The sequence below is a fragment of the Diadema antillarum genome, unplaced genomic scaffold, assembly GCF_040938485.1.
Source record: "Diadema antillarum isolate AM-2024a unplaced genomic scaffold, OU_Dant_1.0 seq00000522_RagTag, whole genome shotgun sequence".
NCBI classification, from domain to species: domain Eukaryota; kingdom Metazoa; phylum Echinodermata; class Echinoidea; order Diadematoida; family Diadematidae; genus Diadema; species Diadema antillarum.
Window position 1 is genome coordinate 186302 of NW_027271474.1, and position 72089 is coordinate 258390.

Here is a 72089-nt window from a genome sequence, read left to right on the forward strand (position 1 = left end):
GGCGAGTATTATTTGAAGATGTTTCTAATTGCAGTCGACTAGTTATTCAGGAGATCAGCGTCAACTTTTGGTTTTGTCCTCACAGTCCCAGTAATTCAGCTCTTGAAGGCAAGTATAAATAATATTTATAGGAAGATCAAATTTAGATGTGTCGTTTTTTTTTTTTTGGGCAAGGTTGTTAATTTAGCTTTGCATTTAGCTTTGCATTCCAAGCGAGTCTTTGGGCGGGAAGCTGTGATGAATGAACAACAATTGGAGAAGATTGCCTTTTATGCTGAATGTAGGGATTTGATGATGGCCACCTTTAGTTTCAAGCCCGCTAAGTTTCCATTCGGATTCATCTGAATTTAGCCCATGACTTCTCTAGATTGTATTGTTGCCAATTTGTCTTTTCATTTGCTTGTGTTCTTTGTTTGTTTGTTTTTTACCTGTATCAAAATGATGATGGAGATTTTTTTTTTAAGTGTCTCAATATTCTTTTTTCATGTGGTGAGGCATTGAATAGCCAAGCATTGAATTGAATTACAGAAAACACACAAAATGAAACAAAACATGAACAGTTTGTTTTATGATCATTCACAAAATGATATCAAATCCTTATTTCCTTTTTTTTTTCTCTTTTTTTTTTCAAGGGGGAGGAAGGGGAATGAAGCTCGATGTCCGTGTTCTGTTTTTCAAGTGATTCTATACAATATGTCATTTTGATAATAGGCAGTGTATCTGCACAAGAGAGGGGAAGGCTTAGATCATGATTATTTGTGGTGATGGTTGTTGTTGTCTCTTTAGGGTTACGCTCGGATTTTGAGGTCACATTTCGTCGAGATCCTCTAAGCTGGATCCCGCATCATGCCAATTATTGATACCAAAGGCTGTAGTGGTGTGTGTGTGGGGGGAGGGGGAGTAGGTTTGCACTCTTTTTCTGCAGAGTCAAGAAGAGGGTAGAAAAATGGCTGGAGAATGCCAAAACTCTGTGAAATGTGTGTTACTTTTTCTCTTGGAGTATTCAGAATTCGTGCGAGGTTCTTCTTTCGGAGGCATGTTCAAGGACCCAGACTCTTGTTGTTGTGTTTTGTTTTTTTTTAAAGCTAGTTTTGTAATTGTATGATAGTGTAAATAGAAAATGGCAAAGATTGTGTGGCAATTTCAGCATTTAAGGTTCCATAAATGTACATAGACAAATGATCGTCAATGTTTGTCATAGGTGTATGATTTTTGACATGCTGGATGTACAGTGTATATGTTGCAAAAAGAGAAAGAATTTCTGGTGAGAAAAGGCTATTATGTTTCGCTTTGTATTCAAAAAGAAAGAAAAAAGCAATTCTAGAAACACGTCGAGAGTCGGGGAAAAAGTGTGGAACTTTTCTTGTCTCTTTTCTGCAACTATGCATTGTGGGATTGTATGTTTTTCTTTGAGGGACCAAAGATTATGAGAAGAATGTTACTTTAATGTTAAAAAGTGTACTTGAATGACATGTACTGCTCCTGTGTATTTATTGAAGAAAACAGACAAATATGCATGATGGTAAAGAAGGCTACTCCCAAATCTAGATGTTTTTAAGTTCTTTTCTTGGACAGATGTCTTTTGCTGCTGACATTCAAAAACAATAGTTTCCTTGAAAAAATATATATATATTTTTTACCCTCCCAGTCCCACCTCGCCACCCCCCCCCCAAAAAAAAAAATGGAATATTTTTTCTCACATAATAGATTGGCACAGGTGGTTAAGAGGTATTGCTATGTCTGCCTGTATATCATATTCACAGCCTTGTGGCCTCTCTATCTCTCTCTCTCTGAAAAAAATTGGATGGAGTCTCGGTCTAGATGTATTACACTCTATCTCAGAGTGTAGTCTGCATGTAGGCGGACAGAACAGGGAGACTACCTTTTAGTTTTTGTTCCCCCCCATAATTGAAGATGCAGCCTGGAACGAAGGCCATTTTGAAACAAATGTCATCGCTCTCCGTGAGGTGGCAGGCCGTGAAGAATGTGCAAAAAAGGCGGTGCACATGATGCTGAAAATCGGGAGTGAAATATGGACAGAAAGCAGGCATATAAGGCCCCGCCCATTCGCAGAGCCATGCCCGCTGGCAGAGCCCCGCCCTTTGGCAGATCCACCCCCATTGGCAGGGCCCCGCCCCTTAGCAGGGCCCCGCCCATTAGCAGGGCCATGCCCACTAGCAGGGTCAAGCCCATTGGCAGAGCCATGCCTATTTGCCTTGCCACGCCCATTGGCAGAGCAACATGAAAGTTTTTTTAAACATTTTTTTCTTCCTTTCTTCTTCACATAAAGTGCAATGTAATGTAAGGATTTATATTTACTATATATATATAAAATGTCAATCATGCAGACTTTTAGAGGACTTGGACAGCCTTAAGTTATGAGGTATCCAATGCAACGAGCACAGTTTGTATTGAGCGTTGTATTTTTTTCATAAAATTTTTTTGTGCTTTTTTTTTTTGAGAAATTTGTAATCATGTCATATAACAAACCATTACTGCAAAAGGATCTGTTTTTTTTTTGCTCAGATGATGCATTTTCATGTTGTATGAACCTTCTGATCTGCCTTATACCAGCTTCCACGCTGCTCTTGGCCCTTGAAAGAGCACTGAACATTCGCTGTGCATCAGTTGTGGGCAGCACGGTTCTCGCATTTGTTTCTGGGTATGTTTCCCCCCCCCCCCCCCCCTTTTGTGTTCTTTTTTTGGCTGTAATGTCCTCAAGATTTTCTGCATCCTCTCGTTGAAGATTACACAGGCATGTATACCCTGTTGTTAGAGTAAAATGAAATGTATCCACAAATTCATGGATGCACTGTACATAACATGTTTGACCATGTCATACTAGTAATGATAAGCCTTCATCTATTTCATTGTTTTTTTTTTTTTTTTTGCAAGAGCTGTGTATTGTCCAATTGTATTTGATTTTTCTCCTCAAGAAAGTTGAAATATTTAAGAAATGATTGATCTTGCCATGTAGCTTAAGAGGAAATATGTGTCTAAGGAATGCGTATCTATTTTTTTCCCCATGTTTGCCGCATGTGGTATAAATGTGCTATTACGAAAATAATTGACATTTCCGTGTTCATTGCGAGTGTAGACTTATTTAAATCAAAAGTAGAAATTAGATTGTATTAGCTTTGAATCAGGTTGGAGTGAGAGCGAAATGAGATGTTATCTAAACTTGATCAACTGAAATATGCTGGTTTAGGGAACTTTGAAAAGTATCGTGTGGAAATCAAAGAAGGTGCAGAGGTGAAAAGCGCGGTAGTGGACGGTCTGTCGCAGAAATTTGTGTCGTATGTCTGGCAGGGCTGTCCAAAGGGCAGCCATCTTTGTAGCTGCATCCTCCGTTTGTCTATTTTCGTGGCCCGTACTCTGGGCTGTACGTTATTCTGTCAAGCGGTCATGGCTATCGTAAATACATCAGTGTGTGCGGTGGAGAGGTAACGGAATTATCATGGGTCGGGGGGGGGGGGGGGGGGGCGTTGTCAGTCACACTGTGAGATGAGAAAGAAAGAGAGGGAGAGATTAAAATGATATAAGAGGTGGATAAGATAAGTAAACACCACAAGTAGGGTACAAAATAGAAGAAGTTTGGATAAAAAGGATATGTGACTGTCATACTTTGACAGTGTCCTATTGTCTTGCAGTATTTTTGTCACTAACAAAGAGAAGGTGAACATTCATTACCATACATTACGTCAATGGGGTGGTTAGGTTTTCTTTTTCTTCATTGGAGCACCAGCGCTGTTGTGTAAGGATGGAGGTGAAACAAGTTAAAGAATTGTACATGCATGCTTTTTCTTAAAGTTGATGACATATTCAGACACCGTATTACACATAGTATGCCATTTATCCAACACTGGACGTTTTTTAAAGTCAATGCGAACTGTACGCATGCATGCCTACTTGGTGAAAATGCTATTGTTGATGCCTGTTTTCTTTGTGATCACTTCTGTTCTGAGTTTTATGACTCGTGTATTTCTTTTTCCTATATTTCGTGAAGCAAATGTGAGAGATGGGTTTGTTTGCTAAGATGAAAGAAGAAGCATTATTTCATTCTTAAAAAGTGGCAGATTGAGATGCCAAATCGATTTGTAATCCAGTCATCACCAAATACATCGCAATGGCAGGGAACTTTCGTGTTGAGCCAGACTACTACTGGGGTGATAATGATAGAACACAAATCCTTGTGCATTTGTTGTGGAGCAATGATGAGCAATTACTGGAATGAATGAAACCAGCCAATTCTGCTCCTCCCCCCCCCCCCCCCAATTCAGCTTGATTGCAGTGTTCATTTTTCTCGCTCCCGTGAAATCAATGTTAGACGATTTGTTCAGATTGAAATAGGCAGACTTGGTACTTTGCTCGTGTACTGGTACCACTGTCGGTACAGATGGTGTTATTTTGATGAAGTGCTTATTTTGAATGATTATGTTTTCTTTTACGTGCAATGCCTAAGGTGAAGAGTATATATATTTTTGAGAGATCAAATGTTTTGTAAAGGGATATATTTGAAAGAGTGACTGATACAAGAGAGAAAATGGCAATTATTTATCATTTTTTTTTGTGATGTCAGCTAGTGAAAGTCTTTGATTTGTTGCACTTCATGTGGTCTGCGTAAAAAACTGACTATCATTTCAATCGTTGCCTAATTAAAAAACAAAAACAAACATATTTAAACATCTGCTGTCTTGATGAAGTCAAAGCATTTATGTAATCTTTTCAAATCACAGACCCTTTAATAGCAAAATGTATCGTTCAAGTTGCTTTGCATGGAGTCATTTTGCATTCTCCACTGCTGTTGGCTTCTGTTCATGTCTCTATTAGATGTTGGTGTACGCATGACTGCAAGCGAGGGAAAGTTTTCGGTGACATCTCATATTATGCGCAACTTTTTCATCTACACAATATTTGCCGTCATCATTCATGGATTATTGAGTCAAAGAAGATGTATGTCGCTTTGTGTGGGGTTGGATTCTTTTTTAATTTTTTTCTTTGTGTGTGCGTGTGTGTGTTTTCTAACTTTGTTTTCCCAACCCACCGGAAAGATTTCCTCGTGTGAGGAGAGAGAGTGAAAAAAAGAAGAAGAGAAAAACGATTAGCCGTCTGTTCCTTTCATTCGAGTCATCTTCCATACAGTGTCATGAAATGTGTGTAGCTTTAATCCACTGAGACTGCCCGAGATGGGGTCTCGTGTAAGTACGTTATCTTCAGCTACAATGTACTGTACAGTTTTTACACAAGAATTTTAATATGGGATATTAAAATTCATCATATTATACTACATTTTGTTGTGTGATGCCTCCATGATATTATGTCTTGCTCACTCATTTTCCCAGTCCTGTCTGCTACAGGTGGTGTGTCGACGTGTTTGTCAATAGTGATGATGATGGTGATATTCTCAGTTGCTGATGTTGATAATGGCAATAATGTTGTATGCTGATGCTGATGATAATGATGATGATGATGATGATATATATATATTGTGTGTATATATATATATATGATCAGACGTGTTTTCATGTCTGTTTCAGAAACGGGTTTGATTAAGATCTTTTGTCACACCATGGGCACTGATGAAGAGTGTGACCTTGCCTTTCAGTATTTGAGAGCTGTGCTCCGTTTTTAAGATCTTCAAGATCTAGGATTTATTTATTTATTTTTTTTTAAATTATTTTTATATATTTTTTTTAACGGCGTTCTTCTACTGATTCGTTAACTATATATATATATATATATATATATATATATATATATATATATATATATATATATATATATATCTATATAAAAGGTCCTATCTAATATATATATATATATATATATATATATTAGATAGGACCTTTTTTTAAAGGATGATGAGGATGATAGTGACAGCAATTATGTAGATGATAGTGACAGCAATTATGTAAAGAGGCAGTAAAATGCCGATGGCTTATTGGAGAGATGATGCGAGTTTACCAAACTGAAACATGGTGGACATATGGTGTTGGTAGAGGTGGTAGTGCTGGAGAGAAAGACAGTTACAAATATACTTAATTACATGTGTGTGTGTGTGTGTGCGTGTGTGTGCGTGTGTGTGTGTGTATCTGGTTTATTGATTTATTATTTATTCATATTTTTGTCGAGCCCACCGGAGGTGAGGGGAGATTAAGGGATCGCCTGCGGCGTCCGTCCGTCGTCTGTCCGTAACGCTATAAAAACTTGAATAACTCTGTACACTGGGCTTCAATTTGAATCAAACTTGGAGGGAAGAGTGGTCATACAAAGTTTTACCTTTTACCAAGTATGAAGGTCACCTCAAGGGTAAAGGTCACAGGCAGACGTCAATGAACTTTTAGGGCCCAATGTTAATTTTTTGGGGAGCGTTTCGATTATGGGCCATAACTTTTGATCCATAAGTCCATTTGTGACCAAACTTGGGTGGTAGATGTCCCTCGGGGAGTTGATGGTCACCACAAGGTCAAAGGTCGCAGACCGGGGTCAATGAACTTTTAGAGCCCAATGTTAAGTTTTTAGGGCACGTTTCGATTATGGGTCATAACTTGATCCATAAGTCCGTTTGTGACCAAACTTGGATGGTAGATGTACCTTGGGGAGTTGATGGTCACCACAAGGTCAAAGGTCACAGGCAGGGGTCAAAGAGTGGTCATACAAAGTTTTACCTTTTACCAAGTATGAAGGTCACCTCAAGGTTAAAGGTCACAGGCAGGGGTCAATGAACTTTTAGGGCCCAATGTTAAGTTTTTAGGGCGCTTTTCGATTATGGACCATAACTTTTGATCCATAAGTCTATTTGTGACCAAACTTGGATGGTAGATGTACCTTGGGAATTAATGGTCACCACAAAGTCGAAGGTCACAGACCGGGGTCAATGAACTTTTAGGGCCCAATGTTAAGTTTTTAGTGCACGTTTCAATTATGGGTCATAACTTTTGATCCATAAGTCCGTTTGTGACTAAACTTGGGTGGAAGATGTCCCTCGGGGATTTGATGGTCACCACAAGGTCAAAGGTCACAGGCAGGGTCAATGAACTTTTAGGGCCCAATGTTAAGTTTTTAGGGCGCATTTCGATTATGGACCATAACTTTTGATACGTAAGTCTATTTGTGACCAAACTTGGATGGTAGATGTACCTTGGGGAGTTGATGGTCACCACAAGGTCAAAGGTCACAAACAGGGGTCAATGAACTTTTAGGGCCCAATGTTAAAGTTTTTCAGGCGCGTTTTGATTATGGGTCATAACTGTTGATCCGTAAGTCTATTTGTGACCAAACTTGGATGGTAGATGTACCTTGGGGAGTTGATGGTTACCACAAGGTCAAATGTCACAGGCAGGGGTCAATGAACTTTTAGGGCCCAATGTACTGTGCATTTAATTATGACTCCTAACTTTTGATCCATAGGTCTATTTGTGAACAAAATGAAAAAAAAAAAGGTGTTGTACGTTTGTGGGCGAGACACATTATACGGCACTTGCCTTATTATACATACACATTCACACACATACTTTTATATACTTTTGTATATTATATGTATATATATATATGAAACCAATAGGACGGTTGTGAGGCGATAGCATTGTCACTTCATCTGATTTGCCAATGTTGGGACGAATTAATATCACTTTTGCGCAGGGTAATGAACGCTTTTGCGACATCGTACAGGAAGTTATGGCATTGCTCACCATAACGCCAGTGATTTTCCCCACCAAACTGCACAGTTATTCCTATTAAAAGAAACACACTGACATATATCAAACTTCATACCAAGCGATTACACCTGAACAAGCCAAGTTTTCTACGTCGACGATTAACAATGATAACCCCCCCCCCCCAAAAAAAAAAAAGAAAAAAAAAGAAGAAGCAAAATAATCCCCAGAAAGTACAGGTGTAGTGAGAAGTGTAAATATGCTTGTGAATTTTCATAGAGCAGGCCGTTCATAGTCCTCGTTAAAGCCTCTTGGAAATCTTTGTGTGTGTTTTTTGTAGCATAAATCGCAAATACCCTACTAAGTACAGGCGAATATGCTTTTTTCCCCTCATGTTTACCTTGGTTAAACTGCTTGAATACACAGGTCTTTGGAAGACCACTATTTGGCTTTAGGAAGAATGAAATAAAAGAACACTGTCTTTGACATGATTGAAAGCTTGTAGTTTTCCCCCTTTGTATCCCTTAAAAAAATATAGTCATACAAAGATAGGGGTGGGGTTGCCCAACCATGCAGTTTCAATTGATTCAGAAGAATGCAAGTAGCGTAAAGAGGAAACAATTATGAACTACGTAATAGATACACGTATATTGTAGTAGAAGTAATGAAGGAGGGAAAAATTGAATATGTTGAAAACCTGTGAAAAAGATGTAATATTTCGTGAAGAAGAAACATAAGACTCATTATGTGTGTACGTGTAACTCTCAGATACCTTGTGTGAACTGCTATCTCGAGAAGCGCCGAGACAAGCAGTTTAAAACATTCTTACAACAAATTGACTTGTAGTTTCTTTCTTTTTATTCCTTCCTTCTTAACTTTGAGTCCGTCTGTCCGTCAGTCTGACTGTCTGTCTGTCTGTCTGTCTGTCTGTCTGTCTGTCTGACTGGCTGTCTTTCCTTCTTTCATAGGTGTTCACAAATGATTACACTGATATGAAAATCTAGACTTTATCCAGTGGGTATTATAGTTGTTTGTTTCTTTGTTTCCTTTTTTCTTTGTTTGATTGTTTTGATTGTTTTTTATTTTTGTTAACGATCTTGCCTTTTGGCTATCGCTGGCTTGAAAGGCAGAACAGAATTCGATAACTGTGTCGACAGCAGGTGTTCGTACTAAACTTCTCCCTGCGAAGCTAGCGGTTTAAAGGGATGATACAGTAGGCCCCTGTTGGTGGAGATGAGAATTGGGTTTTTAACTTTTTGCGAGATACCAAGAAAACACTTATGATATAGTACAGAGCGTACCATTTTAAGAGGAATTCAAAGTTTATTTTATGAAAATCGGGTTTGGAATGACTGAAACATCCAAAAACAAAGTAAAACAAAGCGATCGTAATAAAGTGTGGGTCCCACGCTTTATCAGAATCGCTCTTTTTTGGATATCTTAGCCATTTCAAAACCAATTTTCATCAAATGAACGTTGAATTCCTCATAGAATTACATGCTCTTTCATATTTCATAAGAGGTTTCTTATTATCTCACCAAAAAATGTTAGAAACCTGAAATTAGGTCTCAACCAAAACTATACGATCCCTTTTAACTCTGTCCCTGCTTGACTGAGGGATTTTACGTCAGCGTCCGGTGCCCTCCTGCACCTATTCAGCAACCGTGGATCCATCACAGAAACCCGGTTTGTGTGCGGTTTAAGAACAGGTGTGTATCCATTATGGTATAATAGTATTCAAGGCAAAGAGGTTAACATAATGAGGTTAGAACGAAGAGATACATCTCTATAAAATTTAAAAGGAAGAACCACACTGCATTCTTCTTTCATCTCCGTCTATACGTAATAGACAACCTTTTTCTTCCCTTTAGCTGTTTATTACGTGATCTTTTGCTCTGACGTGTCAGAGCATAAGGTGAAAATGTTGGACGCCCGTAGACAATAGTCAAGTTGATAACTATTATGTAAGCAATGCAAAGTAGAATTTACACATTCTTCAAGCCGATTAAACAAGAGCCTTTTATTTAGTGGAAAAAAAAATGCATTAGGCTTACCTGCTGAAAATAATAAACAAGTAATATAAATTTGCAGACTTGGAGAATCAGATACAATTTGTGGTTTTTTTTCTTCTAAAATACTTACTATAATACTTACTATAATTGTATACATTGTAAAAGGCCTACATGTGTGTGTGTGTGTGTGTGTGCGCGCGCGCATACATAGTAACAGTGAAAGGCAGTGAAATTTTTGAAAAAAAAGCAAATGTGTGCAGTAAAGTCGAATCATTTTCAAACGTTCTATTTTTATATCAAGCTGACATCGAGATCAAGGTCTGTTATGTATCGGAAATGAGACAAAGAGAGTGTGAAACCGGCTTTCCTTATCAATGTAGCCGTCGAGTTTTGATTTTGCTGAACATTAATGTTTTCGGTCATGTCTCATTTACTCCAAGATTGGCTACACGCCATCTTTTGAAAAACAAACACAGTCAACGTGGTAATGGATGCGATAACTATCAAGGTGACAACTCATTCGCACGGAAGTCGCAAGGACGTCGCCGCGAAGTCTCTGAGACGTCTCCACATCGTTGCCGGTAGGTCGCAATGGGTCTCCGTAAGGTCGCGGAGACGTCGCGGACAAAACTGTTCTAGTCTCCGAGACGTGGTAGTCGCGGAGACGTCGCGGAGTAGTCTCCGAGACCAGCAGGAGACGGGAAAAGTGTCCGAAAAAAATCAAAAATTTTCTCACGATTTCTTGTAAGCGGGTTTGCACATGCACTGCCATGCATGCATTTGTCTTTTGCTATCTCGGGCGTTCGTATAGGCAAGCTTCTTGGTGTCAGGAACAAACAAACAGACAACTGATATGATTATATCCCTTACAAAAGTACACAATGTTTCAGCGAATGAAACAAACGAATGCAGAATATGCCCCGTGTGTTGTGGTTTGATAAGCAGGGGCGGATCCAAAATAGAAAAAAAAAAAACCACCGCAATACAATCGGCTGCCAAGGATGCCTTCTTTAAAAAAAGAAAAAAAAATAATAAGGGGGGGGGGGGCACGCGCCCCTTTTAAATTCTTTTTTATTTCTTTTAATAAAAAATAAAAATGATAATAATAGATAATGATAATAAAAAACTAAAGGTGGGTCCATGAATATACAACTTGAATGTTATTTCTTTATCATTTGTACTTCCGATTTATTCAAATTGTGAAGCAATTAATCTCTTGCAAGTGGCATATGGTCGACAAAATATTTCAGAAGAATATTCCAGAATTGATATTGGGGGAATTGATGACATACTCAGTGCTCAGGTGCTTGGCAGTCCTCCAAGTGCAATGTGTATATATTTAAACAAAAATCAAATCAAAGTGTAGTGATTCAGTGTCAAAATGTTTTATTGTACAATAGCTGTCAATCTTCCTAGCTCATTCTTTCCAGATATCCACGCCCCCTTCGGATTATATCGACGCCTAGCACGTGTTTTCACAAGGATTCATAAACACAATCATTCTCGATACCACCCACTTTCATATGCGATTGAGCACAGTAATCTGAGCAGCAAAGTTTGGCAGCAATTGAATTTGAAAAATAAAGGAAAAGAAAGGGAAAAAGGATGCCAACTGCAGAGAGGGAAAGGACGATTGTGATATAAGACAAAAAGCGCCAAAGGAGCGCTGTATAATAGGTATGCTTTGTGACCTTCGCTTAATTTTCCTACTCCAACATCTCGCTGTGTTGACTCTTAGCACCTAAACCAAGAGCCGATCTGTTTTCACAAGAAAACGAAAACAAGAAAAACTTAACAATTCCACGCACAGTAAAAAAAAGAAGAGAGAGAATAAATACGATTGTCGAGTCGCAGATGAATTGCTCTCATTGTTTATCTTTATTTCTTTTTTTTTTGTCAAAATGCTTATATAAGCATTTTTCGGAGCAAATTGTTTAAAGAGTCTCGCTGTTCGGCAAAATAGCAAACTCACAGGTCTAGCGTGCAAGCGCCGTTTGAGTCCACCAGGTAAAAGAAAATCCAAAATAGTTGAAGTTTCTTCGATCTCCACCCCTTGGCTCAGTTTGACGGGAGTTTTCATGGTTTAAACACCCTTTGCTCATTATTCTATACCTGCTTTTTACTGTTCGTATCCCGACGTTTTGGAAGTGGATGTAACAATGGCTACTGTGATCAATTCGTTCGGTCAGGTAAGCGTCAAATATCAGACATTTTTAATAAAAAGATTATTATATTTTTATCTTTCGGTGTTAAAATCGACTGCTCTATACACTTTATGAAAATCATCAACTCTATCAATACTGTCAGAAAGTCAGAGAATAAGAAAGAGTATATGGTGTATCTCCATAGATGGGTATTAGATAAGTTTTTTGTTTGTTTTTTGATAAATTGGAAGATATCACTTCTGACTGACAAAATAGATCGATGATATAGAATAATTAAAACAGGTAAAATGGAAAGGGAAGATTCAAGTTAAAAGCATCGTCAAACATTGATCACATCGTCATCTTAGAATAATGACAAAACAGTGTATATGATATCTACGAAATATCATGGAATGAGATAAACTCCCCGAACATTTGAAATAAATGTAAGGGGAGTTGAAAGAAATTTTTCATCTTGCAGTGGTGATTACGAGGTTTATAAAGTTGAAGCTGACTCGCGATCCTACCTAATCTCGGTTAGTTTGTTTCATTTTTTTTTCATTTCCTATGGTTGTTGGGAAAACTCCTATCAAAATTAAGTAGTAAACGGCCTATGATGGAAGAGTATTTCAGGTTGAGGTAGATTTCTTCTTCATTCTATTGTGCGAGGCCATGAAGCAAACGATTGTGAGAATATACATGCACCCAACCACTTACATTGAGATGTCCACCTCTATATTAGTACTTGACAATGAAGATAAAGTGTATTGCCAAGGGTGGAGCCAACCACTACTGCCATGGGTTTCGAACCCCGGGACTCAAGACCGAGAGTCCGCGGTTTAATCCACTGAGCCACAACGGCTTCACAAGTATCAACAACCGTATTGGGGGGGGGGGGGGGGGGGGAGAGACTGTGGTATACTAGTGAATATAAGACTTCTGGCTTTCAAACTGCTCAGGTCCGAGCTCAAGTCCTGCCTCTAATTATGTCCCTGGACAACCTATTTTTACCCACCATGTCTCCACAAACTCAATTGTAAAAATGGTTGCCTGGTAAGCTGAAGTAATACAAGGCCCCGAAGAGAGGTTCTTACACTGAAGAGGCTACCCTGTTGAGTAGATAAGACCATGCGATTATTAGGGTGATGTTCGTTATACCGAAGGTTCGAGATGGTCCCAACATGATATACAGCTTGTTAATTCGAGAAAAAAAAGATGATTCCTAACGAACTTGTGCAATTACAAACCTCATATCTCACCTTCGGAATAAAGAACCTTTAATCGTTTTCACATATATCTACGGAATGACGAACATTACTTCGAATTCGGATAATCGAACCTTTGTAATGTCAAAGCGATAACCCGGTGTTAAAACCCCTAGCATCATGACATGGATTATAAAAGAATCTGAGTGAAATTAAACATAGGAAAAGTGATTATGATTGCGTTATTTCGTTGTGTCATTATGTAGAAATAGCCTTACTGTACGAGCTGTAATTTTCGCGTACAGATATTTTCGCGAATTGCTACTTGGAGGACATTTTCGTGTGTTGATAATTTCGCGGTTTTCGCACGTTGTTATTTTCGTGTGTTGTTATTTTCGCGGTTCAAAGGCGATTCGCGAAATTCGCGAAAATAAAACCACCGCGAAAATTTCAGCTCGTACAGTACTTCAATGTACTTGGTCATTGGTCACTGCATTCAGTGAAGAACTCATCAGTCTTCTTTCTGCGTCTTCTTCTTATTTACGTCTTTCCTCCTTCTCTTTCTTCATTCTTCTTTTGCATGTAAGTTTTTTGTCTAACTGCTTTCTCCCTCATCTCACTTCTCTTTTTTCCCGTATCTTCTTCTTGTTCTCTCCCCCCCCCCCCATCCTCTCCCTTCATGACCTTCAGGGATGATCGTGCCTTCTCGCACGATCACGAACTTCAGGACAAACTTGAAACTGTTGTAAAGTGTGAGGTGAGCTCGTGTTTCTCGTGCGCGTAACGCTATTTCGCGAAATTCTTTCTTTTTTTTTGCCTACGTAGCCTCTCCCACACTGGGAGTTTGTTTAGCCAGAAACAAGAGATCGGGATTTCTTGTCTCTGAGGCTACACCCTGTTGCGCCCACGTTCAAATCTGAAGGGGGAAAAGGTGTTTGGGGCACATTAACACGGCACTTTTCTACGGACGCTTCTCATGTTCCGTACGTGAGTTCGCCTCGTCCGAGAGTTGACGTGACAATCAGTGTAACACCAGCAACGGCTCTTGTACTATCAAACAATGCCATTGCGCACGACAGAGTATGGCTTCGCGAGCCAAAGAGGGCATTTACAATATAGGGCTACATATATACGGGAAAAAATGCCTCAGACGCCACATATTTATAGCGGCCAGCACCCTTTTCGTCTCCCTTGGGTAGCCGCTGATCAGCAGGTTTGACTGTGTATATATAAATATCATGAAAAAAAAATCAACAACAGCAAAATGGTTTAGAGATCGGTAAAATCGAACTCAATATAAAGTGAACGGAATAAAAAGTTTAAAATGATCTAAAACCTAGGACGCATGATATAATAGAAGGGAGGTTTCTTCTTTTGTTTTAGGGGCACGTCCGCATGAATGTTGTACAGTGCACTTCCCCAGATCACGCCATAATGTTAGGCTAATTATACTAAGTAGTTTAAGATAACCTGACTTTCAAATTCCGCATTGATAGGCCCACATAAAATGTATAACAAAAGGAAATAAGAGAGGACTGAAAGTTTGCTCCTTAATTTTGTTCCATATACCCTACCTTGTCCTCTTCGAGCAATCACCGATAACACCAGCACTGGCATAAATGCAAACTTTGAACGAAAGAAAACATGCCCTCAAAAGAGAAAACAACTTTGTACTAAGAAGAAGGAGAAGAAGAAGCAGAGGAAGAAGCAAAAGAAGAAGGAGGAGGAGGAGAAGAAGAAGAAGAGGAGGAGGAGGAGGAGGAGGAGGAGGAAAAGGGGGAACAAAAATAGGAGAAGGAAAGATGTGGAAAAGACAAACGGAGGGGAGGAAGAGACCACAAAGCAAGAGTAGCCTGATGAGGATGAAAAGAAATATTTTTCGTGGGGTGAGCTATATAGGAGCTTTGTGGGGTGAGCTTGGAGCTGTTATTCTCAGCGTCGGAAGGAAATTCATTATAGCGAATGCCCTCCCCTCCCGGTTACGTAATAGGCTTGAATAATATCGCCGCCAAGCTGTTACAAAACATTACGCATGTGCTTTCACCGGACTGGTCTAGCCTCTTCAAACAGGACCAAGACATTATACACACGCAAAGCGATTTCGAACGTTCATAACTCTACGACCACGTCCTGCGTAAGAACGCGCCGTCGATTTATTCCGTCTTTCAGACACATTACATTCCAGCTTGCGTGATTTATCTTTTTTTTTTCCCCATAAAAGGAAGGTCACTTCTGAAAGGTAAGTTTCATTGATAATAGTCACGTGTCGGCCTAACCCGCAGATTATTTTATGTTCACCTAGCTGGGACGTACCATCAGTGAGTCATGTGATATTATATGTATGTGTGTGTGTGAATTTCTGTGTAGATACGCATGATTTTCTCAAGCTAAAAAGTTTGTATATTCATCTCATGCTATCTCAACTTTCTCTTTGTTATTTTCACAACAGTTCCATTATCATCATCTCAAAATCGTGTCAGATGTCGATATCAAAATACCCGCTGAGGGAAATAATCAAGCAAATGGAAGGAAGCATACATGTATTTCGTGAAATGTTGCAATCCAACTGCCATACCCGTACACCCCAAATGTTATATATGATATATGAATAGCGTGTTGATGATGATCAATAAAATACGAAACAGTCTTATCTGCATATGAATGTAAAAGTGCTATGACACCAATATGAATGATCCAGCAATTATTTTGTTTTTAGCGACTTGTTTCGGCGTGTTGACCGTTGTGTAAATAGGGGGTTACGAAACTTGCTGTCCATTTAAACCCACCAGTTGTCTGGTGCGGAGTGACGCCCTAGTGTCACACACACACACACACACACACGTATCACCCTGTATATGGAGTTACTTGTGTAGCGCTTGGCTAACACCAATGTAAGATATGCTTGATTTCGGGAAGGATGCTCGGTGTTTTTATTTTGAGATCTTGTTCTGACAAGCTATCGTACTCGCTGCATGCATGCTATGCCGCATACACAATATGCGTGGATTCTAAACGAAAGGAGTCATGTATGATGTGGACAACATTCAGACGTGCCGATCGAAATTTGTGCGTTTTTGCGAATGGATAGTCTGAAAAATAACAAAAGGACCCAGGTGAGAAAAGATGAGAGATTAATGTTTCTCATGCACTGAATCATTCATTGCAATTGCGAGCAGTCACGTAGCAGCGTCATGACCCATGTCGCATGTCGTATACGGGAGTCAATTTCCCCTTCTAGTGGTCCCATCCCTTGAATATGATGTGGGATGATAAGCTCGCTCGTCGACTGTTTGTATATCTGTCGTGTAAATTTATAAGTTATTTTACTGTAGATATGCAAGTCGGACTCGATCGTGTCGTAAACCAGTCAATCACCTGAATCCTGTCCCCAATACCTCTTTGTGAAATTTGAGTCTATTAGTGAATTCAAGTGAAAACCTTTTGGGGCTTTTTGGCTGGCTGGTAGTGGTGGAGAGCATGAGTAGCCTAGATCTACAGACCCACTGCACTAGCACTGAGAAAACCTGGCTCTATTTCACTGTTAAAGGGATGGTACAGTATTGGTGGAGATGAGAATTGGGCTTTTAACTTTTTGCGAGATACCAAGAAAACATTTAGTCTAGTTATACCATTTTAAAAGGAGTTCAAAGTTTATTTGATGAAAATCGGGATCGGGTTTGGAATGACTGAAACATCCAAAAACAAAGTAAAATATTTCAAAACAAAGCGATCGTGTGGGTCCCACACTTTATTAGAATCGCTCTGTTTTTTATATCTCGGCCATTTCAAAACCAATTTTCATCAAATAAACATTTAACTCCTCATGGAATTACATGCTCTTTCATATTTCATAAGAGGCTTCTCATTATCTTACCAAAAAATGTTAGAAACCTGAAAGTAGGTTTATATAATTATATATTTATAACTATATAGTCCCTTTAACGTTACATTTGTCTACATGTGCATCACCAGATCATGATTTATTATTATTTACATGTATGATTAAAGAATGGCAGTGTATACAACCACACGCGTGTGTCTTTACCATCCAGCCACACGAGTGTGGCTGTAGCCATGGCTAGAGTCGCTGGTACATGCCACACACACGGAGAAGCTCCATTGCGTGGCGGGGAACACGCTGTGTGTGGCCACACAACCTTTGTGTTCCCCGCTACGCAATAAAGCCCCCCGTGTGTGCAACATGTACACACACGTCCACACGCGTGTGGTTGTATACACTTCCATAAAGAATCTACTAGCAATCTATTAAACTACAGAGCTTAATGTCAATGATGTAGGCAGAGAATTCACTTTGCTTTCAATGGTTTTGACTTGTGCACCGATTATTCCATGTAGTATCAATGTGCTGTAGCACTATCAGCAAAATACTTCCAGACCTTATCAAGGGAATAGAAATAGCGCATGGCATGTGTGGTATTGTAACTTGTAAGTGCAGTGAACATGAGGTTTCTTTAGATCGGGGATGCCTCTGTGTATGAGCTGCTACTGAGCATACGCTGCACTTACAAATGTACATTGTTGCACAATGGGACACAAGTGCACTATTGTGAGTTTTGATGAATAACAAATACTGTATATGCTATAATTTTCGCGTACATAAATTTTCGCAAATTACCGCTGTCACACATTTTCGCGAGTGGTTAAATTCGCGATTGGGGGACCAGAGAAAATATGAAGTGGCAAAGAAAGTGTGAATTTTCAACTTACTAGCAAATAAGAATGATACTAGTTATACACTGCATGAAAAAAACTTACCAAACTCTGCAAACTAGGAAGTTAGAATTCAACATTTTTGAAGTGGTTAAGTCCATCGCGCTAGATTTCTGACGAGTGGTCCCCTTGCGATAATGGATTGGCTCTCTACAGTATTCGTAAGTAGACGTGGACGTTCGTAAACAAGCTTAGCCAGTATGGTCTGTTCGGTAAGTCGTGACATGGTATACTAGTACTGAAATGTTTGTATCATCAAGGCAAGGGATTCATTTTGGAAGGTAATATTTTCGCGTGTTGTTAAATTTCGCGAATAGCTCCCGACTCGCGAAATTCGCGAAAACAAAACCCCCGCGAAATATATAGCGTATACAGTAAAAAGAAATGGCCCTCTAATGTTAGATCAACTACTGTACACGATGAATGATAGACAAACTTCAATGCAATACCACGAGAGTGTTACACTTGTATATCACTTTTGTGCTACATTCTGTCTTATTTCAACAGGGTAGCCCCCATCAGTAGGCAGGTACAAGTGTACTGTTCTTCCTGGGGGCCCTGCAATACATTGTACAAGCATAACATTGTACAAGCATAACAGATGACAAAACAATGACATTTACATTGTACACTAAATACAACATACTGTACGTGGACAGGTACTGTTCTTCCACTGAATATACAGTCACGCAATAACTATACACTGACATTTATACACATACTAATCAGTTACAGTTTGCATGGAGTAAGACAGCTGTTGGCACTCTGTGGCTGATGCAATGAATCTTGCAATTCCATTCTAGTTGCAGCAGCTGATACAAGGAATATATTGATGAGTTAGCAATGGGGTTTGCTGGTTTGGCTCTTCCTGGTCTTGAATAATCACTTTCACAGGTCACAAGACAGTCAAACAAAATTCTGGAAGATGTCATCCAATCGCTGACACTCCTCGCATTATTGAATAAGAAACTGCCCAATTTGAGTTACTAATGGGCTACAAATCTGAATCCCCTTAAAATAACCCTGCCACACTTTGCAATCTCAAAGAGCTATTAGATATGCTTGGCTTCAGCCCGCTTCACCAATGATTGTCAACATTCCCAACAATAGTCTATTGAGGGTCTTTTCCTTTAAAATAAGGCTGGAGTGTGTGAGGATTTACAAAGAAGACAAGGAAACATGGTGCGTCGACATGTTACTTGTATACATGTGTCATGGTGACGCATCATATTCTTTATATTATCCTCATCCACTACATGCATAGTCTGAAATCATAGAAGGAAGAAAATGCGCGTATGGCAATATAACCTTAAAGGGATGGTACAGTATTGGTGGAGATGAGAATTGGGATTTAAACTTTTTGCGAGATACCAAGAAAACACTTATGATATAGTACCCGGTACAGAGCATACCATTTTAGGAGGAATTCAAAGTTTATTTGATGAAAATGGGGTTTAGAATGACTGAAACATCCCAAAACAAAGTAAAACAAAGTGGTCGTAATAAAGTATGGGTCCCACACTTTATTAGAATCACTCTTTTTTGGATATATCAGCCATTTTAAAACCAATTTTCATCAAATAAGCTTTGAATTCCTCTTAGAATCACATGCTCTTTCATATTTCATAAGAGGTTTCTCATTATCTCACCAAAAAATGTTAGAAAACTTAAATTAGGTCTCAACCAAAACTGAATGATCCCTTTAACAGCTGTCTAACTTTGAATTTCTTTTTTAGTGTTACCCTTGTAATGAGGTAAGTTAATAACAACCCTAGTGATATCAATTTAAAGCTTAGTGTCCGGTGAATTCGTATCTTCTGTAGTACAAATTGTTATCTCTGTCTTTCTTCTCCTCCCTTCCTCTCAAGTCCATATCCTGGTTAAATATGATGTGTTTATAGTGGAAATTCTGTTTAATTTTATAATTCTTTTTCCGTATTGTTATGTATTATATATGTTATCATAATATCATGCAATTCAGTCGCCTATTGCAATATGATTGAAATAAAACCATTATTGAATGGAATTGAATCTGCCCAGAGGCAAAGTAAGATTTTCCTGACATTACACGGCTTTCGTAATGACGCATCACATATTCCATTGCACCAAAAATCATTGCCCACAGCAAGACCCCAGTTTGATTATGGCTCTCTAGTGATCATAAATATCCGGTCCACAACTGATTTCTCCTTGTTCAATTTTTGATTTTTAAAAAAATAGTTTTGCTAATTCATTGTCCTTTGGTAACATGGTGGTACTGTTTTTGCAATTTCCTCCCTGGTTAAATCAATGTGCAGTAGATGCACAATGTATGTCTTATAGTCTGGCATTTTGAGTGGCAACAGGCTATCGGAAATTAATATTTTGTATTGTGGGACCACTGTTTGTATTAGTGATTGATATGTACTGTAAGTAAACTTCATTATTATTGTCATTTTTGCAGAGTTATTACTGTAATTATTGTGATGATGATGGTGGTGATTATCACTATGATGAGAATTATTATTATCATCATCATCATCATCATCTTTATCATCATCATCATTCTCAACATACGTCTTACGATGATAATGCATTTGAATTACCAAGGAAGTATTACTCTTTAATCATCTTCTTAAATGGGTCTTTACTCATTCTTTGGGCGGTACTTGTAGCTAATGATTATTGTTGGGAGATGGGAGTCTTGGGTAGAATTTTCTCAGCTGAATGATCATTCTAAATGTGGCGGCCTCTCCAGTTGTTTTCACCCATCATTTTAATCTCGCTCTCTTGACAGCTTGTTATTGGGACTGTCGATCCAAGGAGCAAGCGATCCAAAGGAGAGATGCCGTCCCTGAATCCAAGCGGTGGAGGAGATGGCAGAGATGTGATGTGGATGGGAAACCATCACCATGGTATCCCTGATGGAGAGGAGGAGGAGGAGGATCACAACATGCTGTCGTCTCAGGAGCACATCATCCCCTCATCCCAGGTGTCCATGATGTCTGTCGACATGGTGCCCGACTCACAGCTGAGCAGGCATGAGGAGAAGCCAGAGGAGGAGGGGGAAGCTGGAGAGAATGATTATGATGATGATGAGGAGGAGGAGGAGGAGGATGAGGAGGAGGATGAGGAAGAAGCTGAAGAGGAGGCGGAAAGGTATCAAAGTAACGAGTTGCAAGTTGCCGGTAGTGGCGACAGTCATGACACTTGGGGCATTAAAGTTGGCCAGTCTGATGCAGTGTTGGCATGTAACCATGACGACGAGGAAGGGGAGGATGGAGTGTCAAGCACGTCAAAGGCCACGCCCACCCTGAAAGCATTTGACTCTTCCTTGACAGTTCTCCTTGATGACGACGATGATGAAGACGAGGCTGAAAATGGATCTGAGGCTGACATGCATCACTCGTCCACACGATCTATGCAGAGCATCCAGTCTGGTGTTTTTGCCGGCGTCCCGTCCAGCACCAAAGCCGGAGGGTCACGGCACAGCCAGAGCCGTAGCATCGGGAACCATCTGCATCACAACTCCACCAACAGTGCAGGAGCAAGGACCAAAGGGGTGGGTACCGGAGGTCCCACAAACGACAAACTCGAGCCCATTCTCACAGAGAATCCACATCGCTTTGTCCTCTTCCCAATCAAGTACCCAGACGTATGGAAATTCTACAAACGTGCCCAAGGTGAGACATGAAATTTACGGTATTTAACATGAGATATAGAAAGTTCATTTTGATTTTTTTTTCTTCCATATGTTATCATGCAAATTTGTTTTCTGTTGTTTTGTTTTGTAAAATCATAATATTTGAAGAGTGAGGGGTACACTTCTGAAAACCAGGGTAATATGGAAAGGTAACCATCATAATTTTTCAATAGCACATATTGAGACCCACCAAAGAGCCCTCACAATGCTCAGTTCAGTACTCTGTTGAATTAAGATTTCTTTTTTCTCATCTGTATGCCATCACAGCATGAGCAGACAGCATGTGAGCTGCTAGTCTTGACTTTCAGACACGATGATCATCAGGATGCACACACACTGCATGCTCATACTCTTTCCAGATACACACACAAAAATAAAACTTGAATTGCTCAAGTAGTATAGTTCCTCATGCTTCAAATATATATATCTCTAGAAATTTTAATGTATACATTATAATTTTTTAATGCAGACTGTACATGACATGACAATCTGTGACAATAAATGTACAGGGGTCTACATACAGTTGATGTACAAATGCATACAGTGTACAATGTAGATCAAAACTTATGACAGAACTTACATTGTGTCAAATTTGTGGTGTGAAAAAAAAGAGACTATATGTGTAGTAACCTTGAGTGTAGTATCACATGTGGCATAGCAGTTGTGAGAATGAGTTACAGAAGTGCACCAGCAGACAGAACATTGTGTACAAGGTGATACCCAAAGTCTGGTGTCCAGACCTTTATTTGAATAGCGGCCAAAGATGTGTTTTCATAATGCTATACAGTACATACATAAGATTTTCAGGAAGGATCCTTGAATTATGTATACATTTTTGTAGGACTCGGCAATATCAGACTCATGTCTTCAGATATCGAGGCCAGTGTGAGGAGACTCACGACTCTTCACATTGTCACAATATATTCACAATTCAAATCTTGGAGATATAGTTACGAATGTAATAGTAGAATATGCTCACCTTGTCATGATTGTTGATTGAATAGACCACAGATACAAGCAGGTACAAAATATCTTGTAAGTACTGTCTTGTCAATTAAACTGAACTAAAAGCAAATAGTGCACTGTGTTTTTCACTTCTTTCAAAATTTGTCACGTAGATGTCCATGCATGATCTTCTCTGTGTAGATGATTTAGTATTCTCATGCATTTAGTGTTTCCTCAAATCATCCTCTGCAGCCTCGTTCTGGACATGCGAAGAGGTCGACCTTGGAGAGGACTGGAAAGACTGGAGGACTCTGAAAGTAAGCAGTCACCCCTGTTCCTGACCTTTGACCTCAGAGTCAGTCTAATCAAAGCTCAAATGCAGTGCAGGAAGCAATCTCCAACAAGCCAGTGTATGCAGTGCATTGATGGATAGAGTTGATGCAAAATGTATAAAACTTTGTGCTATGTGTGTGTGTATGTGTGTGGGATACAAAGTGCCCTTCCTCTTAAATTTTGTAATGCCCCAAATTTTCCCAGTTGATTAGCAAGCACACATTAAAATGCATATATGGGACCGAGTGGAAAATAACATCAAGATGCAGACATCCTTTATTGAATACAGTTTTTTTCCTCCTTTAAATTATATGTTAAACTGATGTACTCTTGTTACCAAAGATATGATTGCCACCAGTCACTGCAAGGCTCATTGAGACACCTATGTGTAACTTCAAAATGAAATAGAATCGTCTTTTATTGTCCTCTTCATCACTCTTCTGTGTGTTCATCTCTTCTTTTACATTCTCTTCTCCTCCTTTCTCTCTCTCTCTCTTTCACTCTCACAGCCTCAAGAGCAACATTTCATCACCCACGTGCTCGCTTTCTTCGCCGCCAGCGACGGCATCGTCAACGAGAACTTGGTGGAGCGATTCAGCCAGGAGGTTCAGATACCGGAGGCAAAATGTTTCTACGGCTTCCAGATTATGATGGAGGTAACTATACCCTGATAATGTCATTGTCAAACTGGGGAGATAGAGCTGGCTTCTTTCCACCTCCATGGTCCTGTTGACATGCATATATTAAAGGCACATAGACCCGGTGGTTTAGTTGAATGCGTACGCGGGCGCACGGCGCAAGTTTCCTATTGAGACCTATGCTATCCACTCTTCTTTAGCGCTTACGCTTTGACCCATTTCCATGAGTCCGAAGAAGTCCGATCCACTGTAGTCAGTGGTCCAATCACAGTTCGGCTCATGATTCAGCTGATGATGACAGCTTTAGCAAACTTCTTCTGTGATGTCATACTAAGAAGCATGCACCCTGGCATCATTACAGACTGTGTGATGCGCAGAGAAGACAACGAAGGCAACGTTACCTAGCAACACCTACGCGCTTTACTCTTGATGACAGCTCAGCTTCGGCAATCTTGCAACTACCGGGTTTACGCACCTTTAAAGAAAGAAATATCTCCCTTATTGCTCTCAGGAACATTCCACTAATGATTGTTCATGTGGGAGTGTGTGGGCCAGGCCAGCCCTGATATTGTGAAGCATTCAAATGTCGTCCCTCTCTTTCTTTGTCCCAGAATGTCCATTCTGAGATGTACAGTCTTCTGATCGATGCCTACGTGAAGGACCCGGGAGAGAAGCACAGACTCTTCAATGCCATTCAGACAAGTATGTACACATGCATTGCACACAGTTGTATCGCTGGCTTATCTGTGTTGATTTGTATATTTATCACCTTGGACGTTCATTTTTATTCCATCTTTTTTGCTGCATGTGCTCAAAAGAAACAACAAAAGGGAAGAAAAAATCTAGAGATCACATTTCACTTTTGTTTAGGTGGGGGAAAGAGAATACTTGCTATCTCATATATGGATCTTCAGCTGTGATTTTTCTGTGAATTGGAAGGAGACAGATGCCTATTCCTCTGTTATTTTTATGACTTTTCTCCTCTTTGTCCGTTTTTTCCACATCTACCATGTGATTGGTTTTACCCTGCATATGTCCAATAACCTCCTTTTGATGAATTTCGTTTCTCTCCTTTCTGTTTCAATTCTGATAATAAAAGTGATCCATTTTCAATGATGGTATGAGGTTACAACATATTCATGTGGTATTATCGATACTTCTGCCTTGTGAAATGTAAAAACTGCAAGAGAAACATAGCATCTGGAGTTTAATATACATCACCAATATTCTCCTCTGTGTCCAGTGCCCTTTGTGAAGAAGAAGGCAGACTGGGCGTTGAAGTGGATTGCCTCGCAGGAGTCTCCGTTCTGCGAGAGACTCGTGGCGTTCGCCGCCGTGGAGGGCATCTTCTTCTCGGGCTCGTTTGCTGCCATATTCTGGCTCAAGAAGCGGTGAGGAACTGACACGTTGAAGGACATTAATGATTGTGGTGACGGTGGTGGTGATGGTGGTGGTGGTGGTGTTGGTGATGGTGAAGGTGAAGGTGGTGGTGATGGTGGTGATGGTGGTGTTGGTGATGGTGAAGGTGGTGGTGATGGTGGTGGTAGTGATGGTGGTGGTGGTGGTGGTGATGATGGTGGTGGTGGTAGTGATGGTGGTGGTGGTGGTGGTGATGGTGTGATGGTGGTGGTGGTGGTGGTGGTGGTGGTGGTGATGGTGGTGGTGGTGATGGTGGTGGTGGTGATGGTGGTGGTGGTGGTGGTGATGGTGGTGGTGGTGGTGATGGTGTGATGGTGGTGGTGGTGGTAGTGATGGTGGTGGTGGTGGTGATGGTGGTGGTGGTGGTAGTGATGGTGGTGGTGGTGGTGATGGTGGTGGTGGTGGTGATGGTGTGATGGTGGTGGTGGTGGTAGTGATGGTGGTGGTGGTGGTAGTGATGGTGGTGATGGTGGTGGTGATGGTGGTGGTGGTGGTGATGGTGTGATGGTGGTGGTGCGCATGGTGGTGGTGATGGTGGTGATGGTGTTGGTGGTGATGGTGGTTATGGTTATGGTGGTGGTGGTGGTGGTAATGGTGGTGATGGTGATGGTGGTGGTGATGGTGGTGGTGATGGTGGTGGTGATGGTGGTGGTGGTGACAATGCTAGTGAAAGTCTGTGAAAGTGTGGATGATATCAAAATATGATATAGTGTTAGAGGTGTTGTCCTTATGGATGGAGGTTATGGTTATGCTGATGATAAGTATGGCAATTGCAATATGAGGATTAGTGTTATGACTGTTATGAGTATGATGGTTAAATAATGGTGTTCATGATTAAAGCCCAAACAAAGTTCTGGTACGCCTGCAAAAGTTGTCAAATTTCGCTCCCAAATGTGAACGTATGCTTAGGAAATGTGCAGGATAACGATGTTATTACAAGATATTCGATGGGTAACGACGAAAATGCGAAATATTAACCAAAAAGGTTCAGTCTCAGTACTTACCGGAACAGGGTCAGGCTAAATTCGGACTCGGAGATAACTCGGCTTCGCTTTGACGGTGGGATGAGTTGTAATGGTTGCCCCTCTGATTGTACAGTTGTCCTATGGGAGCGGACTGTATAAACTAGCGCTTTGTGTTCTGGCTACTCGCAGTAATGGTTCGAGTTGTTACAACGCGCGCATCAAAAACCTCTTTTGCGCGCATGCAAAATTAATGTGCGCCTATCAAGCACCTCTAAAACAATCAAAGGCGCTTGATAAACAACAACAAAAACTCCAATGACCGCGCGTCTCATCAACTGAGGACTGCGCGCTGTCAGTTTTGTTTTCTTTTGTACAGGATTACGTTAGCATGCACTTTCCTGTCCATTCAGTTAGGCCTCACTTGGTATTATGCAGTGGCCAGTAGAATGTGGCGATCACTTACTGCGCGTGAATTGTCTGAAGTAGGGTCGAATTTTCCCCGAGACTGAGTTAGTCTGGAGCCTTCTGGAATAAAAGTCGGTTTTCCTACTATTATTATTTTTCTCAAAATACTCCAAAACGATTCATCATTCCGGCAAACCGCGTCAGCCAGGTAAGTTTCTAAGTGGACTCTTTCGATATATTGCAAGCAAAAATGAAATGGTGCTAGACGGGTTCTCAAGCAATTACCGAAACTTAGTTTTCACTTTAACTGATGGCAATGAGAATATAGTAAGTACATAAGTACCCAAAGTCATGTTAAATCTACAGTCATATTGATTTAGTGAACAGCCTCACTAGTAGCCACTGAGAACTTCTCAAGAATTGGTGATGCTTGAAGTAGACCAAGATGAAAGAAATCATTATGATGATGTTGATAGTGAGTTTCATATTTTCGCTATGACAGAGAATTAAAACAATGGTACATGTATGTGTGACTTCAATCTGGTAATACACTAAGGTTTGAATATTTGGGCATGTTTCCTCTGCAGTGGACTGATGCCTGGTCTGACGTTCTCCAACGAGCTCATCAGTCGGGATGAGGGTCTCCACTGTGATTTCGCCTGTCTCCTCTTTTCCCATCTCATCCACCACCCCTCCCAGGCGCGCGTCCTGGAAATCGTCGGGCAGGCAGTCACGCTGGAGAAGGAGTTCCTCTTGGATGCTCTACCCGTTGCCCTCATCGGGATGAATTCGAAACTGATGTGCCAGTACATTGAGTTCGTCGCAGATCGCCTTCTGGCAGAATTGGACTGCCCAAAGGTAGTGTATTTGAAGAGAAATGAAAAAGAGCATCTTTTGTTTTTGTTTTGAGCTTTTTAAAGGGCTTTTGTAGGTAATTGGCTGTTGATTATAGAAAAATTTGCTCCAAATATTCTGCAGATAGTCTTTAAAAAAAGTAATTAATTTTACCAAAAGCTTAGTTATAAATTTTGTCAATCTCTTTTGCAGGAAGAGTAAAATGCCTACACAAAGAAATCAATCCTCTGATAAACAGTGGAAAAGGCCCCACTCCCCTCATTCCACCATCAAATCCCCCTTAAAACCACAACCACCACCACCACCACAACAACAACAACAACAACAACAACAACAACAATAACAACAACAATAACAATAACAACAACAATAATAACAACAACAACAATAACAAAAACAACAATAACAAATCCAAAGCAAAACATCAAGAGATTTTAAGAAAAATATGGACATAGCTTGGATGTGATAATGAGCAAACTTTATTGTACAACATGCAATGCTTGGATTAAGTTTTGAGATCTGTGCAATCACACAACACAAGCTTTTGATATCATCATGCGGTTAAAGGGATATCACCACAAAGACGTGGCTTGTCACTGTGCCACACAAGCTTCCCCTTAGAGCATGAATTAGTTTCGTAGTACCCATTGAAATGTTTGTTAGTCATGATAGCCAGTGTGGAGATTTTACTCTTTTTTTTGGGGGGGGGGGGGGGGGGGGGGGGAATGAGTTCTGAAGAGAACTGGGCACAGTGCTCGGGAAGGAACGTCATCCTTGGAAAGAGCAACCAAGCAGTTCAGACAAGAACTAGTACCATACATTGTGCTCCATGAAATTGCTATCTGCAATTAATGTACACCCTGTTGTCATGCACGTTCCAACCTTCAAACAGCATTTGAAATACCATACATAATTATTTATGTCACCCTTTACATTCATGTATCTGAGTGCTATCTAATTCCTATCTCTTATCTTTGTTGTTGACCTTACCCCAGATCTACGGTGTTGAGAACCCGTTTGATTTCATGGAGAACATCTCTCTGGAGGGGAAGTCCAACTTCTTTGAGAAGCAGGTCGGTGAATACCAGAGGATGAACGTCATGGCTCCAGATGAGGTTCGTCACACCTTCACACTGGATGCAGACTTTTGAGGGGGGGTATTCTCCCCCCCCCCCCCCCCCCTCCATGACACATCCAACAATGGTAAGGGATACCTAACTTCTAGTAATTGAATCAGCAAATTTGAAAGCAGTGGTTCCCTCTTGCATCAAACTGTCATGGCTGTCGTGAGTGGGAATCGGCTCATCGCAACTTGAAGTTGACTGCATCACTCTTTTCTCGACTTCAAGTGTGACACTTATGGAGATCCTCAGAGTGGAATTATAGAGTGAAACGTTGAGGATGTATCACAAGTGTCAACCCATCTTCCTTGCCAGACTTCAAGTCCTTCTTAGGAGTCTCGTCTTCAAGTTGTTTTGAGCTGTGCCAGTAAAGACGTAGTCCTTGATAATCACTCAATGATTAGAAGGACTCCAATGGAAAGGGGTCTGCAGGGTAGTTGATGGTGCTTCAGCCTATCTTATCTTAGAAACCACACTTCTGTGCATTTGTAATTGTATCTTTTTGATAGTAATTGCTAGCACTCATTGCCAGTCTTTCATGCAGTAGAATCTAAACTTCCTTTTTCCATTAGAGCCATGTATACTGTTATTCTGCTCACATGCCATCTCCATTCTTGGTTGCATAAGTTTCAGGGGGGAGAGGGGGGAATTTATAACCCAATCTTCCAGCAATGCATTTAAGAAGATTACAGTCTAGCTGTCTCAAATTGACACATTTTCTTTCATGTTTGTCTGATTTTGTGCAGATTTAATCAGTTTAACAAGTTCCATCTATTTTTTTTTTTCCAGTATGAGATAAACAGTAAAATTCAGTGTTGCCATTCTGTGGCAAAATTATTCCAAGACTGGAAAGGTAACAAAAAAGAAAGAGAAGAAACAAAAATGAAACAAAAAAGATATATAATATATCTGCAGCAGTTCATCTATTGTATAGAGGTGATCTATTGTACACTGTAAAGGGTATGCAATGCAAGAGAAGGAGCTGCAACTGTTATTTCTGCTGATCTTACTGTGGGACATATTATGCAAATCTCTTTCAAACTATGTGAGTGTTGTAATGTTTATTGAGCCAGTCTCTTGGACACTTTGTCGCGTGTGGTAAAGTTTAAGGAAGGATTTAGCTTTCTAGAAGTTAAGCTGAAATTATTGAATACCAGTGAGATGCAATCTAGCTATTGGGGATCTGTATTTATCTTTGATACTTGAATTTGCTGATTTCTAGATTACTATAAAAAGAAAGAGGATGGTGGAGGATTCAGACATGTATTCAGCAATGGATAGAAAAATGATTTGCACAGCTCTTTGGCAGCTGTGTAAATTCTTCAGGATAATTGAAAGCACCAAATCAGTGGTTGCTGCAGAAAGATGTTTTGTATCAAAGTAATTTAATGTATTTGTAGAGTGTCATAAAATACTTCTAAAACTTCTTAAAAAATTAAATGTTAGATCTCCACAGAATGAGAATTAAGGATCCATTAGAAATAATTATTCCTTTTGCAGAAGGATTAAATACCTGATGTTCTGTACAATGCTGCCAGTCACTGTTAACTCTAATGTAAGATGACCAACAAAAAAAAAAAAAAAGAAGAAGAAGAAAGAAACCCAACTCTTTCTAGTATTGTATATCATAGTAATTCTGTTTTTTCTCCATTATATACATTTTTCTGGTTTAGAGTATACATGCCCATGTTACCCCCCATGGTGGTGGTAACATTCTTCCCAAAGAGGCTAGAGATGAAGATGATAATTTCATTTATAATTTGGTAGAATAAACCCTGGCATAGTGGATAAGACTTCGGACTTAAAGTCAGAGATCACAAGTCGGAATCCCAGCCAATGCCTATGTCCTTGGACAAGATGTTTTTGTCCAACATGTCTCTCTTGACCCAGACGTATAAATGGGCATTCCAATAAAGCAGTGGCAACACTAAAGAGCCTACTCTGGATAAAAAAAGACCATTTTATTATTGCTATATTACTATATTCTCACCCCACACCCCTCCATCTTTAGTGGCTGAACTGAAATAGTAGAGGTAGGTAAGCTGAAATTGCAGGGGAGCTGAGCCAGTCCTTACTTCTAAATCCGGCTGAGGGGATGGGGAAAGTTTCCCGGTTGTGAAAGTAAATCCTTGTTAAGTGTTCACAATTTGTATGTATTCAATAGTGAGGTAAGGAAATTCTATTAGGCTTGTGCTTTGCTGTTCAAGCCATCAGCAGTTTATTCTAAGTCAAATGCATACCATTCGGATTCCACCATGGCTGCTCATTTAATAGACAAAATTTTGTTGGATCGGGTCTTGTGCGAGAGAGCTGCTTCATTTGATGGGGCGGACCAGTATGGACCGACGTACCTTTATCTCTCGTCATGCAGCCAGCTTCTGTTGTAGAATCATGGTGTACTTGCTTTTAATAGCGTAGTAGTAATGCGTATGTCACATTTTTGCCATGTTTTTTTGGTTGATTTAGATGTAAGTGATTCATACCAGCAGTGCAATAAGAAATGCCAAATGAGAGAGTAGTTTAGGTGTAGAATCAGAGCGAGGAGAAGTCAACTGCCTAGTGATTGCATTTGAAGACTTCTCTCCTGTATTATAAAGATTTTATCGTCCCTCTTAATGCATACTTAGATGAGGGAATAATACTCATTGTTGTCTGATATGACAAATGATTTCCTCTCATTAGAGCTCTAAGCAGTTATCAACTATTGTACCTGTTTTAACATAGAGAATTGTAACGTTTATCATTAATGGATTCTACTCTCCAAATTGCAACAAAAAAAAAAGATAGAAATAAACAAAAACAGGCCCATTGTATGTTTTTATAAGCAGTGACAATAATTGTTATCCACCACTTGACTGTGTTACGTTGCAGTACAGCATGGCTCTGAAAATCCATCATTAAAAAAACATGTTATTATCTAGACTTTTGCACAAACACTGCTGCTGTAGAAGAAAGTTGTAAAGTTACTGCCAAACAAACTACTAAAAAGTTACTGAAACAAACAAGCATATTGACCGCTGAGTGTATATTGGCACTCCAGAGGCCAGATTTGGGAAATTTGTTGTTGTTTTTTTCTCGTCTAAACGATTTGTTCGCCCAGAAAACTCTAGGAGGCTTGTATCAGCATCATTACTCATATCACACAAAAACCGCTGTGCATTCATATATCTGAGTTATTGTTTTCTCATTGGCTTATTTTGTTTGCATGAGTATTAGTTGCATCTCCTCTCAATAACAGTTAAAGTCATCATTACCAAACTGCCTCAACAAGCACTGATGTGAGAGTACTATGTATGGTGTTATATTGAGATGTATTACAATGAGAAAACAGGATTTTTTTGTCAAGAAATGTGAAGGAGGTGCATGTTTCTGTGCAGCTCACACCAGTTTTGTATGTACAGGAGAGTAAATGGCCAGTAATTTTGGTATAAACCATTTTTTGTGACTCTTGTTGTTTGTGTGCATTGCTGGAGAAACTTTCATCAACCAAATTAACTCTCTCCTTACCATGAAGAGCCTATCTATATGCCATGTCTGTGGCATTTTAGTGCGGGCAGTTGTAAGGGGGTTAAGGTGATGGTAACACCTAGACCAGTATGAATACTACACAGGTGCAGCAAAGACGATACTAGTACTGTTAACAGGGTTTGTTATTGGAATAGAGTACTACGGCACATCACCCATGTGTAAATCATTTCCACCATTGCAAAGCAGAGTACTTGAAGTTCAGTTTCTGTGCAAGCTGTTGTTCATAATGATTATTATATGTCTACCAAATAAATGAGGGAAAGGATAAAGCTATACATGCGACAAAATGTCTGGCCAGGGCGTTGACCCATCTTGGGATTCTACGGCGAGACAAAATAAAGGTATGTGAGAGTGCAGCAGGGAATGTAGTCATATTGAAACTTAAAGGTCTGAATTCACGAAGGTGTTACAATTGAAATGGCTGATTTCATAAGGAAATAGGCCATGCGGCACTTGGCGCTCCATACAAATTGTCCATGGTTTAAACCATGGTTTCAATTGTACCGCCCGTTTCTGATGTCTACATTCATGGGGGTAAAAATGAGTTTCGACGTGAATGCATTATTTTCCTCGTCTGCAGTATGAAAGAGTTCTGATGAGGATGTGAAACAGTCCTCCTGATCACTTTAGTGTGATTTTAAATGTCAAAAATAAGGCAGTGTGTATTTACATTTGCTGTCTTCCTGATTAGTACAAGCTGCTGTTTAGATGGCAGCCATGGTTACCGCAACATCATCATTCAGAAACAGACACTGCATTTATTTCTTCTTCTTTTTGTGACAGGTGTACAGCTAAATCTCAGGGACTGCAAGAGAATTTTGTACAGATGTGACTCTCACAATCCAAGAAACAGTAGCCTTTTTCTGTACACTGTAGATTTGCATGTTTGAGGATGGTTGTTGTAGCTGAAGCAGATGTGTTGGAAATTTTTCTGGTATTTTGTCACGTTAGTGCGAATAGGCCTTTCGTGCTAACACGTCACTCTTGAACTGTTCAAGAGCTAGAATTTTTTTAATACATCATTTTTTAAGCTATTCATGAACATTGTTTTAGCTAGATTAGACTTAAAGAAAAGTGTGTTTCTGTATGTTACCTGTGAATTTTCAGTAGGAAGATGATACAATGTTTGTAGTCATTCTTGAATTAAGTACTTTATATTGACAATCTTGTATCTTTTACCGGATGTGAAATGATATGCTATGGTGTAGAATGTTGTCAAAGATATGTACAGTAAATGTTGTCAGAAAGTAATAATTGTTACATGATCTTTTTAGTGAGGAAACAGTAAAAGTTGTATTGATGAGTTGTTGTATTCATGCCAAATGAATCTGGTATTGGAGCAAGCAAAGTTTGATTTTGTAGAAAAATGACAATTGTACAGACTGAGGTTAAAATACTTGTACATGTCATAATAAAAAAAAAAATCAAAGTTTACATACAATTTACCCACCTAGCTATGACTTGAATGCAAGAAATCTTAGGAGTAGGAATCAAAATCCATGATAGAAGATTGTAAATGGTCAGGAGAGGCAAACATTTTTTTAATGTTTGAAAATATCTTGCATAATGGAGAAGATGATATGACACTGGTTTCTTAGCACTGGATTCATAACAAAAGCTCATGTGGGACATGTGGGACTAAGCAACCTGCGCCACTTGTGACCTTGGATTACAAAACTTACAACAGTCATGAGATGGAGACTTTCAAATTACTTCTCATTTTGAATGATATTTTGAGCTGTAAAATGACATTTAAGGTATTGAAATTATGTGTTTGTAACATTTTGGAAGAAATCTGAACAACGAGATAGTAACTTCGAGCAAAAGAGCTTTGAAGCTTGAAACCTATTTAACCACACAAACTCACTATTTCTATTGCTTTGTGTGTGATATGAAAAGGGAGCTAAACCTTTAAAACCACTCTAGAGGGACTATACATGCATGATTAACCAAAAACTCCCCCCCCCCCATTTTTATTGTTTCTTGCAAAGCCAAAGAACATGATGTAAACACAAAACAGTACACTGTGTAGATGCCACAAACAACCTGAATATTTAATAACTCAGTTATGCACATTCTTTTCTTGATTATTCAAAATTATCGGTGCTACTGGTGTCTTGTTTTGAAAAAGTTTTTGTTGAGGATTTTGTGCTTCATTTTATGAGCACATTGGTCAGAAAGTTGAGAAGGATGTCAGATTGGGAAAAAGAAACACTGGTGAAAACAAATGGATCTTTGAAAAACTTTCACAAACTCTCCTAAAACTTACAATTCAAGTTTCAAAAATCTCTGATTTAGATGGAAAAGGGATGACTGAATAACAAACTACAGAAACAACATTTTGACCTAGCTGATCCTAGACGTGATTATAATTTGTTGTGGGGTCTACTTTGAAAATCAGCCTGAGTGAATGTCGATTTGTAGGTTTTGCAATGCTTAGTCATTGCTTAGTCATTTTACTGTGATGCTCTTAGATGCTATGAACTGGGCATTAAATAGTGATATGACATTGATACTGGTGTGATGTCAAAACAGATGTTGTGTTCCATGCAAACTACTGTTGCCTGATGAACGAAGTGAAAAAAAATGAAGATAAAGTGAATGTTTTTACAATGCCACTTAAACTTTAATAAAAATCATCTTATGAAAAACTGGAACTCCTGTTGCTGCACTGTGCTGTGTTTCTGTCGTATTGTGTTGATAAAATGACTGGTCATTTTGCCTCATTTCCCTTCTCCCATTTGTATTGCAGTGAATATCGATTTAAAATTACATTAAGGAACGTTACAGAGCTTTTATATATTTCAACAAAGACTGACTTGATAGATGAATGACTACAGTGGACTCCCGCTACAACAAAGTCCTCAGGACCAGCAGTTTTCTTTCACTATATAGAAATTTCATTATAACCAAACAAATAACAGTAAAAACCGCAGAGCAAATAATGTTCCGGCCTCAATTTTCACTTCATTTTAACCAGAATTTCGTTATAACTGTGTTCATTATAACAGGAATGCACTGCATAGACTTGTAAATTTATTGAAATACGCTTACTCATAACTACATACGTCTGAATAAATAAATACATAAATATATATGTATAGATATATATGTATATATATATATATATATGAAGAGTTTGTTCGCAATAACCGATAAGTCCATTTTTGAAGATTTTGAAGTACGGTCTCTGTCATAAAGTACAAAATAATACCTTTTATATTGGTCACTACATATAAAGGTATTTTTTTGAAGTTACGGTCAAAAGAAGCAAAAATTTTCTTATTATTCTCTTTATTTTTCTTGACCTTTAATCACAAATATCTCCACTTGGCAAATATGGACATCGGTTTTTGCGAACAAACTCTTCATAAATAAATATATATATATGATATATGGATACATAGATAAAGATATATACACACATGTATATGATTAGGACCTATGTGTGTGTGTTCACCAGCTAATGTTCCTGAAAATGACTCTCTTTTACATCATTCCACAGCAGCAAATCAGTAGATTATTACATAAGTATGTCACAGTGCAAAACCCTCAAATAAGAATGCATACATCATAGGTATGTTGCTAAAATACTTTGGCGTCAAAAGACACAATAATCGTACTCTAGCGGGTGGAGCACTGATTACAACACAATATTTCTATAATTCGAATACAAGACTGATAATCTGCCCATTGGTGAACAGAAAGCGTTTCGTTATTATTAAACGACTTATCCAGCCAGTGACGTACAATACTTCCGCGTAGAGTACTTGAAATATAGTCGGTAACTGACTTGCAGTTACTGTTAAAACCATCGATATGGTTGCGACGCGAAAAGTCATTTTGCACATTTGCTTCGTCACCCATAGCGCCATCTATCGACCAAGTTCCAACCTGTTACGTTCCAACCCATCCGCACTCTTGGATCTTCCACCGTCCCACTGTGTCCATCGCAAGCCCCAAACATTCTGGCACCAAAGTATACGCATGATGCAAGTGTGGAAAAAACAAAACCGATGCGGTCAGTGATGACATGAATCGTCAACTCATGAAAGGGGAAGAAGAACTTGTGAACGTGACTGTTCGGGCGCTCAACCCATTCATTAACTCTAAAGTTCAGATTTATTCATGGCATAGCACATGGAGAATTACATTTTAACGTTCGTATCACAGATTGAAAGATAGCAAAGATGAACTGCCCTAATGATATGCCAAACCTGTGTATGATATAGGGCCTATTATTAGAATTGAGGTCTATTAAAAAGCTGGACGTTTAGGTTGTCCAAACTTATTCAGTTTTACGTTACCGTACGTTGGATGTATTGTAACTCGGAATTGATGCTCTTCAGATCATAAAGCTTCACGGTCGCGTTTATTCGGACAGTGGTATATCGGCAATACTCTATCCATTTTTAGTTTCTTTTTTATTTTGTTGTTGTTCTTTTAATTCAAACTGAATCTTCATCTTATTCAGAAAATGTGTTGATGCTATAATGACAAAGGTTGACTTCTCACTTACTTATTCTGGTAAGGTAATAAAAGGGGTGGGGTGGTAGCGGAACCATCAGCAGAGCTGTTTATCGCGCAGAAGTGTGACAATAGTCTCTCTCTGAGTAACAAAACTTCATTCCATAGAGGAAAATGTTGTTATTCAAAACAAGCTGCTGCTTGGTTATTGTTGTTGTTCTGTCTCGTTGCTATATTGTTTTGATCATAGAGGTGCGATTATGTACCGGATGAACCTGTCTGGAAAAAAAGAAAAGAAGAGAGATTGGGAGTATGTTGCTTTCATGCTGTAACAGGAAGCAAGGGACCAGCTAAATTTTATTCAATACAGTTCAGAAGCAGTATATAAAAACCTAATTGCCATCTTGATTAAAGGGATTGTATAGTTTTGGTTTAGACCTAATTTCAGGTTTCTAATATTTTTTGGTGAGATAATGAGAAACCTCTTATGAAATATGAAAGAGCATGTAATTCCATGAGGAATTCAACGTTTACTTGATGAAAATTGGTTTTGAAATGGCTGAGATATCCAAAACAGCGATTCTAATAAAGTGTGGGACCCACATTTTATTATGATCGCTTTATTTTACTTTGTTTTTGGATGTTTCAGTCATTCTAAACCCGATTTTCATCAAATAAGATTTGAATTCCTCTTAAAATGGTATGCTCTGTACTATTCTATAAGTGTTTTCTTGGTATCTCGCAAAAAGTTAAAACCCAATTCTCATCTCCACCAATACTGTACCATCCCTTTAAATCATGACCTTATTGCGAATTGATGGAACGGTCTCTTCGCACAATGATGGATAATTATTTGCCTGTCTTTTGTATACTCCCTCGATATGAAGAATCTGATCACAAAAGGAAGTAAATCCATTTTTGGTAATTTATATATATTTGCAATTAAAGTTGCTAAAAACGAAGAAAATCATAAGAAAATGTTAGACTGTTGTTATCATGACTTTAAGAATATTCCTTGATATAAAACAAGTGATGTATCATTGGAAAAATTTTATTATACTGTCTATGATATGAACTGACTTTATATCGAATAATTAACGTGTTGAAAATGGCGCTTAACTTATTTTGCGACCAAGCTCTTCATATAAGATTAATTTTATATCGCAATTTGCTGTCGTCTCTTGCAAAATGTGTTCCTGCCAAAGGACATGTTTTCGTGTTGTTGTTGTTGTTTTTTTTTTTTTTTTGGGGGGGGGGATTTTCATATCTTTCGTGAAATTTCACTATTAAGTTGCCGACAACAGCTCTGTATTCCTTTCTGAGATTTTCAGTAGACACAATGCTTCTATAACGACCGAAAAAAAGACCTCCAGACGATAATGTTTAGATGAAGCACGTTGTTTGCTGCACCAAGCCCTTCGGGAAGCCTCGGGGAGGACACTGAATGAACAAGAGCACCCCGACTTTAAAGAAGGAATGACGTGAATGATGACGATGTATAACAATCCGGAAGAATTTTCCACCAAATAATGCTCTATCTAGAGGCCGCGTGTTTTCCGCCCAAAGTACAAACTGTGTGGGATGGCGGATTGTTCGTGATATATGCGAAACATGGTGATTTGCTGCGTCGTTGAGAATGCAACAAACGTCATTGTTCTCATTTGTTGGTAAAAATCTGATAAACATAACTTCATGTTCAAAATAAATGAGTAGACCAGACGTTACAACGTCTGGCAGTTAGGGGAGGGGAATAGTCTAATGGTGACAATTTGACGACGTGTTTACGAAAGACGCAACTGCCTGTGACCCTTCTTGTAAAAGGACGGTATAATTGCCAAAATTATTTGCGGCTCAAGGAAGGCGTTTTGCATCTGGGCAAGTGGACGCGGTGAAGAAAGAGGGAGAGGGTATAGTCTGACAAAGAGAAATACAGAGAGAATCGGGGAGGGGGCGGGGAGCGGGGGATAATAAGAGCTGTAATACGGCACAGATGGAATAGTTTGGTTGTTTATGGCAATGACGTACGTTGGCTATGATTTAGAACCTATCTTGTTTGTTTCAAGCGAATATTTGTGTTTACTGATTAGTTGGTGGTCATGCACCAGGGAAGAAGAAAAGATAATTATTTTCCACCAGGGCTTGAAATTCCATGAATTCTTTCGTGTATAAAAAAAGTAACAAAACAAACAATAAAGTGCATAAACATGGCTTATCTTGATTTCCGGTAAACACGGCAAGCAACAATTGTCGGCATTGACATCTTGCTGGGGTATGTCTTCTCTAACTCCCCTTCTCCACCCCTCCCTCTTTCCTATTCTCTGCTTATATCGTAACATCGGCAACAATCTGTAATTGATCGATTTTTTTTATCTTTCTTTATTTAAAGTACAGAACCACTTTGTTTTGTTTTGTTGTTGGATATCTCAACCATTTCAAAACCAATTTTCATCAAATAGACTTTTAATTCCTCTAGAATAACTATATATGATCTTTACTATCTAATAAACGCAAACAAAGGGAAACTGACGGGTGGTATGTGAAAAAAGTGATCAAAGAAAATGGAATCCTATTTTCTTTGCTTAAATTTTAACTCTTTAATATGTCATGTTAGTGGGTTCTGATTAAAAATTTAAAACCTGAATCCCCATCTCAATAAGGTAATGGGGCTACGGAGATTCAGATCGCTTTGGAAGCGCCTGCAGTTGTATAAATGCCTCTTAATTTTGAAAGTACATTATTTTTATTTTTCCTTGCGAGGGATTAGCACGATGAGATTCAGTACGAATCTCTGGTTCAGAATTATTGTTAGAGTTTTTCTCTCTTTACAAATGAGTCTTTACTGACAGTTGATGATATGACGCTCTTGTTTTATTTGGCATAACTTCTGAGGTGTTTGAAGAAGACACAAAAAACGAAAACAACACAAACAACTCACTTGACGACTGTACAAGTTTTTCAACAACGAATTAGTCTTTGCTCCTCCAAACGTTTTCTTTCTCAACTTTCCTCATGAATGATTTTGAATTATTCATGTTAATCATGGAGAGGATTATGGATTACACAGAGTTGCAACAGAAGTGCTTACCTCTCCTGTAGGCCCTATCTGTATATAAATCAGTGGTGAATTACACAGACTGCAGGAAAAGTTTGTTTTAAATACAAATATACCCCATGGTCATGTTGATTTTAATAAACAGAGTAAAAAAGGGGAAAAAGACAGAATGGCAGACGATTCATCAAAATCTGACATATAGATTGAGAATTATGTGGAATGTCAAATTTGCACAAGTTTCTCCATTATACATTTTTTTCATATTTTTTCAATATTTCCCTTTCCCATGAGACCTCTCGTTATTGCTGTTGCAGAGAAAAGTTTCCCTTGATTCTAAAATGCAAATTATTTCTATATTGTGAGTTGATAAAAACGTGTATCCGTATAAAGGGACTCTGATGATATAATTATATTTTAATGTATTTAGACGCAGGAAAATCTGACATCACTTTAAGAATATAACGTGTATTGATTTTGGCCAACGGGTGAACGACCGACATTCAAGGCCATATCTCTCCAGTTTGGAAACGAGAATGAATAAGGTAATTTCTGTAGAATATTATAGTGTTCCATTTTGTTTCGTTTTGATCCATATTATAACGACTCTTGTTTTGCTCCCTGTTTGGTCCGTGTGCGGATACATTCACGATCGAATTTCGAGTGTTTGTCGATATCATAAAGTATATAGTGTCATGGACATTTTGTGTGTGCAAACTTCTAAAGGAAGCCGTCGTTGTAATGTAAATTGCAGGCGTGCATTCAAAGGAAAATATGCAGTCTTGTGTTAAATTGTTGACGAGATAGATGTCTTTGCCTTCTATTTTCATATTGGTTTCAATACAGACGCCAGGCTATATAGGAAACGTAACCTTGAGTCGACCGTTTTAAGTCTCGGTCGTTGTAGATTTTATCTTTATCATTTTTTTTTTAAACTTCAGTCAAAGCCTTCATTCATCCTATAATGGAATGGAAAATTGTTTATTTGGAACTTTTGAAAGCTGCACACATTATTTCTGTTTATGCATTCTTCAAGATCCCGGAGCTGTTTTCGTGTTTGCGAGTTGATGTCAAAAGTAATGATCGAAAAGGTGTGACTGTCGGAATGTCAAAAATGCGGAAATGCCGCCCCGCGCATGTGATCTTTTGTCAACAAGTCCTTGGTAGGTGTACAGAAAATATGAAAGGTAATCGGGTCAATCGAGTACGGGAAGAACGAGTAAACATCTTTTTATAATCACTAATTACGACGGCTAGCTTATAACGTCCCCGATCGCATTAAAAGAAAGGCGTACACCCCCCCCCCCTTATCACATACTTTTTTACCACCTCTATTATCATAATCCCCGACCTCTCTCTCTCTCTCTTTCTCCTTTATTCTCCCTTCATTTTTCTATTTTTCTCTCAGTCTCCCTTGAATGCAGAAGTAACGAGTTATATTTTTACTAATGCAATGCATGGCAAAATATGTCCATGGTTATTCATGAAATATTTATTTATTTATTGGTTTTTGAATCTTTTTCGTAAATACAAATTTTACCCCCCCCCCCAAAAAAAAAAATACATATTCAAGATATGGAATAAGGGTATACATTTTGACATCGTATTATATCATAACATCAAAGATAAATTCACGTGTTGCTGATACCAATATAACTTTAAAGTTTATTGCATTACTCTCCACACGTTTCTCAAAAGGAATACAAATAGACTATTAATCGGTAAAGTCGAATGGAACAGGACTGGTACAGAATGTTATACCAATAAGTTGTAACATTTTTACACCTAGGTCAATTTGCCCAATCCAAGTAACAATTTGACTAAAGCTTTACACACAATATCATTGTCTCATTACAATAATTTTACACGACATTCATTAAGCGTCTCTGATCCGTGACCAATAGTCATTATCATATCTCAGTTCATCAACTTTTCTGTTTTGGTGAAGAAGAATAATGTTTCCCTGTTTATATACACATTCATTCATTCATTCATTCATTCTATACAATGTATTGGGACATTTATTTAAACACATAAATAGTTCAGAGAGTTTAGGAGTGGTTGCTTATCAATTTCCACCAAAATGTCACGATTTTTCTGAACATCGCGATTTTCTTTTTTGTTTCAAGCAAGGGTAAATGTCCCTACACATACATGTACCATACTGGTACATGTAAAAATATATCATAACGAAGAGAGAGAGAGAGAGAGAGAGAGAGAGAGAGAGAGAGAAAGGGGGGGGGAGCTCGCTCGCTCATCATGACAAACAGTTTCGTCGATAATACTAGAATATCATTCAGCACAATATCATAACATAATAAGCTTGTCAATGCGGTATATCAAGAGTCTTGATAGACAATGAAAGTGAGCAATTAACAAACTGGGACATAGGCAAGAGAAGCTAAATGATGATGTTGATGTACGATTATAATATTGCTACACCAGTACAGTATGTTACTACTATTACTACTACTAGGCTAGCACAACTTCATATACTAAGTATATAAAACTAATTATAGTTTTAAATGACGAGAGCCCTTCATGGTACCGTACCCCTAGCACGTGAATGCGCAGTATAGAAAGAGTTCACAGATCAGCTCACTGATAGAAGCAAATTCTATGCCTCGATAGTTTAAAAAAAAAAACCCTGTTTATTCTGGACGGTTGAATTCTTAGAAGCCTTGCAGAGAAGCAACAAGCAACAAACAAACAAACAAACAAGCGAGCAAACTAACTCACTAAACACTTTGCCATTTGAATAACCGAAATAATGTAATACAATGTAATATGTGGGACTTCGTTCATTATGTATGTTGTATTTCGTTTGTTTACACGTATCAAGTTTTTTTTTTCTAATACAACTCTCGTGGATGTGGCTTACATAAGTTATGACAAAAGGTCTGAGAGTGATTGTATAGTTTGAGCTTAATTTTCTTAATTATCTATCTTACACATCATTATTTTGCTCAGTTATAATGTCATTGGGAGGTGCAAACAAAACGTTGCAATTATTGTTCATTTTGTATGTTTGTTTGCTTGCATGTGAATTCTCTCATGGCTTTCACGAAACTCTCCATGAAATACAAGAACCCTAGAGTGGTGTAATGGTCACAATCCTATTTAGGTGTTTGTGTGTTTGTGTGTGTGTGTGTGTTTATATAGTGTCTTTATATAGTGTAAGATTGACATTATTTTGTACAATGTTGTTTATAATGCAGTTTGTCTTTGCATAATGTTTTGGGTTTTTTCTGTGAAATTGAACGAAATTCGAATAAAGAAAAAAGAGGCCAATAAAACCAACATTTTATGTGCTTGTAAAGTTAAAAGAAGACATAATTTATTCATACGTACTTCCTAGGTGTTACGAAACAATTTGAGCACACTTTATATCGGCCTATACTTCGAAACTGTGGTTACAATTCATTATTAATGGAGTTCGTAATTCCGGTGGTTCGTTGGTGCACACATTCTTTCATTTTCGGATTAAAAAACCTTCGGAATGAACAATTTTGTTTTAATTTCGGATGAAAGAACCATCGGAATAACGCAAAAAAAATATTCGAATCTAACCCTGTCTCTTTTTTTTTCAACACAGATTTTCGCTCTCTGGATGTTCATATATATATATTTTTTGGACGAAAATAAACTTATCATACCGTTTACGTCAACTTATACACAAATTTGATTCCACCCAGCTGCCCATTGTGTCCGCCATTGTGTAGCATAATGTTTGCGACGAATATCACAAATAGGTCTATCCATATTTTACCCTATAATAATCCTTGAAAATTCACGCCGAAATTAATATGTTTACAAGCAAAACTCTCACCATCATTTTACATGCGTCAATACGGCCTATATAAACCCTGTAATGATATTTACTCTATCAATGCAGCCAAAGGGAGATCAACAATTTATTACGTGTGAAGTAGAAAATTGAACTATATATTTAGGGTATTAGTTAGATGCAACAAAATAATAATATTCTGTGTATTCACATTTCAAGCCATTTCTGCTCAGTTGCTGACCTATTTTCCACTCTCTTCTTCTTCTTTGTACAATCATCTAGATTCTCGTGTACCGGTGAGCACCTTAAATACTACGTTCTTAGTAGTCTTCACTACCATAATGGTGACAATTTTTTATGTTCCCTTTCCCTTTCTATCTCTCTTAGATTTTTTGCTTGTTAGTCCAGGCTAGGCTCCATAGAAAGTGCACCTAACCTTGTTTTTTGATATATACAATGTTTTTTGATGGTTTCTTGTCAATTCGAGGGTGCTGATTCCAAATCCGATTGATGCCACTCGCGTAACCTTGAGCATTTTCGGCAAAACGCAAAAATCCAAAATGGCCGCCAGATATGCTAATTTGGCCATGATAATCCCAGTTATGTCAATTTTATGACAAATTATTCCATCAAAGTTTTTAAAATTTTTGTTCCTTGAGTAATTCTACTTGCACATGCAAGAAATTTTTCATTTGAAGAGGTACATTTAGTATTTTAAGCTTATTTTCAATTCAAAATGGCCGCCACTCCTATACTCATGTACTATATAAATGGCAAAAAATATGCATAGAAATAGAAGACGAATTTCCAGTCACATACCTACGCTTTTATCAAGTTTTGCATGTGCAATGCAAATCTGATGAGTGCCACTAGCAAAACAAGCAAACAAAAAAGCAAACAAACAGAAAGTTTATTGTTTTTAGGCTTATTATATTCTTCTTAATACAAAACTTCAAAATGGACGCCACTCATATACCCCTGCACAATATGAACGGCAGAGCTTGTGAAATAAACAAATTTTATTTTTTTTCTGTCACTCAGGTACACTGTTTACCAATTTGTGTGCTGATTATAAATCAGAAGGTTGTTACTAACAAAGGCTGTTTTATTTTTTTTTATGCAAACATCCAAATTTGCTACCTCAACCTGAAATTTTCCCTAGGTATTAGGAAAAATCCACCAAAACTTGAATTGACGCCAACATCAAGATCGTTTGTCAGGAATTATAAGATATGAACATTTGATACTTACTTGCCTTGAGATGTTCAACATCAAAATATTCATTCTGATTTACTGAATTAAAAGGCTGAATCCTAGATGATGACACAAATGAAATTTCCAATTAACTGTCCTGTTCTACACTATCTAAAAGTGATATTATACAAACTTTTCAGTCCCCTCATCCGAGAAAGAACATGAGGCAGGGGAAAGTGGAAAAAGGGACCACCTCACTTCCTGTTGTCAAATCTCTGAAATGAAGACAATGCCCCAAAGTTTTTGATGTTAACCCAGATGAACATGGCAGATGAATTTTACCACGGTTTTTTTTTTTCGGAGTGAATGTGTTTGAGTATAGGCCTATGATATCGAGGGAGACTCTGAGATCTGTACAGTGCTGCCTTATTCTGAAAGCAGTGTTATAACAACTTCACACTGCTTGTCTTTAATCTTCAGATTCAGGATTGCTCTCGGTAACCAGACCAGCTGTGTTAGGACTCTGAATGATGGCCTCCTTAATGGTGGATGTAAATTAACTCCACTAGAGGTCTTTTTAACATATATGTGGTGACATTACATTCACTTCACGTAGGAAGTTTGCAGATGATCTTGCCTTTACGTCTCAGGGTTAAAGTCCTTGGATGACATGAGCCGAATACTGACCCATCTCAAGACAATAGTGGAGTACTTCATCTTCTGGAGACTTTGCCCCAACCTTTATTAGATTATCATCAGATCCATGCCTTCCATCTTAGTAACCATCTTGCCAACGCCATGTTCAAGACAGCCCTCTGTGGCAAGCCTTCCAAGCATAGGCTAAGGAAGTCCACCCTCCTTCACTGGCACTCAATCACTCTCCCTCACACTGGAAGGAAAGGATGGCAAGTGTCACCAGTGCCGTCAACGCATACCTTGACCTTCCAAACACGATAGCATGGGGGGGGGGGGCATTTCATGAAGCATTTTGTCGGACAAATTTGTCTGACAAATTTGCTCTCAGCCAATCAGATGCAAGGATTTAATAGCTTATAACAGTTTGTAAAAAAGAAAAGATCTGACAAAACACTTCATGAAATGCCCCCTTGAACAACCTGCCATCAATGCGCCTGAAATCCCACAAGCCTATAGATTTCCCTACTGTAACTTGAAAGCTTTGACCCCAAAACAGGTTGGTGCAGATGCTGGTCTGATGTCATCTCTGATACTACCCAAGTTACCGACAACACTATCTCTGGCCTGGCAACAAAAGCCACAGGGCTTCAACGGGTGGTGATCAAGCAAGTCTTCATGTCTTCATCCTGTTTCTATGGCAAATAATCGCCCTCTGACCCCTGAGGAAGTGCTGAACATCACCAGATGTGGTTGCAATTAAAACAATTGCAGGACTAATATGCATCTTTAGCCTGAGAATTCTGCAAACTTGGGGCTGATGTCGCCTGCTGCTAAACATACAATTAAATTAAGGGTTCTTTAAAGACAATAAAAATGACAGTTTTAGTTTTAAGACAACACTGAATGAGATCATGATGTCAAAGTGTATACATGTATTATCAACACCTGAGAACTGTGAGAGAACTGAAAGAGGTATCTCACATTGCTCCTTGGTTGATGTTTAATGAACAGTTTGTACGGTATTGCATTAGGACAGTTTCGTTTATGCCTTCAACAGTTTTTGTTGTTGTTTTAATTCAAGAAGAAAATCAGGTTTGCTCGATAATATCAAGGCGGCACTTCTAAATTAAATCATATCAAAGTGATGGAGATTATGATCCATTTCGAACTCGCCTCAGGACTGCTCCCACCCCCCAACTCCTTGCTGGAAAAAAAAAATCTACAATGTAAAGGGTTTTTAGTTGTGCCATTAATGTCCGATGTGTTTTTGTCTGCAACCATGTATCTCTGCACTTACTGTATAGGATTTTTCTGTACTTTGTTAATATGGTTTTAGGGGAATGCATATTACAAGCTTTGCTTTCTAGCTTCCCCTCCATTTTCAACATTATTTGATAAATACCATGTATCTAGGCTCCTTGATATATTGTGTTAGTATTACATGTTTATATTCAACCGGCATGTAGACTATGATGGTATATTCATTCTTTGCGAGACGGTAGTGAATATATATTGTTGAGACTTTTGTTGAGACAAAATGAAATATATAAGAAATTGTGTTCAACATCGTAAGGCTTATGAATATTAAATGCTCATAATGTAGCCCCCCTATATATTGTAAGTGACACCCAACATATTGCACATACAAAACTTTATGATAGCGTAGGTAAGGGACTGGAAATACAGTAAATTTGTTCTATATTTCCATGCATATGTTTTGCCATTCATATAGTACATAAGCATAGGAATGGCGGCCATTTTGAATACAAAAATGAGCTTTAAATGCTAAATGAACCTATATGAAATGAAAATTCGCTTGCAAATGCATATGGAGTAACTCTATAGGAACAATAATGTACGAAGTTTGGTGGAATAATTGGTCATATAATGCACATTATTGTGTTTATCACGGCCGAATTAGCATTTCTGGCGGCCATTTTGGATTTTTGCATTTTGCCGAAAATGCTCAAGGTTACGCGAGTGGCATCAATCGGATTTGGAATCAGCACCCTCGAATTGACAAGAAACCATCAAAAAACATTGTATATATCAAAAAACAAGGTTGGGTGCCTTCTAGCCTGGACTATGTTTGATAAATCTTTTATTATTATTATCTTAATATTATTATTATAATTATAATCATTATTATAATAACTATTATAACCATTTTTATTATCATTATCATTACCATTCATGCTTTATTCAAATTTGGCTTCAGACCTTTGTTATTGTGTAGGTCTTTTTTTAAAGACCTTAAGTACACAAGCGTGCCTTTTAATTAGATTCTAGCATGTTTTTTTTTTTTCTCCAGATATTGCAAAATAGTTGAAAATAATAATTATTAAGAAGAATTTAATCTCAAGAATTTGGTTTGTTTTTCATGCTGAAGACAATGTTGTGCATCCCATTTGTGTTTTTGACATATTTTAGTGATTCTGTATTTCACTATGAAAAACACAAAGTATTGGCCCTACTAATATGAACATGAGAATATCTTGTGTGGTATGATAACAAAACAACAGACGACTAGATAATCTGAAAACTTCTCCCCGGCTACCATTGTGGTTACAGTATACAAATACTTTGCCTTGAGAGTTTACTACCGGCAGAGGTGAGTCCGAAAGAACTATTCACTGAGGGGCGCAGCCCCTCAGTGAATAGTTCTTTTGCAGGCACCGATGCCTATAGTTTTAACAAGAAACTCGAAATTAGCAAAGTATATTTGTTTTATATATTGTATCAAAAATTCAAACTAGAGAAGCACTCTGAGAGCGCAGACCTCCGCCAAGTAGCTATTATTTCCACCAATGATCATGTTTTTCCATAGAGATCAGTGATTTCCATCCATACATATGCATGCTGAAAATCGCCCGATTTCCCAATAAAGAAGCCTTTGTTACGTCATAAACCCTCAGCTGCGCGGCGCGCCTCGCCATAGCAGAAACTAGAGCACGCACTTTAGTGCGCGTATTAAAACCTCAAAAATGCGCAGCTTGACCTCCCAAGTTCATTGACTCTACCTGCCAAAATATCGAAAATCCTTTATAAAATCCATAAAAATTGCCAGATCACTACCCAAATTTAGTGATCTGTTCCTTGTATTATTCTCGACCTTTCCTGCTGACTTCATCCAAATCCGTTCATAACTTTTTGAGTTATTTTGCATTTTCCTTTTTGGCGGAGGTAAAAATGTTACATTTTACAAGACAGACGGTGCGCAGCAATGCGCGATGTCAGAATTGCTTTTTATGACGTCACAATTGTTTTGCTAGAAACTGATACATTTCACAGAGTGACGTCGACGGTACGAGCAGCTCGCAATGTCAAATTTGCTTTGTTGCGTCACAATTGTTTTGTTAGAAATTGTTACATTTCACAGAGGGACCAATACGGCGCAGTGCGTTATATCAGAATTGCTTTGTGATGTCACAGTTGTTTAAAAAAATTACATTTTCACAAAGTGACGGGTACAAAGCTGCGCACAATTTCAGAATTGCTTTGTGACATAATTTTCCAAATAGTATACTATTTGCAAAATGTCGTCTTAGAAGTGACGTCATTTTGCAAATAGTATTTTATGGAGTGTCAAATTTGCCAACTTTCTGAAATAGCTGAAAATACCTATAATCACGTTAAACTCTTTCAACCAATCACTAAAGGATAAAATTTTGGTCCAAAATATGAAATTTGTTAGTTTCACGTTGCCTTGAAGGAGGAGGGGTGTATCTGTATGTACTTGCTTCGCATTAGGTCAGTATGGAGACGTGACATGTGTAATTTCATGGTAAAAATTTGACTTACATTGTGGTAACTATTATACCAATTGAAGCGTTATTATGTTATCATGTACTTTTATAGTTTCACCATAGTAGCTCATGATTTCATTTTCTAAAAATCAAGGCAGCAGTATAAGACAATCGTGTTGAAGTTCTTGCAAATCTTTCTAAGTCTACACTTTCGTCTTCACCAGCAGAAACGTTCCATGTACAGATTATTTCTGATAATTTGTGGATGAAAATTATTTGATTATTAACCCCGGAATACCTTACACACAATTCCTGGGCAATTTTATTACTCACGAACTTGTTTACTGCGTACTGGCGATAATTGTCAATCGTCTGCGCATTATTTGCATGTCAAAGGACAGCAAATTTCACACCTTTTACCTTCGCGGTTAGCGTAGTCCATTTCATTGATGGAAATGATGGGAACTCAATGCAGAAAACAAAACTTTTTGAACAATATACTTCATATTCAAAGTAACTTTTTAAAGAAAAATAATGAATTAGAATTTTAAATGAGTAGAAAAGATAGAAAGTATGTTCCAATTTACATTATATCGACATAGAAAATTTTTGCTCCCCTATTTTCTAGTGGAACAAGCCAAACCTGTTTACGAGCCATAGTGTGTTAATAAGTCGCCATATTGCTGATATGCTGTGACAAAATAGCTGTTTTTCGTGGAGATTTGGTGTTGCTAGCGGGCTAGCTTCACCGACAATATGTATGATGTGGCGGTTATACGTCGTAGCTGTACCACTTCTGTGGCTCTATTTGATTACCATCACATACGGTAACACAAATGGTAAGAAATTTTGATTCTCTCTGATATTTTCATATTTTTTTCGGAAGCCTCGCATTCTGTTGTGTACATTATGTACAGCCAGAGCCAAGACGTGCGTGTGGTACTGTGGAGGTGCCTGCACTGTGTACCCGACTCGCGCGGGACGGTGCGCGGTGGGGCCAATGTACACCTGTCGTGCCCATGTTGAGTGCCAGCTGTAACGTTAGTTGGTAGGAAAATGCGAGATGTGTGTTTCCGTTGCATAGTGATTTAATTTTCATGTTCTATTTTCCGATCCAGCTCATATTTTTGTAAGCATTTATTACCACTGTGCAAGTGATTGAATAGGGTATGGGTAAAGCGTTTTGAACCAACAAGCTTTCTCTGTGTCCTCCGCCAGCACCATGAATACCAATCATTTATGAATCAATAAACGCAATACTATAGTCTGTAAAGGGTGTGTTTCTATCTCAGATCTCCTCTGTATTCTGTAACAGTTAGACCAGTGTAACGTTAGTATTTAGTCAGCAAAATGTCCAAGAAGACACATCCACGCTATTATAAACTTGTGTAGTCTCAAGGAAGTTCAAGACAAGACAAGCATAATCAACGACAAGAGATGAAGTTCCAACTGGCTGTAATTCAAACAGTTGTCAGTTTTTCATTAAATAGATGTTTGGTCTACAGACAGTCACAGTGTACAGAAGAATCCCACTGGGCCACAGCACAGGTGCACTTGTGCCATTTTGTTGATGACCCCGGTTCGATACCGCCGTCTTCCTGAGCAATCTATAGTTGGCTATATTTTGCTTGTCTGTTTTTAAAATGAAATGAAATCTTAAAGCATGTAAAAGAGGCAGTGTACTGGTATAAAACCACGAATGTTTGTCTTTTATACCATCCAGCCACAACTTACAAGTGTGTGTGGTTGTACCCACAGCCCGAGTCACTGGATACAGCCAAGCGTTAGTAAAATGCAATGCGGTATAGACTACAGGTGGTCTATGTACAATCACTGCATATACTCCCATTTGCGGCAGCGTGCCTATTTGTGGCAGGGGCAGTTTCATTCATCAATAAAACAGCTAATGAACATCATGTGTGCTTTAGTCCAACTTAAGAACACAAACAGGAGTTACAGCTGTACTTGCAAGTGTTGGGAACATCACTACGGTGGAAATAACATTTTTTCTGAGATTACATTCTAGACAACTTTATTTTTTTGTAAATAAATGGTCTCTGATTCATTCTCATCGTCTGTTCTCCTCACTATTTTTTCTTGTCACAAACGTTTGTCTGTTTAAATGCAAGTTTTCTCTTGAAGATCTTACTTTCTAACCCGAGGCCTTGGGTTTGGTGCATTCCTGATGTGAGTGTGGTTTGTTGTATACACTGCCAAAACAAAAGTCAGTCCCTTCCAAAAATATGTGCAAAAGTGTATCAGGGCTGTATCATGTGAAAGTGTTCAAAACTGTACCCTCCTGGAAAGCTAGTTTTATCACTTTTCCACACAATTCTGACGATTAAAAATGACATGGAATAATCTTCGAATATAATTACTACCCGAACATGCCCAGTCAAATGATTTTCATTTCATCATTTTGCTCAATTTCTGTTAGTGCATCCCCATGTTTTACCATTATATTTCACCTACATGTATCTTTTAAATAGGGATGGTGAAAAGACAAGTGATTACCATCACAAAAATGCATCTTCCTTAGAAAGTGGCTGATGATTATGCAATGAGACATGAGTCAGTTGTCTTCCTATCTGAGCGGCAGATCCAGTTTGGCACATGCTTCAAATATTTTTGAGTTGGGGCATTGAACATGGGTTCAAAGGAAATAAGACAGTTGTGACCAGCTGGTTATGACTCCATTCTCTTGAACCTCCTTGGTGGTCTAAAGTCTTGAGTTTACAACAATAACATTGAACAACCAGTGCAATGAGTGTCTCCATCTTTGTGTGGTCATTAATTAATAATGGTAGAAATTGACCAAGTCTAGGGCTCCATGCACCATATTGTCCATAGCATAGTCTATGATCCCGTTTACTCCAGTGAGTGAAAAGGCCTGGCTCGGCCACGGCAGAGCCTGGCCTTCATTTCACTGTAAATGCGCAAAAGGCCAAATGCGGTACCAAAATCGGCCTTTTCTCACTGTAAAGGCAAACTGGGCCAAATGCGGTACCAAATTTCAACCGACGCGCTCCCAATAATACTAGTCGTTTATTTACAAGCGGAGCGCCACTACGACAAAATATTGAGAGGTTTGAATTTAAAGCCCCGCATTGTGAAAGGGGGGTCTCTATAAAAAGAAATGCACGAACAGACAAAACAAAACAGTGAAAACATATTGGCAGGCATTAGAAATAAAATAAATTTAAAGCGATGTGAAGATGTGGGGGGGGGGGGGGGGGTAACTACCTGAGAAGCAAACAATGACCTCCAGAAGTTTGAGTATGCAGTCACACTACAACCAACAAAACTATGCTTAGTTTCTGTGTTAATGGCCCCTCCCCCATGAAAAATGCATATGTGTGACAGTGCAAATGTGCGTAAACAGCATGTTTTATTTTTCAGTCACAAACTTCTGGAAATTTCAGCCATGTGGCGTCACACAATGCCAAACTTCTCAAGTGTATGCAGGAATTTTCGCTGCTAACTTTTCAAGAAATTTGTGGTCACATTGCCCGAACTATGCGAAGCAAAATACAGTACAGGTTAAAATCATGCATACATTGTAGTTTTGCATAATGTGACTGCGCCCAAGGAAACAGATTGGTGAACGTCCTGGAACTATAGATTCTATTTTCTTGGTCACATGTCCTACATTGTATATTCATACTGGTCCTAATTAAAACTACTGTTTTTTGGCATCGTTTTGATATCATTCAATTCATTGAGTTTGAAAAGTGACTTGAATGATGGCAGAGGTCATGTCGGTGGATAGAACAGACTTTCACAATTACAATGATGATTCTTGATTAAGATTAACATTCATTTTATTCACTTTGATATGTCTTGGGTTACCTTGATGTTGGGCATAAAGAATACCGTAGAACTTGTGTATACATTTGCCCTTCTGCATCCTCTTGAAAAAAGAAAAAATGGATGCTGCTAATTGCATGCTAAGGGTAAATGTTGGAATAAAGAGAAAATGTATGGCTGTGGGTCATAAAAATTGAATAAATGTGCCCATGCCTTTTGTAGGTTAGATTTTAAGGAGTTCACACTGTTGCTGTTTCTTTTGTATCTACCTTTCTGTGCAAAAGAAAAAAAAAGAAGGATATGAAAAGCTTGTTGACAGTTTGTAATGGTAGACTAGAAAAAGTTGTTGACATGTGTACCATTGCAGTGCTGAAGATTGAGTCTTGTTGTTCTGGAAAATATTAAAATATGCCCAGTTGGCTGTTAGAATGGTTGAGGATTCGCTGCTGAGTCGTCGGGTTCCGTTTCCAGATTTCTCAACTACATGTATACAGGAGCGTTTTGATGCCACCACTACTGGATGAAAAGCCTACTACAGATCATGATGTCATATATTGAAAACAATAAACTAGAAAGAAAATTCCACAAAATATTATTTTATATGAAAAGTACACATTTCCTCAAGTTGTTACTGACATAAGGGGTTCTGTAAAACAAGGAATGTTCGCATGCATTTTGATTTCGTGAATTTCGCGAGAGCCAAGATTCGCGATATTAAAATGCATGTGCAAATTTTTGTCTGCACTATACTGTACATCATAATACACATTGAATATTGGAAGCAATTTGCGAAAATTTCATGCTGTGAAAAAGGCTGTCGGCTCCAATTCGTTAAAATTTCATGTTGCGAAAATATCGTGTTTTGCAGTAATGTTATTCCCCCTGCATTTGAAAGAGGTAAGTCTATTGTTATTTCAGTACTTGAGAAAGGTGAAAATATGTTGAATTTTCTTTATTTTGTTTTCCATACGTAACATTATGATCAGTAGTAGTCTTCTCATCTGGCGGTGGCAGCACCAAAACTTCAAAAATTCATAGCTTTTGAACGGATTGCATGATTTTCCTCAAACTTTCACTGATGTGTTCTGATATTTGTGCATTCTTCAGTCCACATGTACAGTGTACAGTGTAGGGGTTTCATTCCCCTGTAAAGTGATTTGCACATTTTGCTACTCTTTGGAGAGAATGGGGAATCCACCAACAGGTGCAAATTTGTAACTACATGTGTATGTGTATTGTACGGACATCTAGATAACCCTTGTGCTTGTTTGCTTCTTAATAATGAATAATTAATTAATTTCAAGCAAAACAATAACAGAACTCAGATTTTTTACCTGGGAGAGGTGAGCCAGTATCTGCAATTTGAAAAAAAAAGAAAAAGTAGCTACAGCACTGCAGAGATGGGCGGTTTGCATTCTTTAGACAAAAGTCTGTGTTTCTGAGAAAAACCCAGGTGTTATTGGTGCCCAAGAATGTCCCTCTGATTTGATAAAAAGTTTGATTGCCATGAAATAAGCCCTCAAGATTCAGAACGTACATCGTATGGCATACAAATTATTATGCAATGCGAAGTACAAGCACAACTGAACCTTGAGTTTTATACCCCTTTCAGTAACTCATGCATTTTCGGCCAGCTCCTGGCCCGAGCTAATTTGGCCCGCACTAAGTAGTAAAAATTGCGTTGAGTAACTGTAGCGGAGCCGCGCTAATTTTACGATGACCCATTCACAAACTCGGCCATGTAAGGGATAACTACCATGGTAACTGAACGTAATTGTGACCTTTGACCGTGCAAGGAATTTTGGCCCGAGCCTGGCACTGCTATCGTTCATAAACTCTTCAATCGGCATGAGGCCCGAGCCTGGCGCGGGCCACTTTGTCCCGACCCATTCATAAACTCAAAATTTTACGACTTGGCTCAGGTGTGACCCGAGCCAGAGGAGTTACTGAAAGGGGTATGAAAGGGGAAATCAGGTCCAAATATAAGTTAGTGTGATAAGAAAGAGTAAAATATAACAAATTCAACAGTATTAATTTGATCGAAATCGGATGAAAAATAAGGAAGTTATGACATTTTGACGTTTCGCTATTTGTGGGGGAAACAGTTCTTGGGATGCGTTTATCAACTCTCTTTCTCGGCAGAAACAGGTTTTCCAAACGACTTTCAGGGAATTTTTATGAGATGATGAACACAAAGCTGTTTTGATTATGGGGTTCGGAAAGCCTTTTTGAAAACCGCAAATTTGTGCTTTCTTCCGAAACAGGTTTCCAGAAACCTGTTTCTAGAAGCCCTTTGAAGCGAGATAAACGCAAAGCTGTTTTGAAACAGCTTTGTACTGCGGTTACGAACCATGCGGGTCAAAATGCGCAATGCAGCTGCACAGTGACAAGGCCAGTTTTTGTGTTCGCGATGAGTTGATAAACGCAACTATTTTGGAAGCGGCTTTTGAAAGCCGTTTCAAACACAGGAAAGATGATAAACGCAGCCTTGAACAGTCAATATGAATATGCAAATAATGGCAAAGTGAGCATGTCATTCCCTCACAACTTATCATGTATAGTTTGTACACTCGTATTTCTAGTTTGTCATTCAAACCTAATTACAGTGTATGCCCAAGGCTCAAATCCTCGTATGATATCTAACTGGTCACTATTCCGAAGTTATTCAACTAGGAATAACGTCATGTTTCAGACTTCCAACGACAGAAACATTGAATTTTCTTCATTTTTTTTTTTTTTTTTTTTTGTACACGATCAATGGAAAATTGTGAGGGTGTGACATGGTTACCTCACTCATTTGCATATTCATATCTACTGTACAAGAACTGTTTTGCAGAAATTAGCAAAACTTCAAAATGTCATAACTTCCTTATTTTTCATCCGATTTCAGTCAAATTTTTACTGGTTGAACTCATAAGATTTTACTCTTTTTTTATCAGGTTAACTTATATAGCTGTACTGTATGTATTTGGACCTGATTTCCTCTAGGCTGCAGTATACGCTGAAATATCAAGCACAGGCAACACCATGAGTTGGCAGCTGGCCACTGTTAGACAGGTGGCCATTATATGCAGGGTCTTTAAAATAAACTCTACCATCCAGATTCTGTCCAGATTCTGTTCCAAATCATATTGTGAGAGAAGTATTTTCATGTATCAGGGCAGTGATGTAGCATGCACAGAGGCAGCCCAAAAATGTACCGTAAAGTTCCGTGTATAAGACGCACTATTTTTTCGTCGGAAAACGTTGAAAATCGGGGGTGCGTCGTATACACGGGTACAGTCGAATCACGGAAAAAAATCTGTCATGTACACCCAATTTTATGAGGCCAACTTGGGGCCATGTATGCCCATCGACGTTTGGAAGGTAAGCAATCACTAAAACTTACGGATAAAAGAGCGATCTTTCAATCTGGACACACACAAAAGCTGCAAATACGAGATAAACTTACATCGGCCTTGTGCAGTAACGATGTATCAATCTGGCCATAGACAACAGCTGTAACAGCACTGCTGTATGCTACCGATGTCAGTCTACCAAGCTACCAACAGCCAACCTAGTAGCTGGAATACACGATGTACAGGTATCATTACTAAATTACCGATACCGTAAAACTTATCAATGTACTAGTATCAATATGGCCATAGACAAAAGCTGTAAAATACGGAGTAGGATCGACACTACAATTGTATGTCACCGTAAATATGAACGATGTGTGAAGCATGCATGCATATCCATGTCGTTCGTTTGCTCTTCATTTCACGAGTGCGAAGCCAGCTAGCTAGGATAGCATAGCTACACTGTAGCTACAATGTAGCTAGCTAGCAAGCCTTTGGCAAAGGCAGCAGCTGCAGAGAGGCTTTTGCAATGGACTCGCGTGCACACAGCGATCGGATCGAAGCGCGCTTGCCCGTTGCGCGCTGTGTGTGCAAGTCCATTGCTCTCTGTGTGCGTGTGCTGAAATTATAGCGAGCTGCCTTTTGCAAAAGGCTAGCACTGTGCATACAAGCATGGTACAAGAGACACACGTTACTGGTAACAGTGCATGAGTGTAATTACCGTACGCACCGTACGTCTTGCCGTATTATCCCTCTGCTACACTTGTTGATGTTTTTCTTATTTTTCGTAATGAACCTTCCAGTCTGACATGCGTCAATATGCGAGACACCCTCTGCTATGTATGACAGCAAAGATCGTACTGTACACTCATGAGTACGATATGCATGACACATGTACCACGATTGAAAGGCGAAACAATAGCAAGTGAGTACCGAGACAAGTCTCGCAATTTGCGTCTTCCATATTTTGTTGATGTCCGATGAATACCGTTAAAAGAAAATATAAAAGGAAACGAAAAATAGAGCAAGTACATGCTGCATTCTAGGGAAATTTTGAGCTCAAATAATATGTATGACACAGGCAATATTTGCGTGGACATTTTCGTGTTTTTTGTTTTTTTTTTAAATTTTAGGTCCGAAATTAGGGGTGCGTCTTATACACGGGTGCGTCTTATACACGGAACTTTACGGTACATGTAGTATTCTTGTTCATAGATTTGGCTTTCTGTCAAAATCCTGTGAGATGTTTATATGTTGCAGTTTACTATTCATGTCATGTTGTCATATTACCCTGGTCGTGTATCCAAGAGGGTATCAGCTCACATTATTACCTCCGCCAAGGGAGGAGGTTATGTTTTCATTACCGTTGGTTTGTGTGTTCATTAGTTAGGAAGTTTAAAAGTTAGTTTAAAAGTTAGTTTGCCCGTGTGCAAAATAACTCAAAAAGTAGTTCACGGATTGGGATGAAACTTGCAGGAAAGGTTGAGAATGACACTAGTAACAAACAATTAACTTTTGGTAGTGATCCGAGAATTTTTGGGGAATTTATGAAGGATTTCTCATATTTTGGCAGGTAGGGTCAATGAACTTGGGACTTCAGGCTGCGCGTATTTAAGGTTTGCATGTGCACACTGAAGTGCATGCTCTAGTTTCTGTTTGATAGGGCAAGGCGCGCCGTGCAGCTGAGGGTTTATGACGTAACAAAGGCTTCTATATTGGGATATCGGACAATTTTTCAGCATGTAGACCTATGGGTGGAAATCACTGATCTCTATGGAAGAGCCCAAAGAGCTTTTCTCCAGTGGTAGAAGAGGAGAAAAAAATCTCTTTGGGAAGAGCAAGATCATGGGTGGAAAGTAACTGCTTGGTGGAGGTCTGCGCTCTCAGAGTGCTTTCCTACAGTAGTACAATGTATATACATGTATACAAGTAGCATTATTCTTCTTGGATGATGGTAATCATCTTCTGTCCCAACAGAATAGAGACTAGATTCTCTGGTTGCTATTCTGGCAATAAACCTACAGTGTGTACATTTTGCACATATCCCTTGCTGCGGTGTTGTACATGAATGGCTTGCTGTTTGCCTGGACAGTACTAAAATTCTTATCTTGCTCCTCATAATTTGTCATACAGTGTAGGTCTTTGCTCCTTGCTATACAATGTATAACATGTCCCATCGCAGTAATATCTATTCCTGTACGCACAGAGGGGAAAAAAAAATCAAGTGTACATTCCTTGGAAAATAATTTTGTTTATCCAGTTTGTAACAATAGTTTCACATATTTCTCATCAAAGAAAAAAAAAATCCTTGTTTACCGGCAGCCAAACAAAAGTGGCTCTGTGAGGAGTGGTGGTAATGTTGAATGTGTGGCCTTTGCTGCGTTATTGTGTGTGTTTTTCTGGTCTTGTGCCAATCACTAGGCCTCGTCAAAGCCCTTTGGTTTCGCTAACCAGACATTTGACACACCTCGTCGGATGACAGTGGCATTAGAATTGCCCCTTTCATCCCCCTGGTCAGGAGAGAGTGTGGACCTGCCATGAACTTGGATTACAGCGGCCGATTATCGGCTAGAAAAACAAACAGATTATTTCCACTCGCATCTTCCAAACTGCTCTTTGTTCTCTCCATGCATGGAGTGAGGATGGAAAGAAGGATGGAGGGAGGGAATGACAGGAAAAAAAGATGAGGGCATTGGTGAAGATTTCTCTGTAATAGACATGAAAGGGATCGTACAGTGTTGGTTGAGACCTAATTTCAGGTTTCTAACATTCTTTGGTGAAATAATGAGAAACCTCTTATAGAATATATGAAAGAGCATGTAATTCTATGAAGAATTCAATGTTTATTTGATGAAAATTGGTTTTGAAATGGCTGAGATATCCAAAAAGGAGCGATTCTAATAAAGTGTGGGACCCACCCTTTATTACGATCGCTTTGCTTTACTTTGTTTTTGGATGTTTCTGCCATTCCAAACCCGATTTTCATCAAATAAACTTTGAATTCCTCTTAAAATGGTATGACTTGTACTATTGCGTTTACTTGATATCTCGCAAAAAGTTAAAAGCCTAATTCTCATCTCCACCAATACTGTGCTATCCCTTTAATTATTTTGTATGCATATCATGTCCCTGTAAAATATTTGACCCCCTTGTGTGCTGATAACTTAAAATTTTTTTTTTGTATGTATTACAGTGTAAATCTATAGGGATTGTGATAATTTTCAGAGGTAGTGGGCTATCCCACCAAATATAAGAAGGCATTTACATTTACAGAGCTGCCATGTCTTTTTAGTCTCTCTGCAGAAGGCTCCCTGAAACTATTAATTTTTTCTTCTGAGTGCTGACGAATTATAAATCTATAATTCTTTGATTTGGGAATTGTTGCATAACTTGCTTAATACATGTACATGGCTAGGTGTAACACACAAGTATCGTTATGGTTTAAATGGGTTGATACTGGCAGGACTGCATTCATGCAGTTGAAATAAACAAAAAAGAAAATAAATAAAATATGCATTGTATAGGGAACACAACTATGCATGTAAAAGGTGTTTAACCTGCACCTTTGAATGTTTCTATAACATAACAAATATATGGCGCCATACAAATGCTGTGGATCATCATCATCATCATCATCATCATCATCATCATCATCATCATCATCATCATCATCATCAACTATCAACTTCCTTCAGTCTTGTCCAAAGCAGCTTCACATGCTCTTGTGACACTGGTGTGTGTTAAAGTGAGCATAGTACAGTGTACATGTGCTTTAGACCTAACATGTATGCTAGTACAGTTGTACCTACAGTATATTGTAGGTCCATGGTTGTTTGTACGTGTTCACTGTACAATGTACATGTACATTGTACATGTACATGTTGTATGTCAATATTGAACATCCTCCTGACATTACGATTAGGGGAAAACAGAGAATGACTAATATGAACAAAATTCAATGTATTTTTTAAGCATGTACAATTGTAGGTAGAGTATATGTTAGAATTTACACTATGAATGATTATGATTCAGAATTGTAGTTGTAGTGGTAACTCCAGTGTACATAAACAGTGTATGATGCATTGTACATGAATTTTTTTCCTTCAGAAACCAGTGTGTACAGTTGTTGTCTTGCATTAGACTCAGAGAGGAGTGATATTTCTGTTCCTTGTTATGAAGAGAATAAGTTTTGACACCCGACAGCTTGTTAACTGCAGTGTATGCTTACATTTGATATTGTTTTAATCGTGCTTTATCATGCTGCAAAATGAACAGTAGTAAATGTTATTTTGTGAAATTTGACAAATACAGTGTAGGAATGAAAAGCAGATGGATATAATGGGGTCAGTTTTACAGAACTGGCAACATTAAACTAATTTTTACCGTAAAAGGGAAAATTTTAACTCATCCGCACGACCAGAAACTGGCACAAAAATAAAACACGCAAACATTTTTGCTTGTCATACATTGTATGTTCCACTGATTAATGTCTTGATTCTGCGTACATACGACTGTATGTAATTAAAAACATGCAGAATTCATCTTATCCTGCCAAGCGTGAAAATATCCACATTTACAGTAGTACAGGCTCATTCTTTATAGTATACCAATACAGCTGTAAATATGATTTCAAATGCAGAGGGGATATCATCGCTGCTTTCATATGACTCATGAGCTACTATTATTCACTTGTCATGAGAGGTTATGCTTTTAGAGCATATCTTTTATATTGCCATCGTGATGGATATTGCAAGTGGTGTATGGAACATAGTACCCAAAAATAGTTAGGCACTTTGTATTTTAATGGTGTTGAAATTGTCGGCGAAGGTGGTGGCAATGTGCAGAACTGAAATTGAATAGATGATGTAGCAGAAACTACCCTGCCTTGCCCAGGTGGGTATTTCCTATGAAGCATCGTGCACAATAAATACAATGCATGCGATTACAGGGAATAATTTTCCTGGTATCGCATCGCAATTCGCTATGCATTTTTACACCACTGCTACACAAACTAACTGTTGTGTAGCAGTTTTCTTACATAGAAGTGTACAGAATATCATTGAAGATATATTTCATCAGCTGAAATTGCTATTAAATCAAATTTGAGTTTGAAACTTATTCCCTGGATTAGGGGATGCAACCATGTCTTACAAGGCTTTGGCAAATTACAGCAGTTTAGTGTCTACAAATACAGTACATCAATCAAGGTTTCCTACTTACCCTACCTCATTCTTTTTCCTTTCTTTCTCTTTTCTTCTTTGTGCATACAACAAGCACACTCCCCAGCAGACTGCACAAAGTATTTTACCACGTTTTGTCAAAACATCCCACTTAAGTGTTTTGCCAGTGGTTGAGTGTTTATTTTCTTGACATGTTATTTTCTTCCGCAGATCCAGCCATTGCTCTTTCCTTCCCAAACCATTTAAATAGTTCATTTGCTTTGTGCGAGCAGCTACATGTAGCTGGATGGTGAGACTTGTGAAATTTTCTCTGGAATGCTGGCTTATGTAATTGAGCACACACTCACACCCACACCCACACATAAACTTTAAACTACAAAACATGGTAGACAGTACAACAAGTCTCATTCCCTGTGGCTATGGATTGTAGGACAGGCTGTATGATGTACACGTACTACATGTACATTGTATATGCGTGGCTGAAGGGAAGGAAGCTGCTTCCATTGTTTAAAGGGAACCCAAACCCAAAGAGCAATATGGATTGAGTGAAAGCAGCAACATTTAGTAGAACACATCAGTGAAAGTTGGAGGTAAATCGGACAATCAATGCAAAAGTTATGAATTTTTAAAGTTATGGTATTGGAACCACTGGATGAGGAGACTACTAGAGGTTATGACATATGTGTGGACAACAATATAAAGAAAATATGAAGAAAATTCCACGAAAAATTCACTTTTCTAGCATAATAAAAGAGCACTTGACTAACTGCTTTCAGAAAGCAGCGATTGTTACCCTTAACATGTCAGTATGAAGTTAATGAAATGTGTAATTTTCATGCAAAATAAAATTTTTAAATTGATTAATTAATCAATTGATTTATTATTTATTTATTTATTTATTTATGTACTTATTTTTATTACTTTATTTTTTACATACTGGTAATACAAATGTAAATGCAATAAGACAAATTTCTCAGAGCTAATCATTTTCCCCTAACCCATTGAGGACGGACTGATTTTGCTATAACATGCATTTCCCATAGATACCTACTCAAGTATACTCGGGACTCGTCCTCAACTGGTTAACTTGCCATTGAACATGTCTCATTCTTTATTCGGTCCTCCTGTGACAGACACTGTTGTGGATCCCAGCCAGGAATCTCGACAACCCATTTCTGGGACACCTCTGCAAGACACATCCACAGGATCAACTCAAAATGGGACCAACAACAGCTTCACAACAGTTGCCGCGACGGTTGCAGCAACGGAGCCTGCCTCAGTCAGCGCCGGCAAAGTGCCAGAGGATGCCATGGACACAAAAACAACCACAATTGTGCCAGACGTCGCAGCTAATGCGACGAGAACTACACTGTTGTCCACCATGTCACAGACAATGTTGCAATCTGACGCGCCACAGAGGACTACAATGTTGAATGAGAGCGTTCCCACAACCTCTGCAGGAAGTGGAAATGGCAATCATGGAACAACTAGATTTGTAGAAACGTCCAGCATCTGGAATGTAGGAAATACAACTATGAAAGGAATAGATTATTTATCAAATGTGTCATCAACAACAACAACAACAGCAGCAGCAACAACAACAACAGCGACGAAGACTCCACTGTCGGATGCTAAAACAACGCCAGCAGTTAGACCGCCGGGCGTGATAATCCGTGAACCACGTATGTACAGTTGAACTTTGACGAATATAAATACAAGCTTTGTAGAGTAAAATCGCACAAACAGAGCAGTCTTCATTATATTAAGATGATAAAGATATGGCAAAGAGTAAAATATAAATTTTGTGTTTTGCCAGGGCAGTGATTTTGGTCACAGTTATACACATACAATTTGTAAATAGGATGAGAGAACATCATGATTTAATTTTCTCACATATCTCCCATCTTACTTGCTCACAAATCTTCACTAAAATTCCCTTTCTTTAATACAAATTCATTAAGAAATTCTACAGTGTAGCTTGTATCTGTCACATGTTTTATTTTTCTAAAGAGGTAGTAATTCAATAATATTAAGTTTTGTAAAGAGGAGTGAGTTACAAACTATAGTCATTGCTGTACAGGCCAAGAGATAGTTTCATATCTTTTACTTCATAGAAATTAATGGGAGAGCTGTGACGTGATATCATCATTGCCTTGTCACATACATTTGTGACTGTCATCACTTGCTCAAAAAAACTATTTCTAAACTTTTTTTTTTCATTGTGGCAGACCTCACAGTTTTCTGTTTGTCTTTTTATTTGTTTCTTTTATTTGTCTGACTTGTTCTTTGTGATAGTCAATTTGAAATCAATTGCATTTATTCAAACTTCCAGTGAAAACAAATAACCCCAACCCCCGCCACAAAAAAAAGAAAAAAAAAAGAGAGGAATGGTGCTCTTAGAATTCCAGACTTGAGTGTGATTTTTGAACTTTGCTTTGAAATTTGCTATGACATTTTGCATTGAGTATGCTAACTTCAGAGAAAGCCACAGTATAGTTAAATAATGGCTACACCCTGTAGGCCAAGCAATATGTGCAGCTAGTGGGCTGAGATTAGTATGTAATTGTATAGAGCAGACCCTTACGACAATCACGCACCCCTCCCCCCCCCCCCCCAAAAAAAAAAAAAAGAAAAAAAAAAGAAAAAAAAAAAGAATTTGCTTTCCTGATAACTTCTGAATTTTTAAAAGCTCAAGGAGCGGGATTTTTAGAACATACAGTGTACGTGTACTTCTTTTGGATTTCCAAGAATGAAAATCGAGTGAATATTTCTTTGCGGGTCTATAGGAGACTGCAATTCATAACAGCCTCACTTCATCTGATTTGTATAATGCATGATAATGAGCAATATTCACTGTGTTTTGCAAAAACATGTGAAAGTTAAAAAAAAAAACTGTAACATGTCCCAAGCTTGATTTTGACAAAATATTTGTTCTGTCAACTTGATAATGTCCCATTTGTTACATTTAACTTTAAAAAGGAGTTACATTTCATATTTTTCTCTTGCGCTTGTGATACTCTATTTAATAGAGGCATGATTTGCATGATGTTGATTACTGTACATGTTGTGTGTTCACATAATGCATCCCAAAAAGCAGCACCGATTGTGCTGCAGGACCCGCGGAACAGGACGGTGGAATTCGGCAGTGAGGTGATGCTGCGATGCAAAATTGAGAGCATCTCGACGCCCGAGATCTGGTGGGAGGTGAACGGGAAGCGCATCAATAGAGGTTTCGGGTGGCAGGTGCGCACCCAGCCACTGGACGCCCAGTCAGTGAAAAGCATCATTAAGGTGAAGGGGGTCAGTCTGGAGCACGCTGGCCGCTACCAGTGCTTTGCCCGGAATGAAGGCGGCACTGTGGCATCCAGGCCAGCCTACCTCATTGTGGAGAGTAAGTTTACAGTGATGGCAACTGAACTCAGATTATTTGCTGTGCATGGACTCACTAGTGGTAGCCCAGGAGTAATAACTGCTGCACTTTATATGTGCAGCAATATTTCATACATGTATGTACCAAATGTAAGGTGTAGCAGAGCGGTGTGCGGCACTAGGTAATACCATTCAATATTAACTCATTTATATGGGTTGCCACCGAATGAATATGCAGAGAGGTACATGCTTTAATGCGTGATTGCTGGTATTAAGTACTTGAGTTACATATACAGGTACACCCTGCATGTATTGACTGATGCTCTGCGTACTCCATACTGTAGATTGCTCATTGGGATTTATCAAACTGTAGGTGGCCAGGGAGTGACACCATGTCCCCAGTGACTACAGCTTTTGGGAGACTGTGGAGCTACCAAATCTCCCGATCCTTGAGATGGGCCCTGATACTTGAAATTCCTTCATGTTATGACAAGAAAATTAAAAAATTTTCCCCGATGTAGAAATAAATTTTGCCCATTGAGATTCATGTGATACATGACTCATTTTCTGATTGCTAATTGTTAAGTCCTTTATTTGTGTGTATTTTGGCCACCCAGAGATTGGCACAGGAACCTGCATTCTTGTGATTGTCGGATGCAAGCAAGCTTTATTGCAAAAACTGGCATTTCTTAAGCTAGGTGCAGTGAGTTACGATGTTTGATAGATTGTGTGCATAAGTTTCAGTGTGAAGTTTCCTTGGTGTATGTGATTGCATGTAAATTGTGAAGACTTATACAACAACAAAAAAAGTAAAGGAAAAGTGATTTCATGATGAAAGAAGCACAAATGTGAGCAGTTTAAAGAGCGCGATGTATGTATCGTTTGGATTGCAGTGGCTCCAGATATAATTGAGGGACCAGGGAATCACAGTGTGCAGTACGGCACTGAACTGAACCTGACGTGTAAGGTTCAGGCCTTCCCACCACCCAAGATAGCCTGGTTTCGGAATCTAGAACCTTTGTCGGTAAGTCAACTGTGTCACTTTCCCCCCCGAACAGGATATGCAGTGAAACTCCAGAGTTGCTAATTTCATGATGACAAGATGGTAATTTTTGCAGCAAAATTGTTCCAAGGACTTGATTGCTTTTAAGGACAAGTTTACGTTCATGAATAATGTGGTTTGAGTGAATGCAGCAATAGTAGTAAAACACTTCAGTGAGAGTTTGAGGAAAATTGGACAATCTTTTCAAAAGTTGTGAATTTTTTAAAGTTTTGGTGCTGTCATTGCTGGATGAGAAGACTGAGCACTGCAGTTTGTTATTTTACATGTGTAAAACAATATAACGAAGATATAAAGAAAATGTAACATATTTTCACTTTTCTCACATAGAGCTCTCGCCTCTTTCAGAAGGCAGGGGATTAATATTACCCTTAATATACATCAGAAACAAGTCGAGGAAATGTGTACCTTTTTTGAAAAATAACATTTTGCGAAATTCTCTTTATATTTTCCTTATATTGTCTAAGCATGTGACATCATAAACTGTAGTAGTCTCCTCATCCAGCAGTTGACTGCACAGAAACTTTAAAAAATTCATTACTTTTGAATGCAATGACCAATTTTCCTCAAACTTTCACTGACATGTTCTACTGACATTACTGCATTCACTCAATCCACATGTATGTAAAGGTGAACTTGTCCTTTAAGGACCTCAAGGTCAAATTACTTCACCTCCTTCTTGAGGACGGGCTGTGGACTTTAACCCATGACATCATGGGCAAGGTAGTCTTGAGTCCAGCCCCAGCCCTTATGCAGAAGAAAATAAAGGAAAAGTGTTCATAGAACAAAGAGACAGTAAGTGATACAGCCATAATAGGGAACACAGAGTGTCTGACCTTGTCACCAGAATAAGATAATACAGACGTACGCTGTATACATGTACATCCCCTTTTGTGACTAGTTGCTTTGTATGCACAACACTGTGCCTGATTCTTTTTCAGGTTTAGGCAAATTTAAATCCACTGTCCAGGAAATAAGGAGAGAACATATTTTTCTTGGTCAGTCTTTGAGCAGTGATTGGGGAGGAAATGGCACAAATTAGACAGAATCATTGATATGCTCAGAAAAATAGTACCAAACCATGTTTCACTACTCTGTTCACAGAAGTCTCGAGAAAAATTTCATGCATTAGTTTTAAATGTAAAAGAGATAATTTTCAAAATGTGATGCATATTGGATCTTATGCATATCTTTCTTTTGTCTTCAGGAGTGGACCAACTCGAAATTCATCATCATCAACGCAACACAGACAGCCAACTACACCTGTTTCTACAGAAACGAGGTCAGCGGGGAAGACAAGTTGGCTGCAAAGGCAGGCTTGGTCACCATTGTTGGTGCGCGTCCAAAGTGAGTACAGCATGTCCCTTCTCATATTAAAGCGCAGGTCTTGGGAATTCACAAACTGCACATCTTCAGCAATAGGAAGTATGAATGTGTGGGAGGGGTCTATTTAAACAAATGAGGACGTTTAAAAATGTGATTGCTGATGAGGATGCCTTTTAGTTTGTCAACTTTGGAATGTGGCGATGCTGAAAAAATTTGGTAACCAAACGTATGGTTCCAGTGAGCAGTGCATTGCATGTTTTTCTGTTACACTAAATTTGTTGTGTGTCACAGTAAGTTTGTATTTTGACTTTAACCCCAAAAAGGCCGGGGGAAGGGGGTTCCGCCCCCCTCAACGTTTCATGCAATAATTCTGCAACGCAAGAAGACCTCGCTGCAAGGCTTCTTGACTTTTTTATTTCAAGTCTCGCAACTTTTGAGACCAAATTTGCAATGTCCACACATACTGTTATGAAGCCATACCCATTTAACAGCATGTCTCCCCATAATGGGCACAATTTGGGGATTTTGTGTACTTTTCCTAGAGAAAACAGTGTTCTGTCATAAAACTCATAAGAACCTGTTTATTTTTACTATTTATAACTTTGATTAATTTTATGCTAATAATGGCAGGAAAGTGGTCCATGACAATTTCCATTGAAAAAACAAAACAAAAGTCAAATAAGAAAGAAATACATAAAATTTCCAAAAACAATAAAATATGTACAAATTTAAATGTCTTTAGGAAGTTTTTTGATTTACAATTGCTAAATATGTATAAGCAGGGGAGCATTTCATGAAGCATTTTGTCCGACAACTTGTCGGACAAAATTGCTCTCAGCCAATCAGACGCAAGGATTTCAGTAGTTTCTAACAGTTTGTCAGAAAAATATCCGACCAAATCGCTTCATGAAATGCCCCCCCAAAATACAAACCCCAAAATAAACACTCTATACTTTTAATTAGTGTTTAACAAGCTAAAGTAAGATGTTGGACTGAATTTGCATAATTAATTGATTAGAATTAGAAAATGAAGATTCAAAAAAATTTATAAAACTTAATCTTGTAGGTTATGACGTGGGTGTCGTGCGTGCCAAATTTTGTTGCAATTTTGCCACTAATAGCCGACATCTAACCCCCTCCCCTTGATTTAGCATAGCCAAAAAAGCCTGGCCTATTTAGGGTTAAAGGGTGTGTACAGTTCTGGTCGAGGTGTAGATTTAGCTTTTAACATTTTGCGAGATATTCAGAAACCACTCTATGAGATGTCAAAGAGCATGCAGTTCTAAGGGGTATCAAAAGTTTATTCGATGAAAATCGGTTTTGAAATGGCTGAGATATCCAAAAACAAGGTGAAACAAAGAGATCCTAATAAAGTTGGGGCATGTCGCCTTTTATTATTAGCACCTTTTTGGATATCTCAGCCATTTGAAAACCAATTTTCATCAAATAAACGTTGAATCCTTCTTAAAATTCATGCTCTTTCATAAGAGGCTTTTCATTATCTCACTTAGGAATGTTCAAAACATGAATCCCTACCTCAACCAGTACTGTACAGTCACTTGAAAGTAATGCCTATGTGCCTTGCTGTAACAAAAGTTGATGTAAAAGATGAGATGTAGAAAGACAAGCTGTCCTCACAAAGCTTAACTCTGGAACCTGTTTTCTCTCCCCTCCCTACCCACCCCACACCCCCACCTTTCCTCCAGTTACTGTGCGAGGTACAATGGTGCAACGTGCCGTGGCCGCTCAATAGGCAACCCTCACATGTTTGTCTATGGGAAGGGTGAGGAGATGCGGGAAGTTGACCAGCGACTTCAAAGGGTGCTGTCCAGCGATTCGTTGCTGACCACCTCGGCGCTGTGCCAAGACGGTATCCAGGAGCTGCTGTGCCATGCCACGTACCCAGACTGTGCCAGCTCTGGCACGCAGCTGCTTGGACTGCCCGTCTGCAGGTAGGGTGTTTGAGAATCACCACGAATGTGGATGTTACTGGTGTCCTCGTGGGATTGTTACTGTTTTGTTAGTGTACTTGTTGAGTGTTATCACCTATAACAAAATGAATGCTGGAACTGCTGATATGTATGTTTTATAATTTTTCATAAAGATCAGCACCATATGGCATATCATTTATAAAGTTGATAATTTCTTTTCTATTTTGTTCAATGGCAATGTCAATCATTATTGTGGAAATGGTACAGGATATCATCTTTACTATATTACATATTATATGTATAGACTAAATATCTATTTTTATTATGCCAGAAGGGGTGATTGCTTACCTTACTCCGTGGAAAGAGATGATACTTATTTCATTATTCTGTCACTGTGGTTCCCGATCACAAATTCAACCACTCATCGAATATCTTACCTGTCCCAATATGCAGATTATTGTGCTGACAAAATATGTACACTGTATGCAATACACAGTATTTGCATTTTAACTTCTGATGATGTCACGTAGGGCGGACTGTCTGAAGGTGCACAACGCCTGCGGACGAGACTGGGGGAATCTCGCGAATAGAAACTTTGACGACTTGGCGTTGAGCATCCGACGGCTCAAGGTGTCCTCGTGTGAGAATCTTCCTGACACGGGCTGCACGAAGCTCTGGGAGGGTGAGGTTTTGTCTGTTGCCTTTCCTCTAACTTTATCTATGTCTATCTGTCTGTCTGTCTGTCAGACTGTCTGTTTATCTGTTTGACTGTCGCTTTGTCTGATGAAGTCTTTCGTTATCTCTCTAGCTCACTGTAATGGCAATGGCTCCTAGCTGTAGACTCACTTTTTGCCAATGCTACTTCGTCTTCTGATGAAATACCCTGTAAAGAAGCCAGCTGTGACCAGACTATAGATAAAATGACATTAAATCTAAAACATAGTCCTCAGAAGGACTCAACGTCCATCTTCCACCATTTGGAATTTGTTTACATTATATCATCAAGCGGGTCTACCAAGAAACTTGTCTGGCTGACAGGATTTCCCAGGATTATGAGTTGTTTGGGGTATTTTGAGATCAAAAGGGATCGTAATTTCAATTTGTAGTACACAACTTCTATTCCTGAAGCGCCCTCTCTGTTCAGCAGTGGGTTTGGAAGAGTGTCACTAGTATGTGATGATCGAATCACGCCCTAGCTGCAATATTGAATCACAGGCAGCAAACAAGCTGAATTCAATCCACTCATGTGTGACTGCTTCTGCTTTGACCCAATCGAATATGAAAGATCACGTAGCAGCCACAATCGGGTATGCTCCCGGCATACCTTTCTTGGTAATATTTCCATTTTCTTCATAAACCAACTGAAATTATGCCATCACAACGTAATATCACACATTACACATTTTTTATGCATATAAAAACGTCTCCATTTTAGAGTAAAATTCAACAGTTTCTTCGGGGCCCCGTTTCATAAAACTTGTTATCAGTGACAAGTTGTCATAGATGTGACAAGCTACTGAAATCCTTGCATCTGGTTGGCTGAGAGCAAATTTGTCATAGAAATGTGGCAGTTGTCACTGATAACAAGTCTTATGAAACGGGCCCCAGGTGTGTGAGAACTCTTGTTTTGCCTCAAACCGCTATTCCTCTCTTTCAATTTTGGGAAAGTATTGCTTGAAAAATATTGAGGGGCTTGTAATTTTCGAGAGAAAGAATATGCTCCCACCAGCACAAAACTTGGAGCAGCTTTATTCCTTGATGTTTCATTATCCCTTTGGGGGATTTAGAGTTGGGTTTGGTCCGAGCTGCCAAGTCTCCCTGATTCTGCAGGAGTCTCCCTGAAAATGTCAAAATCTGTTCATGTCTAAATAAGAGAATATTAAAATCTCCCTGATTTGGGAATTATTTTCGCCCCTTTGAAATGCATGCAACACACAGATATCTCCCTGATTGCTGTGTGGAATCTTCCGGATTTGGATGTGGGAATATTGGCAGACCTCCTAGGCCCCGTTTTATCAAAAGATAAAATTGATTTTAGATTTCCTTACTACGCAGGTTGCCATAGACTTATAGTTGAAATCAACTACATAATCAATTCTAACTCTTCATAAAACAGGGCCCCAGTTGGAATCATTGAAAATGTTGCTGTGACTTGTCTTTCTCTTTCCCTTTGGTTTCCAGATGTTCTACATCCTTCCACAACATCAAGTAAGTATTGCTTAGAGTATTTTATTTGAGAGAGAATGAGATGGATAGACAAGAATGTGAAACAAACATGATAAAACACATACCTACTGCTGGTTTATACATGTACTTGTTCAGCATGACTGTGTGAAATCCTTGTGTGTGGCTTGGATTTTTCCTCCTGTTTTTCATTGAAATGTTCAATTTTATGGCTAAGTGTGTAGCATTTCAACATTTTTGGTCGAAGTGATTTCAGCTTGTGTGATGCAAAGATCAAAAGAAATGGCAAGAAGGAATTGTAAACTTTCACTAGACAGGAAATTGCAAGAAAGAACGAGTTACTTCAAAGAAAACTGCAATATCTGTTTATAGTTGCCCCAGTCTACCTAGACTTCCTTCCGCTGCATAGAATTTGCAGATGAGCTGTCTTTGGAATTAAGTCTTTATTGCACTGAATGTTGTTTGATAACGTCCTTTCGATGTCAGCATTCATTTACATGTTCTAAATGATATTGTGAGAGACAGCTTTATTAGATGATTATCTGCTTATGTTACTGAAATTCAGCATTCTTTGAAAGCTTGAGGCTGGTTCTGGTTATGTTACTTAAAATTTCTTTTGAGGGCGGTATTGTACTTGTAGTTGGATTTGTCGTATGTGGGAATGGCAACTTTTCGATTTGAAGATTGTTGTTTAATTCTTAGCCATTTTAGACTCCTAGGTCCTACTATGCAAAGGTAATGGCAGTTTGTGTAAGTGAATGCCTTATTCATTGTTGCCTATGCAGGTCCATCGCCCATTTCAACAAGCGGTGGTGACATTTCCACCTTTAGACTCCCAACCAAGATGCCGCGCTTACCGACTGACCTCCAGGAGCCAGCTATCCATTCAGTTCCCGAAAATTCCCCAATGTTTCTCATCCTTGTCATCACGGTACCAACAGGTGCTGTTGTTTTTGTGGCTGTAGCTATCATCACAATAATCCTCGTGAAGCGGCACCACTACCCACCAGAGTTCAACTTGCCCAAGAACATTGACCTGAGCGGGCTAGTGGACAACCCAATGTACGGTAAAAGCTTCAATCCCAGCTTCAACCCCCAACTTGCGTATCTGGAGTACAATCGCAACAGCGTCATCTACGAGAAAGACATCGGGGAGGGGGCGTTTGGGCGCGTGTTCAAGGCTACCGCACCCAGCCTGGTCAAGGGTGATGCAGAGACGTCAGTGGCTGTGAAGATGCTGAAGAGCACAGCAGACAGGGCGGTGACGGAATACTTCAATCGGGAAGCGGAGATGATTGCCCGATTCAGCCACCAGAACATAATTCGGCTCCTGGGCGTATGCTTTGTGGGTAAGCCCCTGTGTCTGCTGCTGGAGTA

General features: G+C 38.8%; 2 protein-coding genes across 3 annotated transcripts in view; both read left to right on the plus strand.

Annotated features, from left to right (window-relative positions):
- The first annotated feature begins 16022 nt into the window (after positions 1–16022).
- LOC139734294 (ribonucleoside-diphosphate reductase subunit M2 B-like) lies at positions 16023–28140 on the plus strand. The gene is made up of 9 exons (XM_071645089.1): positions 16023–16129; positions 20524–20796; positions 20959–21409; positions 22627–22691; positions 23217–23363; positions 23957–24047; positions 24589–24736; positions 26722–26992; positions 27985–28140. The coding sequence occupies exons 1-9, from the start codon at positions 16097–16099 to the stop codon at positions 28138–28140; spliced, it is 1635 nt and encodes a 544-aa protein (XP_071501190.1). The 5' UTR covers positions 16023–16096.
- Positions 28141–49213: 21073 nt separating this feature from the next.
- The window catches only part of LOC139734292 (muscle, skeletal receptor tyrosine protein kinase-like), a 23820-nt gene continuing 944 nt past the window's right edge, over positions 49214–72089 (plus strand). The window contains exons 1-9 of one of the 2 annotated variants that reach the window (XM_071645086.1): positions 49214–49356; positions 61976–62524; positions 63937–64233; positions 65105–65235; positions 66479–66618; positions 68304–68549; positions 69059–69210; positions 70710–70736; positions 71498–72089. The exon at positions 71498–72089 is cut by the window's right edge and continues 944 nt beyond it. In XM_071645086.1, the coding sequence (XP_071501187.1) occupies positions 49278–49356; positions 61976–62524; positions 63937–64233; positions 65105–65235; positions 66479–66618; positions 68304–68549; positions 69059–69210; positions 70710–70736; positions 71498–72089 (2213 nt within the window). In that variant the 5' untranslated portion in view covers positions 49214–49277. The remainder of the gene's footprint in view (positions 49357–61975; positions 62525–63936; positions 64234–65104; positions 65236–66478; positions 66619–68303; positions 68550–69058; positions 69211–70709; positions 70737–71497) is intronic. The other variant, XM_071645087.1, reaches the window with a different exon arrangement.

Coding starts and splice junctions, on each gene's coding strand:
- LOC139734294 (XM_071645089.1), top strand. CDS start 16,097: ATGGATAGTCTGAAAAATAACAAAAGGACCCAG. Junction 24,048..24,588: donor CTTCAATGCCATTCAGACAA/GTATGTACACAT, acceptor CTCTGTGTCCAG/TGCCCTTTGTGAAGAAGAAG. Junction 26,993..27,984: donor CAGAATTGGACTGCCCAAAG/GTAGTGTATTTG, acceptor ACCTTACCCCAG/ATCTACGGTGTTGAGAACCC.